We start from the raw sequence: 70,025 nt of genomic DNA, 5'->3' as shown, positions 1-70,025 counted from the left end.
CCAGTGCAAGTTATATGCTGAAAATAGGGTGCCAGGTTCAGTGATCAAATTAACCCGTGTGGCATCTTGCTCTCTGATTGAGTCTTGCGGCATGGCAGTGCTGCTTTGGTCAAACCTGTTCAATTAAAATAATTAGGATCAATTTGCTGCTTTTGTCAGCGAAGTGTGATCGATCACAGTTTTCCGAGTGATAGGTGCAGATACAGTTCATTTTATTGAAGACGATCAGCTGACTTCAAGAGTTCAGTCTATTTCCTATTTTAACACAAAAACAGCACAATTAATTTCTTTTCTTTTTTTTGTAAACCAGATGAGTTTCGATATAAGGTTTGGTTGAAGCAGAGACCAGTCAAAAGCAAGCAGGTTGGGTGGCACATAAACTGTGGCTAAAACACTGAAATCCAGTGGGGAATTTTTCAAGGCCAGCATTTCGGACTACACTGCGCCTGCCCCAGTGAAAGTTCAATGCCGAAAATAGGGTGCCAGGTTCAGTGATCAAATCAAACTGTGTGGCATCTTGCTCTCTGATTGAGTCTTCTGGCTTAGCAGTGCAGCGTCTGTCAAACCTGTTTCATTATATTAACTGGGATCAATTTGCTGTTTTTGTCTGAGAAGTCTTTGCTTTGTTACAGTTGGAACTACAAAGCAACCTCCCCATCGAGTGCAAGTTCAATGCCGAAAATAGGGTGCCAGGGTCAGTGATCAAATCAAACTGTGTGGCATCTTGCTCTCTGATTGAGTCCTCTGGCTTAGCAGTGCAGCGTCTGTCAAACCTGTTCCATTATATTAACTGGGATCAATTTGCTGCTTTTGTCTGAGAAGTCTTGGCTTTGTTACAGTTGGAACTACAATGCAACCTCCCCATGGAGTGCAAGTTAAATGTCGAAAATAGGGTGCCAGGGTAAGGGATCAAATCAATCTGTGTGGCATCTTGCTCTCTGATTGAGTCCTCTTGCTTGGCAATGCTACTTCTGTCAAACCTATTCCATTATATTAACTAAATCAATTTACTGCTTTTGCCAGAGAAGTCTTGGCTTTGTTACAGTTGGAACTACAAAGCAACCTCCCCATCGAGTGCAAGTTCAATGCCGAAAATAGGGTGCCAGGGTCAGTGATCAAATCAAACTGTGTGGCATCTTGCTCTCTGATTGAGTCCTCTGGCTTAGCAGTGCAGCGTCTGTCAAACCTGTTCCATTATATTAACTGGGATCAATTTGCTGTTTTTGTCTGAGAAGTCTTGGCTTTGTTACAGTTGGAACTACAAAGCAACCTCCCCATCGAGTGCAAGTTCAATGCCGAAAATAGGGTGCCAGGGTCAGTGATCAAATCAAACTGTGTGGCATCTTGCTCTCTGATTGAGTCCTCTGGCTTAGCAGTGCAGCGTCTGTCAAACCTGTTCCATTATATTAACTGGGATCAATTTGCTGCTTTTGTCTGAGAAGTCTTGGCTTTGTTACAGTTGGAACTACAATGCAACCTCCCCATGGAGTGCAAGTTAAATGTCGAAAATAGGGTGCCAGGGTAAGGGATCAAATCAATCTGTGTGGCATCTTGCTCTCTGATTGAGTCCTCTTGCTTGGCAATGCTACTTCTGTCAAACCTATTCCATTATATTAACTAAATCAATTTACTGCTTTTGTCAGAGAAGTCTTGGCTTTGTTACAGTTGGTACTACAAAGCAACCTCCCCATCGAGGAATCAAAACACTGTCTTCCGCAGGCAAGTTGAGGCAAGTTGCACTCTGATTGAGTCTTCTGGCTTAGCAGTGCAGCTTCTGTCAAACCTGTTCCATTATATTATCTAGGATCAATTTGCTGCTTTTGTCCGAGAAGTCTTGGCTTTGTTACAGTTTGAACTACAAAGCAAATGCCGAAAATAGGGTGCCAGGTTCAGTGATCAAATCAAACTGTGTGGTATCTTGCTCTCTGATTGAGTCTTCTGGCTTATAAGTGCAGCTTCTATCAAACCTGTTCCATTATATTGACTAGGATCAATTTGCTGCTTTTGTCTGAGAATTCTTTGCTTTGTTACAGTTGGAACTACGAAGTAAATGCCGAAAATAGGGTGCCAGGTTAAAGAATCAAATCAACCTGTGTGGCATCTTGCTCTCTGATTGAGTCCTCTGGCTTAGCAGTGCAGCGTCTGTCAAAACTGTTCCATTATTTTAACTGGGATCAATTTGCTGCTTTTGTCTGAGAAGTCTTGGCTTTGTTACAGTTGGAACTACAATGCAACCTCCCCATGGAGTGCAAGTTAAATGTCGAAAATAGGGTGCCAGGGTAAGGGATCAAATCAATCTGTGTGGCATCTTGCTCTCTGATTGAGTCCTCTTGCTTGGCAATGCTACTTCTGTCAAACCTATTCCATTATATTAACTAAATCAATTTACTGCTTTTGTCAGAGAAGTCTTGGCTTTGTTACAGTTGGTACTACAAAGCAACCTCCCCATCGAGGAATCAAAACACTGTCTTCCGCAGGCAAGTTGAGGCAAGTTGCACTCTGATTGAGTCTTCTGGCTTAGCAGTGCAGCTTCTGTCAAACCTGTTCCATTATATTATCTAGGATCAATTTGCTGCTTTTGTCCGAGAAGTCTTGGCTTTGTTACAGTTTGAACTACAAAGCAAATGCCGAAAATAGGGTGCCAGGTTCAGTGATCAAATCAAACTGTGTGGTATCTTGCTCTCTGATTGAGTCTTCTGGCTTATAAGTGCAGCTTCTATCAAACCTGTTCCATTATATTGACTAGGATCAATTTGCTGCTTTTGTCTGAGAATTCTTTGCTTTGTTACAGTTGGAACTACGAAGTAAATGCCGAAAATAGGGTGCCAGGTTAAAGAATCAAATCAACCTGTGTGGCATCTTGCTCTCTGATTGAGTCCTCTGGCTTAGCAGTGCAGCGTCTGTCAAACCTGTTCCATTATATTAACTGGGATCAATTTGCTGCTTTTGTCTGAGAAGTCTTGGCTTTGTTACAGTTGGAACTACGAAGCAACCTCCCCATCAAGTGCAAATTAAATGCCGAAAATAGGGTGCCAGGGTAAGGGATCAAATCAATCTGTGTGGCATCTTGCTCTCTGATTGAGACTTCTTGCTTGGCAGTGCAGCTTCTTTCAAACTTGTTCTATTATATTAACTAGGATCAATTTGCTGCTTTTGTCAGAGAAGTCTTGGCTTGGCATCTTGCTCTCTGATTGAGTCTTGCGGCATGGCAGTGCTGCTTTGGTCGAACCTGTTCAATTAAAATAATTAGGATCAATTTGCTGCTTTTGTCAGCGAAGTGTGATCGATCACAGTTTTCCGAGTGACAGGTGCAGATACAGTTCATTTTATTGAAGACGATCAGCTGGCTTCAAGAGTTCAGTCTATTTCCTATTTTAACACAAAAACAGCACAATTAATTTCTTTTCTTTTTTTTGTAAACCAGATGAGTTTCGATATAAGGTTTGGTTGAAGCAGAGACCAGTCAAAAGCAAGCAGGTTGGGTGGCACATAAACTGTGGCTAAAACACTGAAATCCAGTGGGGAATTTTTCAAGGCCAGCATTTCGGACTACACTGCGCCTGCCCCAGTGAAAGTTCAATGCCGAAAATAGGGTGCCAGGTTCAGTGATCAAATCAAACTGTGTGGCATCTTGCTCTCTGATTGAGTCTTCTGGCTTAGCAGTGCAGCGTCTGTCAAACCTGTTCCATTATATTAACTGGGATCAATTTGCTGCTTTTGTCTGAGAAGTCTTGGCTTTGTTACAGTTGGAACTACGAAGTAAATGCCGAAAATAGGGTGCCAGGTTAAAGAATCAAATCAACCTGTGTGGCATCTTTCTCTCTGATTGAGTCCTCTGGCTTAGCAGTGCAGCGTCTGTCAAACCCGTTCCATTATATTAACTGGGATCAATTTGCTGCTTTTGTCTGAGAAGTCTTGGCTTTGTTAAAGTTGGAACTACAAAGCAACCTCCCCATCAAGTGCAAATTAAATGCCGAAAATAGGGTGCCAGGGTAAGGGATCAAATCAATCTGTGTGGCATCTTGCTCTCTGATTGAGACTTCTTGCTTGGCAGTGCAGCTTCTTTCAAACTTGTTCTATTATATTAACTAGGATCAATTTGCTGCTTTTGTCAGAGAAGTCTTGGCTTGGCATCTTGCTCTCTGATTGAGTCTTGCGGCATGGCAGTGCTGCTTTGGTCGAACCTGTTCAATTAAAATAATTAGGATCAATTTGCTGCTTTTGTCAGCGAAGACGATCAGCTGACTTCAAGAGTTCAGTCTATTTCCTATTTTAACACAAAAACAGCACAATTAATTTCTTTTCTTTTTTTTGTAAACCAGATGAGTTTCGATATAAGGTTTGGTTGAAGCAGAGACCAGTCAATAGCAAGCAGGTTGGGTGGCACATAAACTGTGGCTAAAACACTGAAATCCAGTGGGGAATTTTTCAAGGCCAGCATTTCGGACTACACTGTGCCTGCCCCAGTGAAAGTTCAATGCCGAAAATAGGGTGCCAGGTTCAGTGATCAAATCAAACTGTGTGGCATCTTGCTCTCTGATTGAGTCCTCTGGCTTAGCAGTGCAGCGTCTGTCAAACCTGTTCCATTATATTAACTGGGATCAATTTGCTGCTTTTGTCTGAGAAGTCTTGGCTTTGTTACAGTTGGAACTACGAAGCAACCTCCCCATCAAGTGCAAATTAAATGCCGAAAATAGGGTGCCAGGGTAAGGGATCAAATCAATCTGTGTGGCATCTTGCTCTCTGATTGAGACTTCTTGCTTGGCAGTGCAGCTTCTTTCAAACTTGTTCTATTATATTAACTAGGATCAATTTGCTGCTTTTGTCAGAGAAGTCTTGGCTTGGCATCTTGCTCTCTGATTGAGTCTTGCGGCATGGCAGTGCTGCTTTGGTCGAACCTGTTCAATTAAAATAATTAGGATCAATTTGCTGCTTTTGTCAGCGAAGTGTGATCGATCACAGTTTTCCGAGTGACAGGTGCAGATACAGTTCATTTTATTGAAGACGATCAGCTGGCTTCAAGAGTTCAGTCTATTTCCTATTTTAACACAAAAACAGCACAATTAATTTCTTTTCTTTTTTTTGTAAACCAGATGAGTTTCGATATAAGGTTTGGTTGAAGCAGAGACCAGTCAAAAGCAAGCAGGTTGGGTGGCACATAAACTGTGGCTAAAACACTGAAATCCAGTGGGGAATTTTTCAAGGCCAGCATTTCGGACTACACTGCGCCTGCCCCAGTGAAAGTTCAATGCCGAAAATAGGGTGCCAGGTTCAGTGATCAAATCAAACTGTGTGGCATCTTGCTCTCTGATTGAGTCTTCTGGCTTAGCAGTGCAGCGTCTGTCAAACCTGTTCCATTATATTAACTGGGATCAATTTGCTGCTTTTGTCTGGTCAATTTGCTTTCAGCAAGTGGTAGTCAATCGTCAGTGTCAAATCATATTGAGGAGAACTGCTTCGAGATATTCTTGCACTAAACCAATATTTCTTTTTGTTAACGGAGTTTGCATTTAAGTTGTACAAGAATCCAGCAAGGTGTGTGAATAAGTGCGAACACTAAATCATGGAATTTTAATGTGCATCGTCAATCCTTCATATCAATCGATTTTGGTTTGTCATGTGTACTTGCTATAAATAATTAATAATCTTGCAGGCGTTACTGTTCATTCTAACAGGAACTTTCATTTTCGGAAATGGCTTGAAGTTGTCAAATCAACTCATCAGGCAATTAATCTAATTGCAGGGTAGTAAATGAACGTCCATTACGGAGTCTATGACTGCTGTGGCTCTTAAACTGTTCTTCATGATATCAAGCCCTTTTGTTGAAGTGGCTTTAAGTGATGTAGAATCACTGTACAATGTAGCTCTGATGCAGTTCGATCATGTATAAATTCTTCGTAGACAATGATTGAGTTGGCTTCAGAACCTGCCTCAGGTTCGGAAAGAATGGGATGCGGTCCGGTGAAGATCGAGACCTGTGGGCGGCGTACCTTTATTAAAAGAGAAACTCACTTGTTTTTCGAGGTGGCTTTTAATAATGAAAGCCTTGCCAGCAAATTCAATATGGTCAGTCGTTATTTGGACTCATATTCTTGTGCAGACCTTGTAAACCTTTTTATTACAATATGCAAATGGTGCAAGTTAAACAGGGGCATTCTACGTAGGAGTTCAGCTTACCAATTTTGCTTTACAGAGAAGTTTGCAGCGTCTGTCAAACCTGTTCCATTATATTAACTGGGATCAATTTGCTGTTTTTGTCTGAGAAGTCTTGGCTTTGTTACAGTTGGAACTACAAAGCAACCTCCCCATCGAGTGCAAGTTCAATGCCGAAAATAGGGTGCCAGGGTCAGTGATCAAATCAAACTGTGTGGCATCTTGCTCTCTGATTGAGTCCTCTGGCTTAGCAGTGCAGCGTCTGTCAAACCTGTTCCATTATATTAACTGGGATCAATTTGCTGCTTTTGTCTGAGAAGTCTTGGCTTTGTTACAGTTGGAACTACAATGCAACCTCCCCATGGAGTGCAAGTTAAATGTCGAAAATAGGGTGCCAGGGTAAGGGATCAAATCAATCTGTGTGGCATCTTGCTCTCTGATTGAGTCCTCTTGCTTGGCAATGCTACTTCTGTCAAACCTATTCCATTATATTAACTAAATCAATTTACTGCTTTTGTCAGAGAAGTCTTGGCTTTGTTACAGTTGGTACTACAAAGCAACCTCCCCATCGAGGAATCAAAACACTGTCTTCCGCAGGCAAGTTGAGGCAAGTTGCACTCTGATTGAGTCTTCTGGCTTAGCAGTGCAGCTTCTGTCAAACCTGTTCCATTATATTATCTAGGATCAATTTGCTGCTTTTGTCCGAGAAGTCTTGGCTTTGTTACAGTTTGAACTACAAAGCAAATGCCGAAAATAGGGTGCCAGGTTCAGTGATCAAATCAAACTGTGTGGTATCTTGCTCTCTGATTGAGTCTTCTGGCTTATAAGTGCAGCTTCTATCAAACCTGTTCCATTATATTGACTAGGATCAATTTGCTGCTTTTGTCTGAGAATTCTTTGCTTTGTTACAGTTGGAACTACGAAGTAAATGCCGAAAATAGGGTGCCAGGTTAAAGAATCAAATCAACCTGTGTGGCATCTTGCTCTCTGATTGAGTCCTCTGGCTTAGCAGTGCAGCGTCTGTCAAACCTGTTCCATTATATTAACTGGGATCAATTTGCTGCTTTTGTCTGAGAAGTCTTGGCTTTGTTAAAGTTGGAACTACAAAGCAACCTCCCCATCGAGTGCAAATTAAATGCCGAAAATAGGGTGCCAGGGTAAGGGATCAAATCAATCCGTGTGGCATCTTGCTCTCTGATTGAGTCTTCTTGCTTGGCAGTGCAGCTTCTTTCAAACCTGTTCCATTATATTAACTAGGATCAATTTGCTGCTTTTGTCAGAGAAGTCTTTGCTTTGTTACAGTTGGACCTATAACGCAACCTCCCCATTGAGGAATCAATACATGGTCTTCCGCAGGCAAGTTGAGAGCAGTGGCACTTCTGTCCAAGACGTCTCGGCCTTCTTAGAGTTGGAACTGGGTGGAAAAGCAGTCTCCCCGTCGGGGAATCGAACCCCGGTCTTCCGCGTGACAGGCGGAGATACTGTCCACTATACTAACGAGGAACACCTGTCCTGAAGGTTGAAGGCTGCGGGCAACTGGGACTAGACTGCACTTGCCCCAGTGCAAGTTATATGCTGAAAATAGGGTGCCAGGTTCAGTGATCAAATTAACCCGTGTGGCATCTTGCTCTCTGATTGAGTCTTGCGGCATGGCAGTGCTGCTTTGGTCAAACCTGTTCAATTAAAATAATTAGGATCAATTTGCTGCTTTTGTCAGCGAAGTGTGATCGATCACAGTTTTCCGAGTGACAGGTGCAGATACAGTTCATTTTATTGAAGACGATCAGCTGGCTTCAAGAGTTCAGTCTATTTCCTATTTTAACACAAAAACAGCACAATTCATTTCTTTTCTTTTTTTTGTAAACCAGATGAGTTTCGATATAAGGTTTGGTTGAAGCAGAGACCAGTCAAAAGCAAGCAGGTTGGGTGGCACATAAACTGTGGCTAAAACACTGAAATCCAGTGGGGAATTTTTCAAGGCCAGCATTTCGGACTACACTGCGCCTGCCCCAGTGAAAGTTCAATGCCGAAAATAGGGTGCCAGGTTCAGTGATCAAATCAAACTGTGTGGCATCTTGCTCTCTGATTGAGTCTTCTGGCTTAGCAGTGCAGCGTCTGTCAAACCTGTTCCATTATATTAACTGGGATCAATTTGCTGCTTTTGTCTGAGAAGTCTTGGCTTTGTTACAGTTGGAACTACAAAGCAACCTCCCCATCGAGTGCAAGTTCAATGCCGAAAATAGGGTGCCAGGTTCAGTGATCAAATCAAACTGTGTGGCATCTTGCTCTCTGATTGAGTCTTCTGGCTTAGCAGTGCAGCGTCTGTCAAACCTGTTCCATTATATTAACTGGGATCAATTTGCTGTTTTTGTCTGAGAAGTCTTGGCTTTGTTACAGTTGGAACTACAAAGCAACCTCCCCATCGAGTGCAAGTTCAATGCCGAAAATAGGGTGCCAGGGTCAGTGATCAAATCAATCTGTGTGGCATCTTGCTCTCTGATTGAGTCCTCTTGCTTGGCAATGCTACTTCTGTCAAACCTATTCCATTATATTAACTAAATCAATTTACTGCTTTTGCCAGAGAAGTCTTGGCTTTGTTACAGTTGGAACTACAAAGCAACCTCCCCATCGAGTGCAAGTTCAATGCCGAAAATAGGGTGCCAGGGTCAGTGATCAAATCAAACTGTGTGGCATCTTGCTCTCTGATTGAGTCCTCTGGCTTAGCAGTGCAGCTTCTTTCAAACCTGTTCCATTATATTAACTAGGATCAATTTGCTGCTTTTGTCAGAGAAGTCTTGGCTTTGTTACAGTTGGAACTACAAAGCAAATGCCGAAAATAGGGTGCCAGGGTCAGTGATCAAATCAAACTGTGTGGCATCTTGCTCTCTGATTGAGTCCTCTGGCTTAGCAGTGCAGCGTCTGTCAAACCTGTTCCATTATATTAACTGGGATCAATTTGCTGCTTTTGTCTGAGAAGTCTTGGCTTTGTTACAGTTGGAACTACAATGCAACCTCCCCATGGAGTGCAAGTTAAATGTCGAAAATAGGGTGCCAGGGTAAGGGATCAAATCAATCTGTGTGGCATCTTGCTCTCTGATTGAGTCCTCTTGCTTGGCAATGCTACTTCTGTCAAACCTATTCCATTATATTAACTAAATCAATTTACTGCTTTTGTCAGAGAAGTCTTGGCTTTGTTACAGTTGGTACTACAAAGCAACCTCCCCATCGAGGAATCAAAACACTGTCTTCCGCAGGCAAGTTGAGGCAAGTTGCACTCTGATTGAGTCTTCTGGCTTAGCAGTGCAGCTTCTGTCAAACCTGTTCCATTATATTATCTAGGATCAATTTGCTGCTTTTGTCCGAGAAGTCTTGGCTTTGTTACAGTTTGAACTACAAAGCAAATGCCGAAAATAGGGTGCCAGGTTCAGTGATCAAATCAAACTGTGTGGTATCTTGCTCTCTGATTGAGTCTTCTGGCTTATAAGTGCAGCTTCTATCAAACCTGTTCCATTATATTGACTAGGATCAATTTGCTGCTTTTGTCTGAGAATTCTTTGCTTTGTTACAGTTGGAACTACGAAGTAAATGCCGAAAATAGGGTGCCAGGTTAAAGAATCAAATCAACCTGTGTGGCATCTTGCTCTCTGATTGAGTCCTCTGGCTTAGCAGTGCAGCGTCTGTCAAACCTGTTCCATTATATTAACTGGGATCAATTTGCTGCTTTTGTCTGAGAAGTCTTGGCTTTGTTAAAGTTGGAACTACAAAGCAACCTCCCCATCGAGTGCAAATTAAATGCCGAAAATAGGGTGCCAGGGTAAGGGATCAAATCAATCCGTGTGGCATCTTGCTCTCTGATTGAGTCTTCTTGCTTGGCAGTGCAGCTTCTTTCAAACCTGTTCCATTATATTAACTAGGATCAATTTGCTGCTTTTGTCAGAGAAGTCTTGGCTTTGTTACAGTTGGACCTATAACGCAACCTCCCCATTGAGGAATCAACACATGGTCTTCCGCAGGCAAGTTGAGAGCAGTGGCACTTCTGTCCAAGACGTCTCGAACTTCTTAGAGTTGGAACTGGGTGGAAAAGCAGTCTCCCCGTCGGGGAATCGAACCCCGGTCTTCCGCGTGACAGGCGGAGATACTGTCCACTATACTAACGAGGAACACCTGTCCTGAAGGTTGAAGGCTGCGGGCAACTGGGACTAGACTGCACTTGCCCCAGTGCAAGTTATATGCTGAAAATAGGGTGCCAGGTTCAGTGATCAAACTAACCCGTGTGGCATCTTGCTCTCTGATTGAGTCTTGCGGCATGGCAGTGCTGCTTTGGTCGAAGCTGTTCAATTAAAATAATTAGGATCAATTTGCTGCTTTTGTCAGCGAAGTGTGATCGATCACAGTTTTCCGAGTGACAGGTGCAGATACAGTTCATTTTATTGAAGACGATCAGCTGGCTTCAAGAGTTCAGTCTATTTCCTATTTTAACACAAAAACAGCACAATTCATTTCTTTTCTTTTTTTTGTAAACCAGATGAGTTTCGATATAAGGTTTGGTTGAAGCAGAGACCAGTCAAAAGCAAGCAGGTTGGGTGGCACATAAACTGTGGCTAAAACACTGAAATCCAGTGGGGAATTTTTCAAGGCCAGCATTTCGGACTACACTGCGCCTGCCCCAGTGAAAGTTCAATGCCGAAAATAGGGTGCCAGGTTCAGTGATCAAATCAAACTGTGTGGCATCTTGCTCTCTTATTGAGTCTTATGGCTTAGCAGTGCAGCGTCTGTCAAACCTGTTCCATTATATTAACTGGGATCAATTTGCTGTTTTTGTCTGAGAAGTCTTGGCTTTGTTACAGTTGGAACTACAAAGCAACCTCCCCATCGAGTGCAAGTTCAATGCCGAAAATAGGGTGCCAGGGTCAGTGATCAAATCAAACTGTGTGGCATCTTGCTCTCTGATTGAGTCCTCTGGCTTAGCAGTGCAGCGTCTGTCAAACCTGTTCCATTATATTAACTGGGATCAAATTGCTGCTTTTGTCTGAGAAGTCTTGGCTTTGTTACAGTTGGAACTACAATGCAACCTCCCCATGGAGTGCAAGTTAAATGTCGAAAATAGGGTGCCAGGCTAAGGGATCAAATCAATCTGTGTGGCATCTTGCTCTCTGATTGAGTCCTCTTGCTTGGCAATGCTACTTCTGTCAAACCTATTCCATTATATTAACTAAATCAATTTGCTACTTTTGTCAGAGAAGTCTTGGCTTTGTTACAGTTGGAACTACAAAGCAAATGCCAAAAATAGGGTGCCAGGTTCAGTGATCAAATCAAACTGTGTGGTATCTTGCTCTCTGATTGAGTCTTCTGGCTTATAAGTGCAGCTTCTGTCAAACCTGTTCCATTATATTGACTAGGATCAATTTGCTGCTTTTGTCAGAGAATTCTTTGGTTTGTTACAGTTGGAACTATGAAGTAAATGCCGAAAACAGTGTGCCAGGTTAAAGAATCAAATCAACCTGTGTGGTATCTTGCTCTCTGAGTGAGTCTTCTTGCTTGACAGTGCTGCTTCTGTCAAACCTGTTCCATTATATTAACTAGGATCAATTTGCTGCTTTTGTCACTGAAGTCTTGGCTTTGTTACAGTTGGAACTACAAAGCATCCTCCCCATCGAGTGCAAGTTAAATGCCGAAAATAGGGTGTCAGGATAAAAGATCAAATCAATTCCCATCGAGGAATCAACTCAGGCAAGTTGAGAGCAGTGGCACTTCTGTCCAAGACGTCTCGGCCTTCTTAGAGTTGGAACTGGGTGGAAAAGCAGTCTCCCCGTCGGGGAATCGAACCCCGGTCTTCCGCGTGACAGGCGGAGATACTGTCCACTATACTAACGAGGAATACCTGTCCTAAAGGTTGAAGGCTGCGGGCAACTGGGACTAGACTGCACTTGCCCCAGTGCAAGTTATATGCTGAAAATAGGGTGCCAGGTTCAGTGATCAAATTAACCCGTGTGGCATCTTGCTCTCTGATTGAGTCTTGCGGCATGGCAGTGCTGCTGTGGTCAAACCTGTTCAATTAAAAGAATTAGGATCAATTTGCTTCTTTTGTCAGCGAAGTGTGATCGATCACAGTTTTCCGAGTGACAGGTGCAGATACAGTTCATTTTATTGAAGACGATCAGCTGGCTTCAAGAGTTCAGTCTATTTCCTATTTTAACACAAAAACAGCACAATTCATTTCTTTTCTTTTTTTTGGAAACCAGATGAGTTTCGATATAAAGTTTGGTTGAAGCAGAGACCAGTCAAAAGCAAGCAGGTTGGGTGGCACATAAACTGTGGCTAAAACACTGAAATCCAGTGGGGAATTTTTCAAGGCCAGGATTTCGGACTACACTGCGCCTGCCCCAGTGAAAGTTTAATGCCGAAAATAGGGTGCCAGGTTCAGTGATCAAATCAAACTGTGTGGCATCTTGTTTTCTGATTGAGTCTTATGGCTTAGCAGTGCAGCGTCTGTCAAACCTCTTCCATTATATTAACTGGGATCAATTTGCTGCTTTTGTCTGAGAAGTCTTGGCTTTGTTACAGTTGGAACTACAAAGCAACCTCCCCATCGAGTGCAAGTTCAATGCCGAAAATAGGGTGCCAGGTTCAGTGATCAAATCAAACTGTGTGGCATCTTGCTCTCTGATTGAGTCTTCTGGCTTAGCAGTGCAGCGTCTGTCAAACCTGTTCCATTATATTAACTGGGATCAATTTGCTGTTTTTGTCTGAGAAGTCTTGGCTTTGTTACAGTTGGAACTACAAAGCAACCTCCCCATCGAGTGCAAGTTCAATGCCGAAAATAGGGTGCCAGGGTCAGTGATCAAATCAAACTGTGTGGCATCTTGCTCTCTGATTGAGTCCTCTGGCTTAGCAGTGCAGCGTCTGTCAAACCTGTTCCATTATATTAACTGGGATCAATTTGCTGCTTTTGTCACTGAAGTCTTGGCTTTGTTACAGTTGGAACTACAAAGCATCCTCCCCATCGAGTGCAAGTTAAATGCCGAAAATAGGGTGTCAGGGTAAGGGATCAAATCAATCTGTGTGGCATCTTGCTCTCTGATTGAGTCTTCTGGCTTAGCAGTGCAGCTTCTGTCAAACCTGTTCCATTATATTAACTAGGATCAATTTGCTGCTTTTGTCACTGAAGTCTTGGCTTTGTTACAGTTGGAACTACAAAGCATCCTCCCCATCGAGTGCAAGTTAAATGCCGAAAATAGGGTGTCAGGATAAGGGAACAAATCAATTCCCATCGAGGAATCAACACATGGTCTTCCGCAGGCAAGTTGAGAGCAGTGGCACTTCTGTCCAAGACGTCTCGGCCTTCTTAGAGTTGGAACTGGGTGGAAAAGCAGTCTCCCCGTCGGGGAATCGAACCCCGGTCTTCCGCGTGACAGGCGGAGATACTGTCCACTATACTAACGAGGAACATCTGTCCTGAAGGTTGAAGGCTGCGGGCAACTGGGACTAGACTGCACTTGCCCCAGTGCAAGTCATATGCTGAAAATAGGGTGCCAGGTTCAGTGATCAAATTAACCCGTGTGGCATCTTGCTCTCTGATTGAGTCTTGCGGCATGGCAGTGCTGCTTTGGTCAAACCTGTTCAATTAAAATAATTAGGATGAATTTGCTGCTTTTGTCAGCGAAGTGTGATCGATCACAGTTTTCCGAGTGACAGGTGCAGATACAGTTCATTTTATTGAAGACGATCAGCTGGCTTCAAGAGTTCAGTCTATTTCCTTTTTTAACACAAAAACAGCACAATTCATTTCTTTTCTTTTTTTTGTAAACCAGATGAGTTTCGATATAAGGTTTGGTTGAAGCAGAGACCAGTCAAAAGCAAGCAGGTTGGGTGGCACATAAACTGTGGCTAAAACACTGAAATCCAGTGGGGAATTTTTCAAGGCCAGCATTTCGGACTACACTGCGCCTGCCCCAGTGAAAGTTCAATGCCGAAAATAGGGTGCCAGGTTCAGTGATCAAATCAAACTGTGTGGCATCTTGCTCTCTGATTGAGTCTTCTGGCTTAGCAGTGCAGCGTCTGTCAAACCTGTTCCATTATATTAACTGGGATCAATTTGCTGTTTTTGTCTGAGAAGTCTTGGCTTTGTTACAGTTGGAACTACAAAGCAACCTCCCCATCGAGTGCAAGTTCAATGCCGAAAATAGGGTGCCAGGGTCAGTGATCAAATCAAACTGTGTGGCATCTTGCTCTCTGATTGAGTCCTCTGGCTTAGCAGTGCAGCGTCTGTCAAACCTGTTCCATTATATTAACTGGGATCAATTTGCTGCTTTTGTCTGAGAAGTCTTGGCTTTGTTACAGTTGGAACTACAATGCAACCTCCCCATGGAGTGCAAGTTAAATGTCGAAAATAGGGTGCCAGGGTAAGGGATCAAATCAATCTGTGTGGCATCTTGCTCTCTGATTGAGTCCTCTTGCTTGGCAATGCTATGTCTGTCAAACCTATTCCATTATATTAACTAAATCAATTTGCTACTTTTGTCAGAGAAGTCTTGGCTTTGTTACAGTTGGAACTACAAAGCAAATGCCAAAAATAGGGTGCCAGGTTCAGTGATCAAATCAAACTGTGTGGTACCTTGCTCTCTGATTGAGTCTTCTGGCTTATAAGTGCAGCTTCTGTCAAACCTGTTCCATTATATTGACTAGGATCAATTTGCTGCTTTTGTCAGAGAATTCTTTGGTTTGTTACAGTTGGAACTATGAAGTAAATGCCGAAAATAGGGTGCCAGGTTAAAGAATCAAATCAACCTGTGTGGTATCTTGCTCTCTGAGTGAGTCTTCTGGCTTATAAGTGCAGCTTCTGTCAAACCTGTTCCATTATATTAACTAGGATCAATTTGCTGCTTTTGTCAGAGAAGTCTTGGCTTTGTTACAGTTGGAACTATGAAGTAAATGCCGAAAATAGGGTGCCAGGTTAAAGAATCAAATCAACCTGTGTGGTATCTTGCTCTCTGAGTGAGTCTTCTTGCTTGACAGTGCTGCTTCTGTCAAACCTGTTCCATTATATTAACTGGGATCAATTTGCTGTTTTTGTCTGAGAAGTCTTGGCTTTGTTACAGTTGGAACTACAAAGCAACCTCCCCATCGAGTGCAAGTTCAATGCCGAAAATAGGGTGCCAGGGTCAGTGATCAAATCAAACTGTGTGGCATCTTGCTCTCTGATTGAGTCCTCTGGCTTAGCAGTGCAGCGTCTGTCAAACCTGTTCCATTATATTAACTGGGATCAATTTGCTGCTTTTGTCTGAGAAGTCTTGGCTTTGTTACAGTTGGAACTACAAAGCAACCTCCCCATCGAGTGCAAGTTCAATGCCGAAAATAGGGTGCCAGGTTCAGTGATTAAATCAAACTGTGTGGCATCTTGCTCTCTGATTGAGTCTTCTGGCTTAGCAGTGCAGCGTCTGTCAAACCTGTTCCATTATATTAACTGGGATCAATTTGCTGTTTTTGTCTGAGAAGTCTTGGCTTTGTTACAGTTGGAACTACAAAGCAACCTCCCCATCGAGTGAAAGTTCAATGCCGAAAATAGGGTGCCAGGGTCAGTGATCAAATCAAACTGTGTGGCATCTTGCTCTCTGATTGAGTCCTCTGGCTTAGCAGTGCAGCGTCTGTCAAACCTGTTCCATTATATTAACTGGGATCAATTTGCTGCTTTTGTCTGAGAAGTCTTTGCTTTGTTACAGTTGGAACTACAATGCAACCTCCCTATGGAGTGCAAGTTAAATGTCGAAAATAGGGTGCCAGGGTAAGGGATCAAATCAATCTGTGTGGCATCTTGCTCTCTGATTGAGTCTTCTGGCTTAGCAGTGCAGCTTCTGTCAAACCTGTTCCATTATATTAACTAGGATCAATTTGCTGCTTTTGTCACTGAAGTCTTGGCTTTGTTACAGTTGGAACTACAAAGCATCCTCCCCATCGAGTGCAAGTTAAATGCCGAAAATAGGGTGTCAGGATAAGGGATCAAATCAATTCCCATCGAGGAATCAACACATGGTCTTCCGCAGGCAAGTTGAGAGCAGAGGCACTTCTGTCCAAGACGTCTCGGCCTTCTTAGAGTTGGAAATGGGTGGAAAAGCAGTCTTCCCGTTGGGGAATCGAACCCCGGTCTTCCGCGTGAAAGGCGGAGATACTGTCCACTATACTAACGAGGAACATCTGTCCTGAAGGTTGAAGGCTGCGGGCAACTGGGACTAGACTGCACTTGCCCCAGTGCAAGTCATATGCTGAAAATAGGGTGCCAGGTTCAGTGATCAAATTAACCCGTATGGCATCTTGCTCTCTGATTGAGTCTTGCGGCATGGCAGTGCTGCTTTGGTCAAACCTGTTCAATTAAAATAATTAGGATCAATTTGCTGCTTTTGTCAGCGAAGTGTGATCGATCACAGTTTTCCGAGTGACAGGTGCAGATACAGTTCATTTTATTGAAGACGATCAGCTGGCTTTAAGAGTTCAGTCTATTTCCTATTTTAACACAAAAACAGCACAATTCATTTCTTTTCTTTTTTTTGTAAACCAGATGAGTTTCGATATAAGGTTTGGTTGAAGCAGAGACCAGTCAAAAGCAAGCAGGTTGGGTGGCACATAAACTGTGGCTAAAACACTGAAATCCAGTGGGGAATTTTTCAAGGCCAGCATTTCGGACTACACTGCGCCTGCCCCAGTGAAAGTTCAATGCCGAAAATAGGGTGCCAGGTTCAGTGATCAAATCAAACTGTGTGGCATCTTGCTCTCTGATTGAGTCTTATGGCTTAGCAGTGCAGCGTCTGTCAAACCTGTTCCATTATATTAACTGGGATCAATTTGCTGCTTTTGTCTGAGACGTCTTGGCTTTGTTACAGTTGGAACTACAAAGCAACCTCCCCATCGAGTGCAAGTTCAATGCCGAAAATAGGGTGCCAGGTTCAGTGATCAAATCAAACTGTGTGGCATCTTGCTCTCTGATTGAGTCCTCTGGCTTAGCAGTGCAGCGTCTGTCAAACCTGTTCCATTATATTAACTGGGATCAATTTGCTGCTTTTGTCTGAGAAGTCTTGGCTTTGTTACAGTTGGAACTACAATGCAACCTCCCCATGGAGTGCAAGTTAAATGTCGAAAATAGGGTGCCAGGCTAAGGGATCAAATCAATCTGTGTGGCATCTTGCTCTCTGATTGAGTCCTCTTGCTTGGCAATGCTACTTCTGTCAAACCTATTCCATTATATTAACTAAATCAATTTGCTACTTTTGTCAGAGAAGTCTTGGCTTTGTTACAGTTGGAACTACAAAGCAAATGCCAAAAATAGGGTGCCAGGTTCAGTGATCAAATCAAACTGTGTGGTATCTTGCTCTCTGATTGAGTCTTCTGGCTTATAAGTGCAGCTTCTGTCAAACCTGTTCCATTATATTGACTAGGATCAATTTGCTGCTTTTGTCAGAGAATTCTTTGGTTTGTTACAGTTGGAACTATGAAGTAAATGCCGAAAATAGGGTGCCAGGTTAAAGAATCAAATCAACCTGTGTGGTATCTTGCTCTCTGAGTGAGTCTTCTTGCTTGACAGTGCTGCTTCTGTCAAACCTGTTCCATTATATTAACTAGGATCAATTTGCTGCTTTTGTCACTGAAGTCTTGGCTTTGTTACAGTTGGAACTACAAAGCATCCTCCCCATCGAGTGCAAGTTAAATGCCGAAAATAGGGTGTCAGGATAAGGGATCAAATCAATTCCCATCGAGGAATCAACTCAGGCAAGTTGAGAGCAGTGGCACTTCTGTCCAAGACGTCTCGGCCTTCTTAGAGTTGGAACTGGGTGGAAAAGCAGTGTCCCTGTCGGGGAATCGAACCCCGGTCTTCCGCGTGACAGGCGGAGATACTGTCCACTATACTAACGAGGAACACCTGTCCTGAAGGTTGAAGGCTGCGGGCAACTGGGACTAGACTGCACTTGCCCCAGTGCAAGTTATATGCTGAAAATAGGGTGCCAGGTTCAGTGATCAAATTAACCCGTGTGGCATCTTGCTCTCTGATTGAGTCTTGCGGCATGGCAGTGCTGCTGTGGTCAAACCTGTTCAATTAAAAGAATTAGGATCAATTTGCTTCTTTTGTCAGCGAAGTGTGATCGATCACAGTTTTCCGAGTGACAGGTGCAGATACAGTTCATTTTATTGAAGACGATCAGCTGGCTTCAAGAGTTCAGTCTATTTCCTATTTTAACACAAAAACAGCACAATTCATTTCTTTTCTTTTTTTTGTAAACCAGATGAGTTTCGATATAAGGTTTGGTTGAAGCAGAGACCAGTCAAAAGCAAGCAGGTTGGGTGGCACATAAACTGTGGCTAAAACACTGAAATCCAGTGGGGAATTTTTCAAGGCCAGCATTTCGGACTACACTGCGCCTGCCCCAGTGAAAGTTCAATGCCGAAAATAGGGTGCCAGGTTCAGTGATCAAATCAAACTGTGTGGCATCTTGCTCTCTGATTGAGTCTTATGGCTTAGCAGTGCAGCGTCTGTCAAACCTGTTCCATTATATTAACTGGGATCAATTTGCTGTTTTTGTCTGAGAAGTCTTGGCTTTGTTACAGTTGGAACTACAAAGCAACCTCCCCATCGAGTGCAAGTTCAATGCCGAAAATAGGGTGCCAGGGTCAGTGATCAAATCAAACTGTGTGGCATCTTGCTCTCTGATTGAGTCCTCTGGCTTAGCAGTGCAGCGTCTGTCAAACCAGTTCCATTATATTAACTGGGATCAATTTGCTGTTTTTGTCTGAGAAGTCTTGGCTTTGTTACAGTTGGAACTACAAAGCAACCTCCCCATCGAGTGCAAGTTAAATGTCGAAAATAGGGTGCCAGGGTAAGGGATCAAATCAATCTGTGTGGCATCTTGCTCTCTGATTGAGTCCTCTTGCTTGGCAATGCTACTTCTGTCAAACCTATTCCATTATATTAACTAAATCAATTTACTGCTTTTGTCAGAGAAGTCTTGGCTTTGTTACAGTTGGTACTACAAAGCAACCTCCCCATCGAGGAATCAAAACACTGTCTTCCGCAGGCAAGTTGAGGCAAGTTGCACTCTGATTGAGTCTTCTGGCTTAGCAGTGCAGCTTCTGTCAAACCTGTTCCATTATATTATCTAGGATCAATTTGCTGCTTTTGTCCGAGAAGTCTTGGCTTTGTTACAGTTTGAACTACAAAGCAAATGCCGAAAATAGGGTGCCAGGTTCAGTGATCAAATCAAACTGTGTGGTATCTTGCTCTCTGATTGAGTCTTCTGGCTTATAAGTGCAGCTTCTGTCAAACCTGTTCCATTATATTAACTAGGATCAATTTGCTGCTTTTGTCAGAGAAGTCTTGGCTTTGTTACAGTTGGAACTATGAAGTAAATGCCGAAAATAGGGTGCCAGGTTAAAGAATCAAATCAACCTGTGTGGTATCTTGCTCTCTGAGTGAGTCTTCTTGCTTGACAGTGCTGCTTCTGTCAAACCTGTTCCATTATATTAACTGGGATCAATTTGCTGTTTTTGTCTGAGAAGTCTTGGCTTTGTTACAGTTGGAACTACAAAGCAACCTCCCCATCGAGTGCAAGTTCAATGCCGAAAATAGGGTGCCAGGGTCAGTGATCAAATCAAACTGTGTGGCATCTTGCTCTCTGATTGAGTCCTCTGGCTTAGCAGTGCAGCGTCTGTCAAACCTGTTCCATTATATTAACTGGGATCAATTTGCTGCTTTTGTCTGAGAAGTCTTGGCTTTGTTACAGTTGGAACTACAAAGCAACCTCCCCATCGAGTGCAAGTTCAATGCCGAAAATAGGGTGCCAGGTTCAGTGATTAAATCAAACTGTGTGGCATCTTGCTCTCTGATTGAGTCTTCTGGCTTAGCAGTGCAGCGTCTGTCAAACCTGTTCCATTATATTAACTGGGATCAATTTGCTGTTTTTGTCTGAGAAGTCTTGGCTTTGTTACAGTTGGAACTACAAAGCAACCTCCCCATCGAGTGCAAGTTCAATGCCGAAAATAGGGTGCCAGGGTCAGTGATCAAATCAAACTGTGTGGCATCTTGCTCTCTGATTGAGTCCTCTGGCTTAGCAGTGCAGCGTCTGTCAAACCTGTTCCATTATATTAACTGGGATCAATTTGCTGCTTTTGTCTGAGAAGTCTTTGCTTTGTTACAGTTGGAACTACAATGCAACCTCCCTATGGAGTGCAAGTTAAATGTCGAAAATAGGGTGCCAGGGTAAGGGATCAAATCAATCTGTGTGGCATCTTGCTCTCTGATTGAGTCTTCTGGCTTAGCAGTGCAGCTTCTGTCAAACCTGTTCCATTATATTAACTAGGATCAATTTGCTGCTTTTGTCACTGAAGTCTTGGCTTTGTTACAGTTGGAACTACAAAGCATCCTCCCCATCGAGTGCAAGTTAAATGCCGAAAATAGGGTGTCAGGATAAGGGATCAAATCAATTCCCATCGAGGAATCAACACATGGTCTTCCGCAGGCAAGTTGAGAGCAGTGGCACTTCTGTCCAAGACGTCTCGGCCTTCTTAGAGTTGGAAATGGGTGGAAAAGCAGTCATCCCGTTGGGGAATCGAACCCCGGTCTTCCGCGTGAAAGGCGGAGATACTGTCCACTATACTAACGAGGAACATCTGTCCTGAAGGTTGAAGGCTGCGGGCAACTGGGACTAGACTGCACTTGCCCCAGTGCAAGTCATATGCTGAAAATAGTGTGCCAGGTTCAGTGATCAAATTAACCCGTATGGCATCTTGCTCTCTGATTGAGTCTTGCGGCATGGCAGTGCTGCTTTGGTCAAACCTGTTCAATTAAAATAATTAGGATCAATTTGCTGCTTTTGTCAGCGAAGTGTGATCGATCACAGTTTTCCGAGTGACAGGTGCAGATACAGTTCATTTTATTGAAGACGATCAGCTGTCTTAAGAGTTCAGTCTATTTCCTATTTTAACACAAAAACAGCACAATTCATTTCTTTTCTTTTTTTTGTAAACCAGATGAGTTTCGATATAAGGTTTGGTTGAAGCAGAGACCAGTCAAAAGCAAGCAGGTTGGGTGGCACATAAACTGTGGCTAAAACACTGAAATCCAGTGGGGAATTTTTCAAGGCCAGCATTTCGGACTACACTGCGCCTGCCCCAGTGAAAGTTCAATGCCGAAAATAGGGTGCCAGGTTCAGTGATCAAATCAAACTGTGTGGCATCTTGCTCTCTGATTGAGTCTTATGGCTTAGCAGTGCAGCGTCTGTCAAACCTGTTCCATTATATTAACTGGGATCAATTTGCTGCTTTTGTCTGAGACGTCTTGGCTTTGTTACAGTTGGAACTACAAAGCAACCTCCCCATCGAGTGCAAGTTCAATGCCGAAAATAGGGTGCCAGGTTCAGTGATCAAATCAAACTGTGTGGCATCTTGCTCTCTGATTGAGTCCTCTGGCTTAGCAGTGCAGCGTCTGTCAAACCTGTTCCATTATATTAACTGGGATCAATTTGCTGCTTTTGTCTGAGAAGTCTTGGCTTTGTTACAGTTGGAACTACAATGCAACCTCCCCATGGAGTGCAAGTTAAATGTCGAAAATAGGGTGCCAGGCTAAGGGATCAAATCAATCTGTGTGGCATCTTGCTCTCTGATTGAGTCCTCTTGCTTGGCAATGCTACTTCTGTCAAACCTATTCCATTATATTAACTAAATCAATTTGCTACTTTTGTCAGAGAAGTCTTGGCTTTGTTACAGTTGGAACTACAAAGCAAATGCCAAAAATAGGGTGCCAGGTTCAGTGATCAAATCAAACTGTGTGGTATCTTGCTCTCTGATTGAGTCTTCTGGCTTATAAGTGCAGCTTCTGTCAAACCTGTTCCATTATATTGACTAGGATCAATTTGCTGCTTTTGTCAGAGAATTCTTTGGTTTGTTACAGTTGGAACTATGAAGTAAATGCCGAAAATAGGGTGCCAGGTTAAAGAATCAAATCAACCTGTGTGGTATCTTGCTCTCTGAATGAGTCTTCTTGCTTGACAGTGCTGCTTCTGTTAAACCTGTTCCATTATATTAACTAGGATCAATTTGCTGCTTTTGTCACTGAAGTCTTGGCTTTGTTACAGTGGAACTACAAAGCATCCTCCCCATCGAGTGCAAGTTAAATGCCGAAAATAGGGTGTCAGGATAAGGGATCAAATCAATTCCCATCGAGGAATCAACTCAGGCAAGTTGAGAGCAGTGGCACTTCTGTCCAAGACGTCTCGGCCTTCTTAGAGTTGGAACTGGGTGGAAAAGCAGTCTCCCCGTCGGGGAATCGAACCCCGGTCTTCCGCGTGACAGGCGGAGATACTGTCCACTATACTAACGAGGAACACCTGTCCTGAAGGTTGAAGGCTGCGGGCAACTGGGACTAGACTGCACTTGCCCCAGTGCAAGTTATATGCTGAAAATAGGGTGCCAGGTTCAGTGATCAAATTAACCCGTGTGGCATCTTGCTCTCTGATTGAGTCTTGCGGCATGGCAGTGCTGCTGTGGTCAAACCTGTTCAATTAAAAGAATTAGGATCAATTTGCTGCTTTTGTCAGCGAAGTGTGATCGATCACAGTTTTCCGAGTGACAGGTGCAGATACAGTTCATTTTATTGAAGACGATCAGCTGGCTTCAAGAGTTCAGTCTATTTCCTATTTTAACACAAAAACAGCACAATTCATTTCTTTTCTTTTTTTTGTAAACCAGATGAGTTTCGATATAAGGTTTGGTTGAAGCAGAGACCAGTCAAAAGCAAGCAGGTTGGGTGGCACATAAACTGTGGCTAAAACACTGAAATCCAGTGGGGAATTTTTCAAGGCCAGCATTTCGGACTACACTGTGCCTGCCCCAGTGAAAGTTCAATGCCGAAAATAGGGTGCCAGGTTCAGTGATCAAATCAAACTGTGTGGCATCTTGCTCTCTGATTGAGTCTTATGGCTTAGCAGTGCAGCGTCTGTCAAACCTGTTCCATTATATTAACTGGGATCAATTTGCTGCTTTTGTCTGAGAAGTCTTGGCTTTGTTACAGTTGGAACTACAATGCAACCTCCCCATGGAGTGCAAGTTAAATGTCGAAAATAGGGTGCCAGGGTAAGGGATCAAATCAATCTGTGTGGCATCTTGCTCTCTGATTGAGTCCTCTTGCTTGGCAATGCTACTTCTGTCAAACCTATTCCATTATATTAACTAAATCAATTTACTGCTTTTGTCAGAGAAGTCTTGGCTTTGTTACAGTTGGCACTACAAAGCAACCTCCCCATCGAGGAATCAAAACACTGTCTTCCGCAGGCAAGTTGAGGCAAGTTGCACTCTGATTGAGTCTTCTGGCTTAGCAGTGCAGCTTCTGTCAAACCTGTTCCATTATATTATCTAGGATCAATTTGCTGCTTTTGTCCGAGAAGTCTTGGCTTTGTTACAGTTTGAACTACAAAGCAACCTCCCCATCGAGTGCAAGTTCAATGCCGAAAATAGGGTGCCAGGTTCAGTGATCAAATCAAACTGTGTGGCATCTTGCTCTCTGATTGAGTCTTATGGCTTAGCAGTGCAGCGTCTATCAAACCTGTTCCATTATATTAACTGGGATCAATTTGCTGCTTTTGTCTGAGAAGTCTTGGCTTTGTTACAGTTGGAACTACAATGCAACCTCCCCATGGAGTGCAAGTTCAATGCCGAAAATAGGGTGCCAGGGTAAGGGATCAAATCAATCTGTGTGGCATCTTGCTCTCTGATTGAGTCCTCTTGCTTGGCAATGCTACTTCTGTCAAACTTATTCCATTATATTAACTAAATCAATTTGCTGCTTTTGTCTGAGAAGTCTTGGCTTTGTTACAGTTGGAACTACAAAGCAAATGCCGAAATAAGGGTGCCAGGTTCAGTGATCAAATCAAACTGTGTGGTATCTTGCTCTCTGATTGAGTCTTCTGGCTTATAAGTGCAGCTTCTGTCAAACCTGTTCCATTATATTGACTAGGATATATTTGCTGCTTTTGTCAGAGAATTCTTTGCTTTGTTACAGTTGGAACTATGAAGTAAATGCCGAAAATAGGGTGCCAGGTTAAAGAATCAAATCAACCTGTGTGGTATCTTGCTCTCTGGGTGAGTCTTCTTGCTTGACAGTGCTGCTTCTGTCAAACCTGTTCCATTATATTAACTGGGATCAATTTGCTGCTTTTGTCTGAGAAGTCTTGGCTTTGTTACAGTTGGAACTACAATGCAACCTCCCCATCGAGAGCAAGTTAAATGCCGAAAATAGGGTGTCAGGATAAGGGATCAAATCAATTCCCATCGAGGAATCAACTCAGGCAAGTTGAGAGCAGTGGCACTTCTGTCCAAGACGTCTCGGCCTTCTTAGAGTTGGAACTGGGTGGAAAAGCAGTCTCCCCGTCGGGGAATCGAACCCCGGTCTTCCGCGTGACAGGCGGAGATACTGTCCACTATACTAACGAGGAACACCTGTCCTAAAGGTTGAAGGCTGCGGGCAACTGGGACTAGACTGCACTTGCCCTAGTGCAAGTTATATGCTGAAAATAGGGTGCCAGGTTCAGTGATCAAATTAACCCGTGTGGCATCTTGCTCTCTGATTGAGTCTTGCGGCATGGCAGTGCTGCTTTGGTCAAACCTGTTCAATTAAAATAATTAGGATCAATTTGCTGCTTTTGTCAGCGAAGTGTGATCGATCACAGTTTTCCGAGTGACAGGTGCAGATACAGTTCATTTTATTGAAGACGATCAGCTGGCTTCAAGAGTTCAGTCTATTTCCTATTTTAACACAAAAACAGCACAATTCATTTCTTTTCTTTTTTTTGTAAACCAGATGAGTTTCGATATAAGGTTTGGTTGAAGCAGAGACCAGTCAAAAGCAAGCAGGTTGGGTGGCACATAAACTGTGGCTAAAACACTGAAATCCAGTGGGGAATTTTTCAAGGCCAGCATTTCGGACTACACTGCGCCTGCCCCAGTGAAAGTTCAATGCCGAAAATAGGGTGCCAGGTTCAGTGATCAAATCAAACTGTGTGGCATCTTGCTCTCTGATTGAGTCTTATGGCTTAGCAGTGCAGCGTCTGTCAAACCTGTTCCATTATATTAACTGGGATCAATTTGCTGCTTTTGTCTGAGAAGTCTTGGCTTTGTTACAGTTGGAACTACAAAGCAACCTCCCCATCGAGTGCAAGTTCAATGCCGAAAATAGGGTGCCAGGTTCAGTGATCAAATCAAACTGTGTGGCATCTTGCTCTCTGATTGAGTCTTCTGGCTTAGCAGTGCAGCGTCTGTCAAACCTGTTCCATTATATTAACTGGGATCAATTTGCTGTTTTTGTCTGAGAAGTCTTGGCTTTGTTACAGTTGGAACTACAAAGCAACCTCCCCATCGAGTGCAAGTTCAATGCCGAAAATAGGGTGCCAGGGTCAGTGATCAAATCAAACTGTGTGGCATCTTGCTCTCTGATTGAGTCCTCTGGCTTAGCAGTGCAGCGTCTGTCAAACCTGTTCCATTATATTAACTGGGATCAATTTGCTGCTTTTGTCACTGAAGTCTTGGCTTTGTTACAGTTGGAACTACAAAGCAACCTACCCATCGAGTGCAAGTTCAATGCCGAAAATAGGGTGTCAGGATAAGGGATCAAATCAAATCCCATCGAGGAATCAACTCAGGCAAGTTGAGAGCAGTGGCACTTCTGTCCAAGACGTCTCGGCCTTCTTAGAGTTGGAACTGGGTGGAAAAGCAGTCTCCCCGTCGGGGAATCGAACCCCGGTCTTCCGCGTGACAGGCGGAGATACTGTCCACTATACTAACGAGGAACACCTGTCTTGAAGGTTGAAGGCTGCGGGCAACTGGGACTAGACTGCACTTGCCCCAGTGCAAGTTATATGCTGACAATAGGGTGCCAGGTTCAGTGATCAAATTAACCCGTGTGGCATCTTGCTCTCTGATTGAGTCTTGCGGCATGGCAGTGCTGCTTTGGTCAAACCTGTTCAATTAAAATAATTAGGATGAATTTGCTGCTTTTGTCAGCGAAGTGTGATCGATCACAGTTTTCCGAGTGACAGGTGCAGATACAGTTCATTTTATTGAAGACGATCAGCTGGCTTCAAGAGTTCAGTCTATTTCCTATTTTAACACAAAAACAGCACAATTCATTTCTTTTCTTTTTTTTTTGTAAACCAGATGAGTTTCGATATAAGGTTTGGTTGAAGCAGAGACCAGTCAAAAGCAAGCAGGTTGGGTGGCACATAAACTGTGGCTAAAACACTGAAATCCAGTGGGGAATTTTTCAAGGCCAGCATTTCGGACTACACTGCGCCTGCCCCAGTGAAAGTTCAATGCCGAAAATAGGGTGCCAGGTTCAGTGATCAAATCAAACTGTGTGGCATCTTGCTCTCTGATTGAGTCTTATGGCTTAGCAGTGCAGCGTCTGTCAAACCTGTTCCATTATATTAACTGGGATCAATTTGCTGCTTTTGTCTGAGAAGTCTTGGCTTTGTTACAGTTGGAACTACAAAGCAACCTCCCCATCGAGTGCAAGTTCAATGCCGAAAATAGGGTGCCAGGTTCAGTGATCAAATCAAACTGTGTGGCATCTTGCTCTCTGATTGAGTCCTCTGGCTTAGCAGTGCAGCGTCTGTCAAACCTGTTCCATTATATTAACTGGGATCAATTTGCTGCTTTTGTCTGAGAAGTCTTGGCTTTGTTACAGTTGGAACTACAATGCAACCTCCCCATGGAGTGCAAGTTAAATGTCGAAAATAGGGTGCCAGGGTAAGGGATCAAATCAATCTGTGTGGCATCTTGCTCTCTGATTGAGTCCTCTTGCTTGGCAATGCTACTTCTGTCAAACCTATTCCATTATATTAACTAAATCAATTTGCTACTTTTGTCAGAGAAGTCTTGGCTTTGTTACAGTTGGAACTACAAAGCAAATGCCAAAAATAGGGTGCCAGGTTCAGTGATCAAATCAAACTGTGTGGTATCTTGCTCTCTGATTGAGTCTTCTGGCTTATAAGTGCAGCTTCTGTCAAACCTGTTCCATTATATTGACTAGGATCAATTTGCTGCTTTTGTCAGAGAATTCTTTGGTTTGTTACAGTTGGAACTATGAAGTAAATGCCGAAAATAGGGTGCCAGGTTAAAGAATCAAATCAACCTGTGTGGTATCTTGCTCTCTGAGTGAGTCTTCTTGCTTGACAGTGCTGCTTCTGTCAAACCTGTTCCATTATATTAACTAGGATCAATTTGCTGCTTTTCTCACTGAAGTCTTGGCTTTGTTACAGTTGGAACTACAAAGCATCCTCCCCATCGAGTGCAAGTTAAATGCCGAAAATAGGGTGTCAGGATAAGGGATCAAATCAATTCCCATCGAGGAATCAACTCAGGCAAGTTGAGAGCAGTGGCACTTCTGTCCAAGACGTCTCGGCCTTCTTAGAGTTGGAACTGGGTGGAAAAGCAGTCTCCCCGTCGGGGAATCGAACCCCGGTCTTCCGCGTGACAGGCAGAGATACTGTCCACTATACTAATGAGGAACACCTGTCCTGAAGGTTGAAGGCTGCGGGCAACTGGGACTAGACTGCACTTGCCCCAGTGCAAGTTATATGCTGAAAATAGGGTGCCAGGTTCAGTGATCAAATTAACCCGTGTGGCATCTTGCTCTCTGATTGAGTCTTGCGGCATGGCAGTGCTGCTGTGGTCAAACCTGTTCAATTAAAATAATTAGGATCAATTTGCTTCTTTTGTCAGCGAAGTGTGATCGATCACAGTTTTCCGAGTGACAGGTGCAGATACAGTTCATTTTATTGAAGACGATCAGCTGGCTTCAAGAGTTCAGTCTATTTCCTATTTTAACACAAAAACAGCACTATTCATTTCTTTTCTTTTTTTTGTAAACCAGATGAGTTTCGATATAAGGTTTGGTTGAAGCAGAGACCAGTCAAAAGCAAGCAGGTTGGGTGGCACATAAACTGTGGCTAAAACACTGAAATCCAGTGGGGAATTTTTCAAGGCCAGCATTTCGGACTACACTGCGCCTGCCCCAGTGAAAGTTCAATGCCGAAAATAGGGTGCCAGGTTCAGTGATCAAATCAAACTGTGTGGCATCTTGCTCTCTGATTGAGTCTTATGGCTTAGCAGTGCAGCGTCTGTCAAACCTGTTCCATTATATTAACTGGGATCAATTTGCTGCTTTTGTCTGAGAAGTCTTGGCTTTGTTACAGTTGGAACTACAAAGCAACCTCCCCATCGAGTGCAAGTTCAATGCCGAAAATAGGGTGCCAGGTTCAGTGATCAAATCAAACTGTGTGGCATCTTGCTCTCTGATTGAGTCTTCTGGCTTAGCAGTGCAGCGTCTGTCAAACCTGTTCCATTATATTAACTGGGATCAATTTGCTGTTTTTGTCTGAGAAGTCTTGGCTTTGTTACAGTTGGAACTACAAAGCAACCTCCCCATCGAGTGCAAGTTCAATGCCGAAAATAGGGTGCCAGGGTCAGTGATCAAATCAAACTGTGTGGCATCTTGCTCTCTGATTGAGTCCTCTGGCTTAGCAGTGCAGCGTCTGTCAAACCTGTTCCATTATATTAACTGGGATCAATTTGCTGCTTTTGTCACTGAAGTCTTGGCTTTGTTACAGTTGGAACTACAAAGCATCCTCCCCATCGAGTGCAAGTTAAATGCCGAAAATAGGGTGTCAGGATAAGGGATCAAATCAAATCCCATCGAGGAATCAACTCAGGCAAGTTGAGAGCAGTGGCACTTCTGTCCAAGACGTCTCGGCCTTCTTAGAGTTGGAACTGGGTGGAAAAGCAGTCTCCCCGTCGGAGAATCGAACCCCGGTCTTCCGCGTGACAGGCGGAGATACTGTCCACTATACTAACGAGGAACACCTGTCTTGAAGGTTGAAGGCTGCGGGCAACTGGGACTAGACTGCACTTGCCCCAGTGCAAGTTATATGCTGACAATAGGGTGCCAGGTTCAGTGATCAAATTAACCCGTGTGGCATCTTGCTCTCTGATTGAGTCTTGCGGCATGGCAGTGCTGCTTTGGTCAAACCTGTTCAATTAAAATAATTAGGATCAATTTGCTGCTTTTGTCAGCGAAGTGTGATCGATCACAGTTTTCCGAGTGACAGGTGCAGATACAGTTCATTTTATTGAAGACGATCAGCTGGCTTCAAGAGTTCAGTCTATTTCCTATTTTAACACAAAAACAGCACAATTCATTTCTTTTCTTTTTTTTTGTAAACCAGATGAGTTTCGATATAAGGTTTGGTTGAAGCAGAGACCAGTCAAAAGCAAGCAGGTTGGGTGGCACATAAACTGTGGCTAAAACACTGAAATCCAGTGGGGAATTTTTCAAGGCCAGCATTTCGGACTACACTGCGCCTGCCCCAGTGAAAGTTCAATGCCGAAAATAGGGTGCCAGGTTCAGTGATCAAATCAAACTGTGTGGCATCTTGCTCTCTGATTGAGTCTTATGGCTTAGCAGTGCAGCGTCTGTCAAACCTGTTCCATTATATTAACTGGGATCAATTTGCTGTTTTTGTCTGAGAAGTCTTGGCTTTGTTACAGTTGGAACTACAAAGCAACCTCCCCATCGAGTGCAAGTTCAATGCCGAAAATAGGGTGCCAGGTTCAGTGATCAAATCAAACTGTGTGGCATCTTGCTCTCTGATTGAGTCCTCTGGCTTAGCAGTGCAGCGTCTGTCAAACCTGTTCCATTATATTAACTGGGATCAATTTGCTGCTTTTGTCTGAGAAGTCTTGGCTTTGTTACAGTTGGAACTACAATGCAACCTCCCCATGGAGTGCAAGTTAAATGTCGAAAATAGGGTGCCAGGGTAAGGGATCAAATCAATCTGTGTGGCATCTTGCTCTCTGATTGAGTCCTCTTGCTTGGCAATGCTACTTCTGTCAAACCTATTCCATTATATTAACTAAATCAATTTGCTGCTTTTGTCAGAGAAGTCTTGGCTTTGTTACAGTTGGAACTACAAAGCAAATGCCAAAAATAGGGTGCCAGGTTCAGTGATCAAATCAAACTGTGTGGTATCTTGCTCTCTGATTGAGTCTTCTGGCTTATAAGTGCAGCTTCTGTCAAACCTGTTCCATTATATTGACTAGGATCAATTTGCTGCTTTTGTCAGAGAATTCTTTGGTTTGTTACAGTTGGAACTATGAAGTAAATGCCGAAAATAGGGTGCCAGGTTAAAGAATCAAATCAACCTGTGTGGTATCTTGCTCTCTGAGTGAGTCTTCTTGCTTGACAGTGCTGCTTCTGTCAAACCTGTTCCAGTATATTAACTAGGATCAATTTGCTGCTTTTGTCACTGAAGTCTTGGCTTTGTTACAGTTGGAACTACAAAGCATCCTCCCCATCGAGTGCAAGTTAAATGCCGAAAATAGGGTGTCAGGATAAGGGATCAAATCAATTCCCATCGAGGAATCAACTCAGGCAAGTTGAGAGCAGTGGCACTTCTGTCCAAGACGTCTCGGCCTTCTTAGAGTTGGAACTGGGTGGAAAAGCAGTCTCCCCGTCGGGGAATCGAACCCCGGTCTTCCGCGTGACAGGCGGAGATACTGTCCACTATACTAACGAGGAACATCTGTCCTGAAGGTTGAAGGCTGCGGGCAACTGGGACTAGACTGCACTTGCCCCAGTGCAAGTCATATGCTGAAAATAGGGTGCCAGGTTCAGTGATCAAATTAACCCGTATGGCATCTTGCTCTCTGATTGAGTCTTGCGGCATGGCAGTGCTGCTTTGGTCAAACCTGTTCAATTAAAATAATTAGGATCAATTTGCTGCTTTTGTCAGCGAAGTGTGATCGATCACAGTTTTCCGAGTGACAGGTGCAGATACAGTTCATTTTATTGAAGACGATCAGCTGGCTTCAAGAGTTCAGTCTATTTCCTATTTTAACACAAAAACAGCACAATTCATTTCTTTTCTTTTTTTTGTAAACCAGATGAGTTTCGATATAAGGTTTGGTTGAAGCAGAGACCAGTCAAAAGCAAGCAGGTTGGGTGGCACATAAACTGTGGCTAAAACACTGAAATCCAGTGGGGAATTTTTCAAGGCCAGCATTTCGGACTACACTGCGCCTGCCCCAGTGAAAGTTCAATGCCGAAAATAGGGTGCCAGGTTCAGTGATCAAATCAAACTGTGTGGCATCTTGCTCTCTGATTGAGTCTTATGGCTTAGCAGTGCAGCGTCTGTCAAACCTGTTCCATTATATTAACTGGGATCAATTTGCTGCTTTTGTCTGAGACGTCTTGGCTTTGTTACAGTTGGAACTACAAAGCAACCTCCCCATCGAGTGCAAGTTCAATGCCGAAAATAGGGTGCCAGGTTCAGTGATCAAATCAAACTGTGTGGCATCTTGCTCTCTGATTGAGTCCTCTGGCTTAGCAGTGCAGCGTCTGTCAAACCTGTTCCATTATATTAACTGGGATCAATTTGCTGCTTTTGTCTGAGAAGTCTTGGCTTTGTTACAGTTGGAACTACAATGCAACCTCCCCATGGAGTGCAAGTTAAATGTCGAAAATAGGGTGCCAGGGTAAGGGATCAAATCAATCTGTGTGGCATCTTGCTCTCTGATTGAGTCCTCTTGCTTGGCAATGCTACTTCTGTCAAACCTATTCCATTATATTAACTAAATCAATTTGCTACTTTTGTCAGAGAAGTCTTGGCTTTGTTACAGTTGGAACTACAAAGCAAATGCCAAAAATAGGGTGCCAGGTTCAGTGATCAAATCAAACTGTGTGGTATCTTGCTCTCTGATTGAGTCTTCTGGCTTATAAGTGCAGCTTCTGTCAAACCTGTTCCATTATATTGACTAGGATCAATTTGCTGCTTTTGTCAGAGAATTCTTTGGTTTGTTACAGTTGGAACTATGAAGTAAATGCCGAAAATAGGGTGCCAGGTTAAAGAATCAAATCAACCTGTGTGGTATCTTGCTCTCTGAGTGAGTCTTCTTGCTTGACAGTGCTGCTTCTGTCAAACCTGTTCCATTATATTAACTAGGATCAATTTGCTGCTTTTCTCACTGAAGTCTTGGCTTTGTTACAGTTGGAACTACAAAGCATCCTCCCCATCGAGTGCAAGTTAAATGCCGAAAATAGGGTGTCAGGATAAGGGATCAAATCAATTCCCATCGAGGAATCAACTCAGGCAAGTTGAGAGCAGTGGCACTTCTGTCCAAGACGTCTCGGCCTTCTTAGAGTTGGAACTGGGTGGAAAAGCAGTCTCCCCGTCGGGGAATCGAACCCCGGTCTTCCGCGTGACAGGCAGAGATACTGTCCACTATACTAACGAGGAACACCTGTCCTGAAGGTTGAAGGCTGCGGGCAACTGGGACTAGACTGCACTTGCCCCAGTGCAAGTTATATGCTGAAAATAGGGTGCCAGGTTCAGTGATCAAATTAACCCGTGTGGCATCTTGCTCTCTGATTGAGTCTTGCGGCATGGCAGTGCTGCTGTGGTCAAACCTGTTCAATTAAAATAATTAGGATCAATTTGCTTCTTTTGTCAGCGAAGTGTGATCGATCACAGTTTTCCGAGTGACAGGTGCAGATACAGTTCATTTTATTGAAGACGATCAGCTGGCTTCAAGAGTTCAGTCTATTTCCTATTTTAACACAAAAACAGCACAATTAATTTCTTTTCTTTTTTTTGTAAACCAGATGAGTTTCGATATAAGGTTTGGTTGAAGCAGAGACCAGTCAAAAGCAAGCAGGTTGGGTGGCACATAAACTGTGGCTAAAACACTGAAATCCAGTGGGGAATTTTTCAAGGCCAGCATTTCGGACTACACTGCGCCTGCCCCAGTGAAAGTTCAATGCCGAAAATAGGGTGCCAGGTTCAGTGATCAAATCAAACTGTGTGGCATCTTGCTCTCTGATTGAGTCTTATGGCTTAGCAGTGCAGCGTCTGTCAAACCTGTTCCATTATATTAACTGGGATCAATTTGCTGCTTTTGTCTGAGAAGTCTTGGCTTTGTTACAGTTGGAACTACAAAGCAACCTCCCCATCGAGTGCAAGTTCAATGCCGAAAATAGGGTGCCAGGTTCAGTGATCAAATCAAACTGTGTGGCATCTTGCTCTCTGATTGAGTCTTCTGGCTTAGCAGTGCAGCGTCTGTCAAACCTGTTCCATTATATTAACTGGGATCAATTTGCTGTTTTTGTCTGAGAAGTCTTGGCTTTGTTACAGTTGGAACTACAAAGCAACCTCCCCATCGAGTGCAAGTTCAATGCCGAAAATAGGGTGCCAGGGTCAGTGATCAAATCAAACTGTGTGGCATCTTGCTCTCTGATTGAGTCCTCTGGCTTAGCAGTGCAGCGTCTGTCAAACCTGTTCTATTATATTAACTGGGATCAATTTGCTGCTTTTGTCACTGAAGTCTTGGCTTTGTTACAGTTGGAACTACAAAGCATCCTCCCCATCGAGTGCAAGTTAAATGCCGAAAATAGGGTGTCAGGATAAGGGATCAAATCAAATCCCATCGAGGAATCAACTCAGGCAAGTTGAGAGCAGTGGCACTTCTGTCCAAGACGTCTCGGCCTTCTTAGAGTTGGAACTGGGTGGAAAAGCAGTCTCCCCGTCGGAGAATCGAACCCCGGTCTTCCGCGTGACAGGCGGAGATACTGTCCACTATACTAACGAGGAACACCTGTCTTGAAGGTTGAAGGCTGCGGGCAACTGGGACTAGACTGCACTTGCCCCAGTGCAAGTTATATGCTGACAATAGGGTGCCAGGTTCAGTGATCAAATTAACCCGTGTGGCATCTTGCTCTCTGATTGAGTCTTGCGGCATGGCAGTGCTGCTTTGGTCAAACCTGTTCAATTAAAATAATTAGGATGAATTTGCTGCTTTTGTCAGCGAAGTGTGATCGATCACAGTTTTCCGAGTGACAGGTGCAGATACAGTTCATTTTATTGAAGACGATCAGCTGGCTTCAAGAGTTCAGTCTATTTCCTATTTTAACACAAAAACAGCACAATTCATTTCTTTTCTTTTTTTTTGTAAACCAGATGAGTTTCGATATAAGGTTTGGTTGAAGCAGAGACCAGTCAAAAGCAAGCAGGTTGGGTGGCACATAAACTGTGGCTAAAACACTGAAATCCAGTGGGGAATTTTTCAAGGCCAGCATTTCGGACTACACTGCGCCTGCCCCAGTGAAAGTTCAATGCCGAAAATAGGGTGCCAGGTTCAGTGATCAAATCAAACTGTGTGGCATCTTGCTCTCTGATTGAGTCTTATGGCTTAGCAGTGCAGCGTCTGTCAAACCTGTTCCATTATATTAACTGGGATCAATTTGCTGTTTTTGTCTGAGAAGTCTTGGCTTTGTTACAGTTGGAACTACAAAGCAACCTCCCCATCGAGTGCAAGTTCAATGCCGAAAATAGGGTGCCAGGGTCAGTGATCAAATCAAACTGTGTGGCATCTTGCTCTCTGATTGAGTCCTCTGGCTTAGCAGTGCAGCGTCTGTCAAACCTGTTCCATTATATTAACTGGGATCAATTTGCTGCTTTTGTCTGAGAAGTCTTGGCTTTGTTACAGTTGGAACTACAATGCAACCTCCCCATGGAGTGCAAGTTAAATGTCGAAAATAGGGTGCCAGGGTAAGGGATCAAATCAATCTGTGTGGCATCTTGCTCTCTGATTGAGTCCTCTTGCTTGGCAATGCTACTTCTGTCAAACCTATTCCATTATATTAACTAAATCAATTTGCTGCTTTTGTCAGAGAAGTCTTGGCTTTGTTACAGTTGGAACTACAAAGCAAATGCCAAAAATAGGGTGCCAGGTTCAGTGATCAAATCAAACTGTGTGGTATCTTGCTCTCTGATTGAGTCTTCTGGCTTATAAGTGCAGCTTCTGTCAAACCTGTTCCATTATATTGACTAGGATCAATTTGCTGCTTTTGTCAGAGAATTCTTTGGTTTGTTACAGTTGGAACTATGAAGTAAATGCCGAAAATAGGGTGCCAGGTTAAAGAATCAAATCAACCTGTGTGGTATCTTGCTCTCTGAGTGAGTCTTCTTGCTTGACAGTGCTGCTTCTGTCAAACCTGTTCCATTATATTAACTAGGATCAATTTGCTGCTTTTGTCACTGAAGTCTTGGCTTTGTTACAGTTGGAACTACAAAGCATCCTCCCCATCGAGTGCAAGTTAAATGCCGAAAATAGGGTGTCAGGATAAGGGATCAAATCAATTCCCATCGAGGAATCAACTCAGGCAAGTTGAGAGCAGTGGCACTTCTGTCCAAGACGTCTCGGCCTTCTTAGAGTTGGAACTGGGTGGAAAAGCAGTCTCCCCGTCGGGGAATCGAACCCCGGTCTTCCGCGTGACAGGCGGAGATACTGTCCACTATACTAACGAGGAACACCTGTCCTGAAGGTTGAAGGCTGCGGGCAACTGGGACTAGACTGCACTTGCCCCAGTGCAAGTTATATGCTGAAAATAGGGTGCCAGGTTCAGTGATCAAATTAACCCGTGTGGCATCTTGCTCTCTGATTGAGTCTTGCGGCATGGCAGTGCTGCTGTGGTCAAACCTGTTCAATTAAAAGAATTAGGATCAATTTGCTTCTTTTGTCAGCGAAGTGTGATCGATCACAGTTTTCCGAGTGACAGGTGCAGATACAGTTCATTTTATTGAAGACGATCAGCTGGCTTCAAGAGTTCAGTCTATTTCCTATTTTAACACAAAAACAGCACAATTCATTTCTTTTCTTTTTTTTGTAAACCAGATGAGTTTCGATATAAGGTTTGGTTGAAGCAGAGACCAGTCAAAAGCAAGCAGGTTGGGTGGCACATAAACTGTGGCTAAAACACTGAAATCCAGTGGGGAATTTTTCAAGGCCAGCATTTCGGACTACACTGCGCCTGCCCCAGTGAAAGTTCAATGCCGAAAATAGGGTGCCAGGTTCAGTGATCAAATCAAACTGTGTGGCATCTTGCTCTCTGATTGAGTCTTATGGCTTAGCAGTGCAGCGTCTGTCAAACCTGTTCCATTATATTAACTGGGATCAATTTGCTGCTTTTGTCTGAGAAGTCTTGGCTTTGTTACAGTTGGAACTACAAAGCAACCTCCCCATCGAGTGCAAGTTCAATGCCGAAAATAGGGTGCCAGGTTCAGTGATCAAATCAAACTGTGTGGCATCTTGCTCTCTGATTGAGTCTTCTGGCTTAGCAGTGCAGCGTCTGTCAAACCTGTTCCATTATATTAACTGGGATCAATTTGCTGTTTTTGTCTGAGAAGTCTTGGCTTTGTTACAGTTGGAACTACAAAGCAACCTCCCCATCGAGTGCAAGTTCAATGCCGAAAATAGGGTGCCAGGGTCAGTGATCAAATCAATCCGTGTGGCATCTTGCTCTATGATTGAGTCTTCTTGCTTGGCAGTGCAGCTTCTTTCAAACCTGTTCCATTATATTAACTAGGATCAATTTGCTGCTTTTGTCAGAGAAGTCTTGGCTTTGTTACAGTTGGAACTACAATGCAACCTCCCCATGGAGTGCAAGTTAAATGTCGAAAATTAACCCGTGTGGCATCTTGCTCTCTGATTGAGTCTTGCGGCATGGCAGTGCTGCTGTGGTCAAACCTGTTCAATTAAAAGAATTAGGATCAATTTGCTTCTTTTGTCAGCGAAGTGTGATCGATCACAGTTTTCCGAGTGACAGGTGCAGATACAGTTCATTTTATTGAAGACGATCAGCTGGCTTCAAGAGTTCAGTCTATTTCCTATTTTAACACAAAAACAGCACAATTCATTTCTTTTCTTTTTTTTGTAAACCAGATGAGTTTCGATATAAGGTTTGGTTGAAGCAGAGACCAGTCAAAAGCAAGCAGGTTGGGTGGCACATAAACTGTGGCTAAAACACTAAAATCCAGTGTGGAATTCTTCAAGGCCAGCATTTCGGACTACACTGCGCCTGCCCCAGTGAAAGTTCAATGCCGAAAATAGGGTGCCAGGTTCAGTGATCAAATCAAACTGTGTGGCATCTTGCTCTCTGATTGAGTCCTCTTGCTTATAAGTGCAGCGTCTGTCAAACCTGTTCCATTATATTAACTGGGATCAATTTGCTGCTTTTGTCTGAGAAGTCTTGGCTTTGTTAAAGTTGGAACTACAAAGCAACCTCCCCATCGAGTGCAAATTAAATGCCGAAAATAGGGTGCCAGGGTAAGGGATCAAATCAATCCGTGTGGCATCTTGCTCTCTGATTGAGTCTTCTTGCTTGGCAGTGCAGCTTCTTTCAAACCTGTTCCATTATATTAACTAGGATCAATTTGCTGCTTTTGTCAGAGAAGTCTTGGCTTTGTTACAGTTGGAACTACAATGCAACCTCCCCATGGAGTGCAAGTTAAATGTCGAAAATTAACCCGTGTGGCATCTTGCTCTCTGATTGAGTCTTGCGGCATGGCAGTGCTGCTGTGGTCAAACCTGTTCAATTAAAAGAATTAGGATCAATTTGTTTGCTTTGTTACAGTTGGAACTACAATGCAACCTCCCCATGGAGTGCAAGTTAAATGTCGAAAATAGGGTGCCAGGGTAAGGGATCAAATCAATCTGTGTGGCATCTTGCTCTCTGATTGAGTCCTCTTGCTTGGCAATGCTACTTCTGTCAAACCTATTCCATTATATTAACTAAATCAATTGGCTGCTTTTGTCAGAGAAGTCTTGGCTTTGTTACAGTTGGAACTACAAAGCAAATGCCAAAAATAGGGTGCCAGGTTCAGTGATCAAATCAAACTGTGTGGTATCTTGCTCTCTGATTGAGTCTTCTGGCTTATAAGTGCAGCTTCTGTCAAACCTGTTCCATTATATTGACTAGGATCAATTTGCTGCTTTTGTCAGAGAATTCTTTGGTTTGTTACAGTTGGAACTATGAAGTAAATGCCGAAAATAGGGTGCCAGGTTAAAGAATCAAATCAACCTGTGTGGTATCTTGCTCTCTGAGTGAGTCTTCTTGCTTGACAGTGCTGCTTCTGTCAAACCTGTTCCAGTATATTAACTAGGATCAATTTGCTGCTTTTGTCACTGAAGTCTTGGCTTTGTTACAGTTGGAACTACAAAGCATCCTCCCCATCGAGTGCAAGTTAAATGCCGAAAATAGGGTGTCAGGATAAGGGATCAAATCAATTCCCATCGAGGAATCAACTCAGGCAAGTTGAGAGCAGTGGCACTTCTGTCCAAGACGTCTCGGCCTTCTTAGAGTTGGAACTGGGTGGAAAAGCAGTCTCCCTGTCGGGGAATCGAACCCCGGTCTTCCGCGTGACAGGCGGAGATACTGTCCACTATACTAACGAGGAACATCTGTCCTGAAGGTTGAAGGCTGCGGGCAACTGGGACTAGACTGCACTTGCCCCAGTGCAAGTCATATGCTGAAAATAGGGTGCCAGGTTCAGTGATCAAATTAACCCGTGTGGCATCTTGCTCTCTGATTGAGTCTTGCGGCATGGCAGTGCTGCTTTGGTCAAACCTGTTCAATTAAAATAATTAGGATCAATTTGCTGCTTTTGTCAGCGAAGTGTGATCGATCACAGTTTTCCGAGTGACAGGTGCAGATACAGTTCATTTTATTGAAGACGATCAGCTGGCTTCAAGAGTTCAGTCTATTTCCTATTTTAACACAAAAACAGCACAATTCATTTCTTTTCTTTTTTTTGTAAACCAGATGAGTTTCGATATAAGGTTTGGTTGAAGCAGAGACCAGTCAAAAGCAAGCAGGTTGGGTGGCACATAAACTGTGGCTAAAACACTGAAATCCAGTGGGGAATTTTTCAAGGCCAGCATTTCGGACTACACTGCGCCTGCCCCAGTGAAAGTTCAATGCCGAAAATAGGGTGCCAGGTTCAGTGATCAAATCAAACTGTGTGGCATCTTGCTCTCTGATTGAGTCTTATGGCTTAGCAGTGCAGCGTCTGTCAAACCTGTTCCATTATATTAACTGGGATCAATTTGCTGCTTTTGTCTGAGACGTCTTGGCTTTGTTACAGTTGGAACTACAAAGCAACCTCCCCATCGAGTGCAAGTTCAATGCCGAAAATAGGGTGCCAGGTTCAGTGATCAAATCAAACTGTGTGGCATCTTGCTCTCTGATTGAGTCCTCTGGCTTAGCAGTGCAGCGTCTGTCAAACCTGTTCCATTATATTAACTGGGATCAATTTGCTGCTTTTGTCTGAGAAGTCTTGGCTTTGTTACAGTTGGAACTACAATGCAACCTCCCCATGGAGTGCAAGTTAAATGTCGAAAATAGGGTGCCAGGGTAAGGGATCAAATCAATCTGTGTGGCATCTTGCTCTCTGATTGAGTCCTCTTGCTTGGCAATGCTACTTCTGTCAAACCTATTCCATTATATTAACTAAATCAATTTGCTACTTTTGTCAGAGAAGTCTTGGCTTTGTTACAGTTGGAACTACAAAGCAAATGCCAAAAATAGGGTGCCAGGTTCAGTGATCAAATCAAACTGTGTGGTATCTTGCTCTCTGATTGAGTCTTCTGGCTTATAAGTGCAGCTTCTGTCAAACCTGTTCCATTATATTGACTAGGATCAATTTGCTGCTTTTGTCAGAGAATTCTTTGGTTTGTTACAGTTGGAACTATGAAGTAAATGCCGAAAATAGGGTGCCAGGTTAAAGAATCAAATCAACCTGTGTGATATCTTGCTCTCTGAGTGAGTCTTCTTGCTTGACAGTGCTGCTTCTGTCAAACCTGTTCCATTATATTAACTAGGATCAATTTGCTGCTTTTCTCACTGAAGTCTTGGCTTTGTTACAGTTGGAACTACAAAGCATCCTCCCCATCGAGTGCAAGTTAAATGCCGAAAATAGGGTGTCAGGATAAGGGATCAAATCAAATCCCATCGAGGAATCAACTCAGGCAAGTTGAGAGCAGTGGCACTTCTGTCCAAGACGTCTCGGCCTTCTTAGAGTTGGAACTGGGTGGAAAAGCAGTCTCCCCGTCGGAGAATCGAACCCCGGTCTTCCGCGTGACAGGCGGAGATACTGTCCACTATACTAACGAGGAACACCTGTCTTGAAGGTTGAAGGCTGCGGGCAACTGGGACTAGACTGCACTTGCCCCAGTGCAAGTTATATGCTGACAATAGGGTGCCAGGTTCAGTGATCAAATTAACCCGTGTGGCATCTTGCTCTCTGATTGAGTCTTGCGGCATGGCAGTGCTGCTTTGGTCAAACCTGTTCAATTAAAATAATTAGGATGAATTTGCTGCTTTTGTCAGCGAAGTGTGATCGATCACAGTTTTCCGAGTGACAGGTGCAGATACAGTTCATTTTATTGAAGACGATCAGCTGGCTTCAAGAGTTCAGTCTATTTCCTATTTTAACACAAAAACAGCACAATTCATTTCTTTTCTTTTTTTTTGTAAACCAGATGAGTTTCGATATAAGGTTTGGTTGAAGCAGAGACCAGTCAAAAGCAAGCAGGTTGGGTGGCACATAAACTGTGGCTAAAACACTGAAATCCAGTGGGGAATTTCTCAAGGCCAGCATTTCGGACTACACTGCGCCTGCCCCAGTGAAAGTTCAATGCCGAAAATAGGGTGCCAGGTTCAGTGATCAAATCAAACTGTGTGGCATCTTGCTCTCTGATTGAGTCTTCTGGCTTAGCAGTGCAGCGTCTGTCAAACCTGTTCCATTATATTAACTGGGATCAATTTGCTGATTTTGTCTGAGAAGTCTTGGCTTTGTTACAGTTGGAACTACAAAGCAACCTCCCCATCGAGTGCAAGTTCAATGCCGAAAATAGGGTGCCAGGGTCAGTGATCAAATCAAACTGTGTGGCATCTTGCTCTCTGATTGAGTCCTCTGGCTTAGCAGTGCAGCGTCTGTCAAACCTGTTCCATTATATTAACTGGGATCAATTTGCTGCTTTTGTCTGAGAAGTCTTGGCTTTGTTACAGTTGGAACTACAATGCAACCTCCCCATGGAGTGCAAGTTAAATGTCGAAAATAGGGTGCCAGGGTAAGGGATCAAATCAATCTGTGTGGCATCTTGCTCTCTGATTGAGTCCTCTTGCTTGGCAATGCTACTTCTGTCAAACCTATTCCATTATATTAACTAAATAAATTTGCTGCTTTTGTCAGAGAAGTCTTGGCTTTGTTACAGTTGGAACTACAAAGCAAATGCCAAAAATAGGGTGCCAGGTTCAGTGATCAAATCAAACTGTGTGGTATCTTGCTCTCTGATTGAGTCTTCTGGCTTATAAGTGCAGCTTCTGTCAAACCTGTTCCATTATATTGACTAGGATCAATTTGCTGCTTTTGTCAGAGAATTCTTTGGTTTGTTACAGTTGGAACTATGAAGTAAATGCCGAAAATAGGGTGCCAGGTTAAAGAATCAAATCAACCTGTGTGGTATCTTGCTCTCTGAGTGAGTCTTCTTGCTTGACAGTGCTGCTTCTGTCAAACCTGTTCCATTATATTAACTAGGATCAATTTGCTGCTTTTGTCACTGAAGTCTTGGCTTTGTTACAGTTGGAACTACAAAGCATCCTCCCCATCGAGTGCAAGTTAAATGCCGAAAATAGGGTGTCAGGATAAGGGATCAAATCAATTCCCATCGAGGAATCAACTCAGGCAAGTTGAGAGCAGTGGCACTTCTGTCCAAGACGTCTCGGCCTTCTTAGAGTTGGAACTGGGTGGAAAAGCAGTCTCCCCGTCGGAGAATCGAACCCCGGTCTTCCGCGTGACAGGCGGAGATACTGTCCACTATACTAACGAGGAACATCTGTCCTGAAGGTTGAAGGCTGCGGGCAACTGGGACTAGACTGCACTTGCCCCAATGCAAGTCATATGCTGAAAATAGGGTGCCAGGTTCAGTGATCAAACTAACCCGTGTGGCATCTTGCTCTCTGATTGAGTCTTGCGGCATGGCAGTGCTGCTTTGGTCAAACCTGTTCAATTAAAATAATTAGGATCAATTTGCTGCTTTTGTCAGCGAAGTGTGATCGATCACAGTTTTCCGAGTGACAGGTGCAGATACAGTTCATTTTATTGAAGACGATCAGCTGGCTTCAAGAGTTCAGTCTATTTCCTATTTTAACACAAAAACAGCACAATTCATTTCTTTTCTTTTTTTTGTAAACCAGATGAGTTTCGATATAAGGTTTGGTTGAAGCAGAGACCAGTCAAAAGCAAGCAGGTTGGGTGGCACATAAACTGTGGCTAAAACACTGAAATCCAGTGGGGAATTTTTCAAGGCCAGCATTTCGAACTACACTGCGCCTGCCCCAGTGAAAGTTCAATGCCGAAAATAGGGTGCCAGGTTCAGTGATCAAATCAAACTGTGTGGCATCTTGCTCTCTGATTGAGTCTTATGGCTTAGCAGTGCAGCGTCTGTCAAACCTGTTCCATTATATTAACTGGGATCAATTTGCTGTTTTTGTCTGAGAAGTCTTGGCTTTGTTACAGTTGGAACTACAAAGCAACCTCCCCATCGAGTGCAAGTTCAATGCCGAAAATAGGGTGCCAGGGTCAGTGATCAAATCAAACTGTGTGGCATCTTGCTCTCTGATTGAGTCCTCTGGCTTAGCAGTGCAGCGTCTGTCAAACCTGTTCCATTATATTAACTGGGATCAATTTGCTGCTTTTGTCTGAGAAGTCTTGGCTTTGTTACAGTTGGAACTACAATGCAACCTCCCCATGGAGTGCAAGTTAAATGTCGAAAATAGGGTGCCAGGGTAAGGGATCAAATCAATCTGTGTGGCATCTTGCTCTCTGATTGAGTCCTCTTGCTTGGCAATGCTACTTCTGTCAAACCTATTCCATTATATTAACTAAATCAATTTGCTACTTTTGTCAGAGAAGTCTTGGCTTTGTTACAGTTGGAACTACAAAGCAAATGCCAAAAATAGGGTGCCAGGTTCAGTGATCAAATCAAACTGTGTGGTATCTTGCTCTCTGATTGAGTCTTCTGGCTTATAAGTGCAGCTTCTGTCAAACCTGTTCCATTATATTGACTAGGATCAATTTGCTGCTTTTGTCAGAGAATTCTTTGGTTTGTTACAGTTGGAACTATGAAGTAAATGCCGAAAATAGGGTGCCAGGTTAAAGAATCAAATCAACCTGTGTGGTATCTTGCTCTCTGAGTGAGTCTTCTTGCTTGACAGTGCTGCTTCTGTCAAACCTGTTCCATTATATTAACTAGGATCAATTTGCTGCTTTTGTCACTGAAGTCTTGGCTTTGTTACAGTTGGAACTACAAAGCATCCTCCCCATCGAGTGCAAGTTAAATGCCGAAAATAGGGTGTCAGGATAAGGGATCAAATCAATTCCCATCGAGGAATCAACTCAGGCAAGTTGAGAGCAGTGGCACTTCTGTCCAAGACGTCTCGGCCTTCTTAGAGTTGGAACTGGGTGGAAAAGCAGTCTCCCCGTCGGGGAATCGAACCCCGGTCTTCCGCGTGACAGGCGGAGATACTGTCCACTATACTAACGAGGAACACCTGTCCTGAAGGTTGAAGGCTGCGGGCAACTGGGACTAGACTGCACTTGCCCCAGTGCAAGTTATATGCTGAAAATAGAGTGCCAGGTTCAGTGATCAAATTAACCCGTGTGGCATCTTGCTCTCTGATTGAGTCTTGCGGCATGGCAGTGCTGCTGTGGTCAAACCTGTTCAATTAAAAGAATTAGGATCAATTTGCTTCTTTTGTCAGCGAAGTGTGATCGATCACAGTTTTCCGAGTGACAGGTGCAGATACAGTTCATTTTATTGAAGACGATCAGCTGGCTTCAAGAGTTCAGTCTATTTCCTATTTTAACACAAAAACAGCACAATACATTTCTTTTCTTTTTTTTGTAAACCAGATGAGTTTCGATATAAGGTTTGGTTGAAGCAGAGACCAGTCAAAAGCAAGCAGGTTGGGTGGCACATAAACTGTGGCTAAAACACTGAAATCCAGTGGGGAATTTTTCAAGGCCAGCATTTCGGACTACACTGCGCCTGCCCCAGTGAAAGTTCAATGCCGAAAATAGGGTGCCAGGTTCAGTGATCAAATCAAACTGTGTGGCATCTTGCTCTCTGATTGAGTCTTATGGCTTAGCAGTGCAGCGTCTGTCAAACCTGTTCCATTATATTAACTGGGATCAATTTGCTGCTTTTGTCTGAGAAGTCTTGGCTTTGTTACAGTTGGAACTACAAAGCAACCTCCCCATCGAGTGCAAGTTCAATGCCGAAAATAGGGTGCCAGCTTCAGTGATCAAATCAAACTGTGTGGCATCTTGCTCTCTGATTGAGTCTTCTGGCTTAGCAGTGCAGCGTCTGTCAAACCTGTTCCATTATATTAACTGGGATCAATTTGCTGTTTTTGTCTGAGAAGTCTTGGCTTTGTTACAGTTGGAACTACAAAGCAACCTCCCCATCGAGTGCAAGTTCAATGCCGAAAATAGGGTGCCAGGGTAAGGGATCAAATCAATCCGTGTGGCATCTTGCTCTCTGATTGAGTTTTCTTGCTTGGCAGTGCAGCTTCTTTCAAACCTGTTCCATTATATTAACTAGGATCAATTTGCTGCTTTTGTCAGAGAAGTCTTGGCTTTGTTACAGTTGGAACTACAATGCAACCTCCCCATGGAGTGCAAGTTAAATGTCGAAAATTAACCCGTGTGGCATCTTGCTCTCTGATTGAGTCTTGCGGCATGGCAGTGCTGCTGTGGTCAAACCTGTTCAATTAAAAGAATTAGGATCAATTTGCTTCTTTTGTCAGCGAAGTGTGATCGATCACAGTTTTCCGAGTGACAGGTGCAGATACAGTTCATTTTATTGAAGACGATCAGCTGGCTTCAAGAGTTCAGTCTATTTCCTATTTTAACACAAATACAGCACAATTCATTTCTTTTCTTTTTTTTGTAAACCAGATGAGTTTCGATATAAGGTTTGGTTGAAGCAGAGACCAGTCAAAAGCAAGCAGGTTGGGTGGCACATAAACTGTGGCTAAAACACTAAAATCCAGTGTGGAATTCTTCAAGGCCAGCATTTCGGACTACACTGCGCCTGCCCCAGTGAAAGTTCAATGCCGAAAATAGGGTGCCAGGTTCAGTGATCAAATCAAACTGTGTGGCATCTTGCTCTCTGATAGAGTCCTCTTGCTTAAAAGTGCAGCGTCTGTCAAACCTGTTCCATTATATTAACTGGGATCAATTTGCTGCTTTTGTCTGAGAAGTCTTGGCTTTGTTAAAGTTGGAACTACAAAGCAACCTCCCCATCGAGTGCAAATTAAATGCCGAAAATAGGGTGCCAGGGTAAGGGATCAAATCAATCCGTGTGGCATCTTGCTCTCTGATTGAGTCTTCTTGCTTGGCAGTGCAGCTTCTTTCAAACCTGTTCCATTATATTAACTAGGATCAATTTGCTGCTTTTGTCAGAGAAGTCTTGGCTTTGTTACAGTTGGAACTACAATGCAACCTCCCCATGGAGTGCAAGTTAAATGTCGAAAATTAACCCGTGTGGCATCTTGCTCTCTGATTGAGTCTTGTGGCATGGCAGTGCTGCTGTGGTCAAACCTGTTCAATTAAAAGAATTAGGATCAATTTGTTTGCTTTGTTACAGTTGGAACTACAATGCAACCTCCCCATGGAGTGCAAGTTAAATGTCGAAAATAGGGTGCCAGGGTAAGGGATCAAATCAATCTGTGTGGCATCTTGCTCTCTGATTGAGTCTTCTTGCTTGGCAATGCTACTTCTGTCAAACCTATTCCATTATATTAACTAAATCAATTTGCTGCTTTTGTCAGAGAAGTCTTGGCTTTGTTACAGTTGGAACTACAAAGCAAATGCCGAAAATAGGGTGCCAGGTTCAGTGATCAAATCAAACTGTGTGGTATCTTGCTCTCTGATTGAGTCTTCTGGCTTATAAGTGCAGCTTCTGTCAAACCTCTTCCATTATATTAACTAGGATCAATTTGCTGCTTTTGTCAGAGAATTCTTTGCTTTGTTACAGTTGGAACTATGAAGTAAATGCCGAAAATAGGGTGCCAGGTTAAAGAATCAAATCAACCTGTGTGGAATCTTGCTCTCTGAGTGAGTCATCTTGCTTGACAGTGCTGCTTCTGTCAAACCTGTTCCATTATATTAACTAGGATCAATTTGTTGCTTTTGTCACTGAAGTCTTGGCTTTGTTACAGTTGGAACTACAAAGCATCCTCCCCATCGAGTGCAAGTTAAATGCCGAAAATAGGGTGTCAGGATAAGGGATCAAATCAATTCCCATCGAGGAATAAACACATGGTCTTCCGCAGGCAAGTTGAGAGCAGTGGCACTTCTGTCCAAGACGTCTCGGCCTTCTTAGAGTTGGAACTGGCTGGAAAAGCAGTCTCCCCGTCGGGGAATCGAACCCCGGTCTTCCGCGTGACAGGCGGAGATACTGTCCACTATACTAACGAGGAACACCTGTCCTGAAGGTTGAAGGCTGCGGGCAACTGGGACTAGACTGCACTTGCCCCAGTGCAAGTTATATGCTGAAAATTGGGTGCTAGGTTCAGTGATCAAATCGAGGAATCAACACATGGTCTTCCGCAGGCAAGTTTAGAGCAGTGCCACTTTTGTCCAAGACGTCTTGGCCTTCTTAGAGTTGGAACTGGGCGGAACTGGGCGGAAAAGCAGCCTCCCCGTTGGGAAATCAAAGCCCGGTCTGAAAATTGGGTGCCAGGTTTGTTACATTTTGAACTACAAAGCAACCTCCCCAACGATTGCAAGTTAAATGCCGAAAATAAGGTGCCAGGTTAAAGAATCAAATCAACCCGTATGACATATTGCTCTATGATTGAGTTTTCTGGCTTAGCAGTGCTGCTTCTGTCAAACCTGTTCCGTTATACTAATTAGGATCAAGTTGCTGCTTTTTATCAGAGAAGTCTTGGCTTTCTTACAGTTGGAACTATAAATCAACCTCCCCATCGAGTGCAAGTTAAATGCTGAAAATAGGGTGCCAGGTTAAGTGATCAAATCAAACTGTGCGGCATCTTGCTCTCTGATTGAGTCTTGGGGCTTGGCAGTGCTGCTTGTGTTCAACCTGTTCCATTACATTAACTAGGATCAATTTGCTGCTTTTGTCAGTGAAGTCTTGGTTTTGGTACAGTTGGAACTACAAAGCAACCTTCCCATCGAGTGCAAGTTAAAAGCCCAAAATAGGGTGCCAGGATAAGGGTTCAAATCAATAGATGAGGCATTTGAATTCTCTAAAAACAACATCTTAATATTCATACCCTGTAGCTAATGTTTTGATTGAAAACAACAAATAAAAGAAAAAAAGAAAAGAAAAAACAAACAATTTATAAATGGGTTCCATTCCAAACTTTCTTTGAGCTTATGGCCATTCCACTCTTAGAATGTTTGATCTCGGAAGCTAAGCAGAGTCGGGTCTGGTTAGTACTTGGATAGGCGACTGCCTGGGAATCCCAAGTGCTGTAAGCTTTTGACATAGGCATTCATTTACTTTACTATTTGAATTCTCTAACAACAACATCTTAATATTCATACCCTGTAGCTAATGTTTTGATAGAAAACAACAATTACATTAAAAAAAGAAAGAAATAAAGAAATAAGAAATAGGAAAAAAGAAAAAACAAACAATTTATAAATGGGTTCCATTCCATCTTTCCTCTAGCTCACGGCCATTCCACTCTGAGAATGCCCTCTGGTGGTCACAGGAAGTGTTTGGCTGCAGTAGGTGAGAGAGGCTCATCACACCCTGTTTTTGTTTGTATTGTTTTTATTTTTGTCTTTATTTTTTCAGTGATTTTTTATTTTATTTTGTTTTGATTACACTCATCCTCCCAGCAGCTTTAGCTGGTTGGGAGGGATTTAGGGTTAACCCTGTTTTTTTTTTTATTTCTTTGTATGTAATGGACGGATCTTCGGTGCTGGGAATGGCTATGCAGGAGGAAGTTCACATGATAACTGATGATGGACTGGTTAAACGACGACGAGTTGCTAAAGAAGTTAACAAAAAAATAAAGAATGGAGTTACAGATAGGATTTACCTGAAGGAAGCAACAGTGACGGTGGAGGCGGGACATTTCAACGAGATGAGAGTATCTGACCTGATAAAAGCAGTAACAGAGAAGATTGGTTAGGGGAAGATTCTTGCTGTGGGACCTAAGCAAAACAAGGAGTATGAGGTCACCCTAGAACAAGAAAAGGACACTGAGCTTCTCTTGGAGGGTCTGGTGATCCAAGGTACCAACTGTGAGGTAAAAAAAACTGCAAAACAAAGATTATGTGGTCTCCTTTATGCATCTGCCTGTCTATATGGCGGACGATGAAATTGTTAAAAAATTGGAGGGATGGGGAGTCTTCCCTATATCAAAGCTAAAAAGGAGAGTGTATCCGGGCACCAACATCGAGGATGGGACGAGATTCGTGAAAACGCGGTTCCCGAAAGAAGTTGCCTCTCTACCCTACAGCACAAAGATGGAAACAGCAGAAGGCCCACAGTACTTCTGGGTTGTACATAGCCATCAGGTGAAGACGTGCCGGCTGTGCATGAGCCCGGATCACATGGTGAAGGATTGCCCGGACTTTAAATGTTTCAAGTGTGAGAAGAGAGGGCACTTTGCAAGGGACTGCAATGCAGTAACGTGCCTGGATTGCAATCTGCCTTTGAATAAGTGTGAGTGTTGGATGATAAATGCTGAGGAGGAGGAGGAGGATGGCCAGCAGGTGGATGAACAGGTGCATGAACGGGACAGTGAGCGACGAGAGGAGGATGGAACAACAAAACCAGAAGGGGGAAAAACAGTGGACAAAGGTGTGGAACCAGGACAAAGAGAAAACAACCAGAACGATCACTTACAACAGGACGGGGGTATCGGGACCCAGCTAACGCTGCCTGACAGTCTGCAAGACGCTTTGGACGGGGTGGAGAAGGAAGACCAAAGGAAAGAGGCATTGGTAGACATTCAACAGGACGGAGGCCCCGGGACTCAAATGGAGTTCATGGACAGCCTGCAGAATGATCTGACCGTAATGGAGTTGGACGATCCAGTATGCAAGGAAAGAGAAACGGGAATGGAAGAGGGAGAGGGAAAAGAAAAGGAGGACAAACAAGCAAAACCAATAAAGAGAAGAAGGTCAGTAAAAGCGATACCCAATGTGGATGCTGTTATTGCTCTAATATGCATTATGCTGTTAAGACTTGTGACTTTTAATGCTAGAGGATTAACGGATGTGAGGAAATTTGAGAGAGTTAAGGATATGTGTAAAGTGGAAGATGTGATTTTGTTGCAGGAGACTAACTGGAAAGAAAGGCCACATGGCAGAAATAAGGAAAAGGTGGAAAGGAGAGGTGTTGTTTAATAATGGTGATGATAGGATGGGCAGAGGGGTAGCATTTTTAATAAGGGAAAACAGTGGCATAATGTGTAAAACAGTGTATAGCGATAAAGACGGGAAATGCATGGCTGTACAAATGGAGTATGAGGCGAAAGTGGTAGTTGTGGTTAAAGTCCATGTGCCAACGGAAGAAAACATAAAGAAAGAATACTTTAGTGCCTTACGAGCTTTTTAAAAAAATTACAAGGGAATTGGGATGATGGGGGACTTTAATACCGTTTTTAGTAAGTTTGACATGGGCGAGGGAATGGTTTTTAAAACTGATAAAGGAAGAAAAGAACTGAAGCTATTAATGGAAGAACAGCACATGATTGATATATGGAGAGAAAGGAATGAAAAAATAAAAGAATTTTCAAGACGGCAGTTGGTAGGGAATTTTATGTGCAAAACTAGAATTGATTTTGTTTTATGTACAAGGAACATTGAAAGCTTTATCGGTAATATCAAATACGTGGAATCGAGCCTAAGTGATCATAAACCAATTTTTATGGTAATAGACTGGAGTTCCGTACAAAGGCGGCCAGGAGTATGGGTCTTAAATACAGAAATTTTAAAGAATGAAGATTATGTTTTAAGTGTCAAAGAAATTATTGAAGAAGAGAAGGAGAACGAAATGTATGCTGAGGATATAAGAATTTGGTGGGAGAATGTGAAATATTTAATCAAAAAGTTTACTGTAAGGTACTGCATGCTAATACAAAGAAACAAGAGATATAAGGAGAGATAAATAAGAGGAAAATTGGAAAAGGAGATAAATGAGAATGGGAACAATATACAAAGGATAAAGGAATTAGAGGGAATTCTGAGGGAGATAGAAGAGAGGAAATATGATGGTGCGAGACGAAAAAGTAAGGCAAAATACATTGTGGAGGGGGAAAAATGTACAAAGTTTTTCTTGGATCTGGAAAAAAGAAGAGGGAAAGCAGAAACAATAAACTATAAAACAAGAGCAAGGAATAAAAGGATTAGGCATGGAGGTGGAAATTAATAAAATATTTCAGTATGCGGATGACACAACGCTGTTGGTCAAAGATCTGGAGGGGGTGAAAAAAGCAATGCAAATTGTACAACAGTTCTGTAGGGGATCAGGAGCCAAAATCAATGAGGTTTGGAAGGGCGGCGGTTTTAACAGAGCATTTTTCTTTTATGGAAGTAAAAGAAATAAAGATTCTAGGAGTTTTAATGGAGAAGGATGAAAAGACAGCAGAGGAAACAATGTGGGAGGAAATGTTAGGAGGGATTGAAAGGAGATTGACATTTTGGAAAATGAGAACACTAACACTAAAAGGGAAAGTTTTAGTTCTTAACGTTTTAATGACTTCTAAACTATGGTACATTTTATACACATCACCTATGCCGTTGTGGGCAGAAAAAAGGATGAAGAAATGTTATTTAGATTTTTTATGGGAAGGGAAGCCCACAAGGATTGCGTATAATACCTTAATAGGAGCAATAGAGAAGGGAGGACTGGGGTTAATGGATGTGGAACAAAGAAAAAACAGTCTGAGGGTGAAAATGGTTAAAAAATACATGGATGAAGAAAACAAGGCGGCATGGAAAGTAACAATGGGTTTTTTCTTAAGTAAGTGTAGCAACTTCAATCTTGGGGACAACATACTGTGGATGAGAACAAAGAATTGGATGACGGAGGGGTTGCCAGACTTTTATAAGGAACTGTTGAGGTCCTGGGGCAAATTTTTAGCTCATGTACACTTTAATCCACAAGGAAGAGAGAACATTTTAAATCAGCCTTTATTCTTAAACAATGGCATTTTAAATCAGGGGAAAGAGATATTTTATAAGAAATGGTGGGATGTGGGAATTATGAAAGTAAGAGATGTTTTGTATGAATTCAAAGAGGGGTTTTTACCAACACAATACATGTGGATATAATGGAGGAGGCAAAGGACGAGAAACGAGAAATAGAAACTAAATATGATGTAATCAAGAACTCTATACCTCCAGAATGGGTAAAGAGAATCGAAAACATGGAAGAGGGCCAGGAAGAAAGAGATGTGAATGTGATTCCTGGGGAAAAATTGTCTGCTTTTAAAACATGTACTGTAAAAAATGTTGTATTGCCTTTTTAGAGATGCTGTTTTTAAGAGACCTGTTGCAAATGTATATTGGTTGCGCACATTTAATGGTTTAAAAGAAGATAGCATATGGACGAATATGAATGGGAAACTTATACAGACAAAGTTGCAGAACACTGAATATTTTATCAGACATAAGGCTATTTACACAGATGCAATTTTGAACAAAATTGGAATGGAACAGTCCACTTCATGCAAAGTTTGCAATGAGCATGCTGAGGGATTTCTACACATGTTTTTATACTGTAAAGAATTAGAGGAGTTTCATGGGAAATGCAAAAGAATGATTTCACAGTTGAGCAGTGAAGATGTTAATGATATGGAATTAAATAAGGTGATGATGTTGGGCTTGGTGAAGAACAATAAAAACAAAATGCTACTAAATTTACTGGTGATGTTGATGAAGAGTGCAATATGGGAAAGGCGAGTGGTAGCAAAAAGAGAACAAATTTTAATGGATGTCTGGTTTGTGTTTAAAAGAAAATTTGAAAGGTATGTTGAATGCCTGTTTTATGATTTTCAAGAAGATGGGAATTTTGATGATTTTTGCAAAGTCTTCACGCAGGAAGTGACCAATGTTTTAGAAGATTCAGGCTTAAAAATGTCATTTTAACAATTGATAATGTATCATGTATTTTGTCTCATTTGTTTTTAATTGTTTTTAATTGAAACAACTTGTCTATACTGTATATATTTAATAAAATAAAAAAAAAAGAATCTCGTCTGATCTCGGAAGCCAAGCAGAGTCGGGCCTGGTTAGTATTTGGATAGGCGACTGCCTGGGAATACCAGGTGCTGTAAGCTTTTGACATAGGCATTCATTTACTTTACTATTTGAATTCTCTAACAACAACAACTTAATATTCATACCCTGTAGCTAATGTTTTGATAGAAAACAACAATTACAATAAACAAACAAACAAACAAAAACAAACAAACAAACAAACAAACAAACAAATAAATAAATAAATAAATAGGAAAAAGGGAATAGGAAAAAAGAAAAAACAAACAATTTATAAATGGGTTCCATTCCAACTTTTGTCTAGCTTATGGCCATTCCATCTGAGAATGCCTGATCTCGGAAGCTAAGCAGAGTCGGGCCTGGTTAGTACTTGGATAGGCGACTGCTTGGGAATACCAGGTACTGTAAGCTTTTGACATAGGCGTTCATTTACTTTACTATTTGAACTCTCTAACAACAACATCTTAATATTCAGACCCTGTAGCTAATGTTTTGATAGAAAACAACAATTACAATAAATAAATAAATAAATAAATAGGTAGGAAAAAAGAAATAGGAAAAAAGAAAAAAACAAACAATTTATAAATGGGTTCCATTCCGTCTTTCCTCTAGCTTACGGCCATTCCACTCTGAGAACGCCCTCTAGTGTTCACAGGAAGTGTGATTGACTGCAGTTGGGAGAGAGGCTCTCTTTTGTTTTGTAGATTTTTCTTTTGTTTGGAGTTGCTTGGGGAGGGAGCTTTTTTTTGAGTTAATTTTTTATTTACTTTTTAAGCTTTCGTAACAAAGGGACTAAGGAAACAAAGTAAACATGGAGAAGAAGGGAGCAGGTCAACAAAGATGAGAAGATATATTGCAAAGAAAACACAATTATATTGGAAACAGACAAAATTAAAGAGCTGAAAACAAGGGATGTTTTGAAAGCTGTTATTGAGTCAGTTGGACCTGGTAAAGGCCAAGACCAGCATGGGAATATGAACTAACAATGGTGGATACAAAAGCAACAGAAGAAATATTACTAAGGACTAACAATCAACAGTGTGTTCTGTGAAGCAAGGCCACTGGAAAACAATGATATAGTGGTTTCCTTTCTACATCTGCCAGCTTACATAGACGATGAAGCAATTCTTGAAAAATTAAGAATGTGGGTTGTCATGCCCCTGCAACCTATAAGGAGAAGATATCACCCAGGAACAGATGTAACAGATGGAACAAGGTATGTTAAAGTGCGATTTCCAAAAGATGTTGTTTCCTTGCCATACAGCGCCAACTTTGAAACAGCAGAGGGCATGCAATACAGCCGAGTGATACACAACAGGCAGGTGAAGACTTGCAGATTGTGTATGAGCACTGAACACATGATGAGGGATTGCCCGACTTTCATATGCAGGGAGTGCTGTGAGCAAGGGCACTATGCAAGAGACTGCACCACAGCTGAATACAAGAGGGCGCTCATCAGCTTTGAATGCCAGGGACTGAGTGAAGAAAATGAAAAGAAAAAGGAAACATTGTTACTGAAAAGGCAAGAATCAACAATAACTGATCAACAAGACAATAACGAGGAAACAGTTAAAGACTATAATCAATCTCCAGGGGAACCACAGGCAATAGAAGAGTCAATGGAACAAAATAATGTAACTAAGGACTGCATGTGGAACAAGGACAATGAAAAGGAGAGTGGGGAGGTGGAGTTTGAGGACACAAAGTTTGAGGACACAAAGGCTGAAGAGGAAAGGAGAGAATCAAATGAAAGAACACAGGAAAATGGACAAAGTATGGAAACAGAGGAAAACAAAGGCAGTGGTTCTGATATAGGAGAAGAGGAGATCACGAGAGACATAAGTAAAGAGGTACATTTTGTAAGACTGGAGAACAGAAGGAAAAAAAAGGTCACAATTCCTAGCATACGGAAAGTAATAGAAAGACAGAAAGAAAGAAGCTAAAGGAATAAAAATGGGATGCAGGACTGGGAGATTTGAAGTGTTAGAAGAAGAAGTATCGCAGTTAGATGTACTATATAATGGAAAAAAATGTATGTTTTTGTAAATTTTTCTTCTGTAGCTTGCTGTTAACAATGACGATGCGCATAGTGTCTATAAATGCAAGAGGGCTAAATAACATACAAAAACTACAAATGTTAATAATCAATGCTCCACAAGCAGAAGTACTATGTATTCAGGAAACGTACTAGGATGAAGAATGCGTTATGAAATGTAGAGGTATATGGGATGGAAGTATATTTTACAACAATGGGAAAGAAAAACAGGGAAGAGGGGTAGCCATTTTAATTAAAAGAAATTCATGTGAAACACAAAGAATGATATACAATGACGAGAGAGGGAAATGTATAACAGTAGAATTAGTGAAAGAGGAAAATACAATTACTCTATGTAATATACATGCTCCAAATGAGGAAAAAGAGAAAGTGGACTTTTATAGAACAATAATGACAAAAATGGAAGAGTGGGAAAATGTTCTTTGGATAGGAGATTTTAACATTACTCAAACAAAACGATATTGGTATCAATATGGTATTTAAACCAGACAAAGGGAGGGAAGAGTTGGAAAAATTAAAAGAGCACTTTAAACTCATAGATATATGGAGGGAAAGAAATGAAACAAAAAGGGAATTTTCAAGAAGACAAAAAGTTCAGGGTCTTTTTAAACAAAGCAGAATAGACCTAATCCTCTGTGCAAGAGAAATAGAAAGAAACATAAGAAGTGTGTTTTATAAAGAAGCAGGATTTAGTGATCATAATTACTTATTTCTTAATTTGATTATAATGATGTAGAGAGAGGACCAGGCATATGGGCTCTCAATGCAAGCATTTTAAATGACAATGTATTCTGTGAGAGAGTAAAAGATGTAATCAAATGGAATATGAAAAATGAATTGTTTGTGGAAGATAAAAGGATATGGTGGGATAATGTAAAATATGACATCAAAAAACTTTTTAAATGAGTAATTTTTCAACACTTTAAAAGTGTATATATGGGAACCACCCGCAAAGTGTTAATTCAACACTTTCAAAAGTGTTGACTCTCACAACACCAACACAGTGTTACAATTCAACTCTAATAGAGTAAAATATTAACACCAATGCAGAGAACAACAACACTGTTACAGAGTTGAGTGCAGCTTTGTAGAAAACACTGGCAGAGTTAAAATTCTACACTGTTCTGGTGTTGACCTAACACTTTATACGAGTCAAATATTACACCATCCTGGTGTTGATAGAACACCTTTTTAGAAATACAAACAACACTAAAGAAGTAAACTTTTTTCTTATTAGGGTTCTGCATTACTCATCATTTAATCTGAAAATAATAATTTGAATTAAAACATCACTCCATATAACAAAAATTTATTCCAGCACATGAACACCAAGCAATCACATTTATTACAAATAACAATCCAAAATAATGTAAAATAGACTGTCATTGCCATAGGACATTTGTAAATCAAATGGCTTGTAGTAAAAGAATTCTTCAGGTTTTCGGAGTACAAGACCGTGCTCTTGTGCAACAATACTGAAAGCATGAAGATGTTCGACAAACTCGGATTCCATACATGAGGTCAACAAATAAATTCCATCCTTGATAAAAAATTTAACAATTTTTCCAAAGGCAGGTGCATCGTCAACCAAGTCTAAACAAACAACCAGACCACAGCGATATTCAGTACCACGACACTTAACTTATGGTGTGACTGTTACCTCACTAGAGGGATCAATGTGGAGCTGCTGTGAAATAAAATCACAGTGTTCAAGGTCAGACAACAATTCATTTGAAAATGGGACAGACTCAATACCTTTCATAGTACATGACTCCCAGTGAGGCAATGGCTAGTTTGTGTTTTTTTGCAAGTGATTTAGTCAGGTTTTTGAAATTTTTTAGATTTTTCTTAAAAAAAACCTGTGTATCGCTTCATACCGCATCGTCCATACATGAACCAATGGACCAATTTGCCTGATGCATTCAGTGAATCATAAGGTGATGTTAATAAGGTGAATCAGATTCCTAAAAGGATACAACTCCCTAAACAATCTGATCAAACTATCAAACTATAACAAACTATCAGATGTTTCAAAAATATTGTCATTCCTTCAGAAATGCAAGGAGAAAATACAATATTAACAATTTGTAAGAGGAGCAACATCAAATGCCAGTGCTTATCTCCCTCAGGGACTACATCTCCCAATATGAGTGTAATGTGTCTGTCTGTGTTTTCCCCTTGTTTCTGTCTGCCGTCTCTCCCTGATGTTAATTGTTGACCCCGCCCACCTATCTGTTACCATGGACACTAATTACATTCATTCTCTTCCCCAGGTGTTTTGTCTTAGTCCTTGTCTGTCTCTGTTTTGTGATTGGTTCTCGTTCTCCATATATACTCTGTCTGTTCACTTCAATGTTGTTGGTCGTTTTTGGTGTTGGTGTGTGCATGTCCATGTTCCCGTTTCCTGTTTGTTCCGCGTTGCCTGCCTGTCTGTTTGTGTTTTGTTTAGTAAAAACCTTTAAAACTGCATTTGGATCCTCACTCGCCTTTGTCTCACCGTGTCACTTCGTGACAATGAGAGGGATGTTCTTAATGAGACACAATGTCTGACTTGCATTGAGTCCAATGCCATTTCCTGCTTGCTGAAGGTTGACTTTAGTTGGACGGTTATTTTTGTCCAAATAGCCATAGTTGAAGGCATACAATCTCTGAAGAATGGAATTGAAAGAAATAAGATTGCAACTCATGTATTCAAAAAGCAGTTTCACTTCATACTGTGCAACTCCTTCCAAGATATCATGCATAATATCCAGCACAAAATTCTCAGATACATTAAAGTAAGTCAAGGTATTGAGTATAGAATTTCTTTTAACACTGTAACAAGAGTTTTCGTTGGGGTTGTCAGCAAGATACTTATAATTCTCCTCATTTAGGTTTCGGTTACGCAACATCACTCGCGGATCATCCTCACTAAATACTTCCTGTGCCAAAACCTTGTCAGTGAGGCAAAGTCTGCAATAATGTTTTGCAGAAAAAGACTCGACGTAACCAAGAATACCATTTAGACCTAGGTTATCGCCGGTAATTTGTGCAATAGTCCCAAAAACGGGCTCTTCAGAAAATGACATCTTCATTCCCTTCTGCTCAAGTTCTTTCACATCATCAACTAATGGGCCGAGTATTTTGTCCATGCCATATTTTTTCGCATCTTCAGAATGGAAAAAAGAAATTAGATGTATGTTCATTAAGGAAGAATTTATGTGTGGTGGCAAGTTTCGAAGCACAAAATATAAACAGCCAAGTTTATGAATCCCATGTTTAGATCCTAATGGGTTTGCTGTTTCGAAATCATCATAGTAAATTTGGATCTGAAGTGCATTACTATGGATGGTTTTTGTAATACTGTCCATCGCAAAAATCTCGATACATATCATTTTGCTGTTTCCCTTGAATGAGATTACACACTTGAACTCAAGAGTCTTCAGAAAAGGGATATATATGAACGTTTCATTTTATTTCTTCTTGAATCGTATCTGACACCTAAATGCATTTCAATAGGCTCGACAACCCCCCATTTCTCACTGAAATATTTCCTCCATTTTGTATCGGTATTAAAATCAGAGAACGGATTATGAAAACTCTTAAAAACTTCGTCAAGTGAACTTCTACTTGTGCTATCAACTGGCACGACATTTAAAATTCTCTCTCTTAAACTTGTATGAAAATCATTAACAAAATCCTCCATGCTTTCAACAACTGACATAACTAAACTGTTTGCAACACCATTACCCTGCAATTTGGCTATTATCAATGCACACATTTCCCTGGAACTATCACTTGAAACAGAAGAACAATCTTGCAAACTTGCATCATTATCTGATCTTTGCTCTGTGTCAGACACAACAAGCGACACTGCTTCATCAGGATTTGGAGCTTGTTGATGTTGTAGTGATATACTGTATTTGCACTGCTTGATGCTACACCCCCAAAATGAAATCTAGTTAAATGTTTTCTAAACCCTGCATAACTTTTAAATTGCAAGTTACAACCATCCTGAGCACAAACTTCCTGAGCTCAAATTTCTTCCCAGGGTACAAACCATGTACAAGTTTATGGTGCCGAATTAATTTGACTGTTGTAGCAAGCAGTGATTTGCAGATGTAGCGATTCTCTTCTGTCTCAAGGTGTTCCTGTATACTCCGGCATGTCTGAATGAAGAAAAAAAAATACCATCAATACTAATGACAAATTAAAAAATACAGCCTAATCAGTTAAACATTTATTTTAATCTTTTTAGTTTAACTGAACATCACAAACAACAGGAGACAGTACAGAAGTAAAGTATATGCACTAACCAGCTGTTAATTCAATTTAGGTTGAGAAATATCAACTTGCTATTTTAACCCCCATTTTAGAGTTTCTCTCATATTGAATTATAAAATGTAGAAATGGATTGATTCGAGGTACAACACTCATATCCCATGTTTTATGTCACCAGTGCACCAGTAAAGCTTTGTGAAATACCATCAGATGGTCAACAGCCTGACAAACAGTGATCTTATGGATTTTCTTTCTTCCTGAAGCCTGGGGTGATAAGAGATGTAGAAGCAGAAGGAATGAAGATGTGTCACTGTCCCAATCTGAAAAACACAGAACATATGTAAATGTGTATAAGTTTAGATTTTAGATTTAAGCTGCAAAGCCATTGCAAGTTATTGGTGTACAACTCTACCTGGGGAATCTTGTGCCTTGCTGCCTTCTCTGTTCTGTTTGGCAGATGACAGTAATCTTTTCAGCAGTGGAGTAGGAGTCAAGGTTTCTGCTAGTCTAATAACCTTTGCTTTGAAAGCAGTTGGCCACCTTTCCAAAAGTCTGGAAGCAGTTTCTGACCCAAAGAGGAGAGTGAAGTCCTGAAGAATCTGAAGCAGAAGAAAACATGTAAAGGAATGACCATAAAACATTAATTATATTCACAAGCTTAATGTGTTCAGTTTCAACGAAGGAGACACTAACAGTTCTCTGAACCTAGTATTTCAATTTGCTTAAAGGAACACTCCACCGTTTTCAGAAAAAGGGCTTATTAAACTTCTTTCCTACATTTAGATATGTGGGCAAATGCATTTGTCTCAGTGCATGCATTGTTTAACTTTGGCAGGGTCGCCGCTAGCTTAGCATAATGAATGGAATCCTATGTTGCCAGCTAGCATGTCCCGAGTAAAAGTGATCCAAAAAAAAAAAACAAAAAAACACCTAATTACTTCTTGTGTCCTGCGTATTCACAACGAGTACAAAAAGCGATGCAGATTAAGACTAGGTGATTTCCTAGGCAGATATTGACTTTGATGTTATTATGGGGAAGCACAGGCGAAGGGCACCATTTCTCCACATGTCATTAACTCATTGCTTACAACATTTAAAATACTGAACATATTAATTACTATCAGCATTCATTCATTCAGATACATCACTCATTAGCTTTTCTGTTATCACTCGCCTATCACTCAATTCATTTATGACAAAAATCAATCCACTGGTGGTCACTACATCAGGAAACACATCTTTATCCACCTCTGTGCCAGTTTCATCTGTAACTGTCACTGCAAGACCTTCTGGTATTGAGAAATTCTCTTTCACTACAAAGAAAAGATGTTTTTACTTTAGCCAATGCTTTATTCACTTGACACACAAGGTTAGACAAAATATATACACGTAATCATTAATAACTATCACTCACCCTCTGCTATAAACAAATCAAAGCAAGCCTCTGGGATTTTTATTAACTTCTTCTGATTCCGAAATTGTGCTTTGACAATCATTGTGATTTTGCGTCTGAACTCCTGTCTTGGAGAGGAAGAAACACCTCTTACTGGTTTGCTATAAATACAATCTGATTCAATTTGAAACAATTTGTGAAAATATAAAATATCACAAACATGCATGTCATGAAATGTATAACAATGGTACACAATATCTGAATGACTTTAATAGGCTACTTATAAATGTTGTGAAAAGTCTACATTTCTAAATTTTTTGAGTGGTGGTAGGCCGAGTGTGTTCCGCACCATTGGCTCTAGTCAGACACAGTTTTTCAGCCTGTTTCAGCATGTTGAATCGTAGGGCTAGGTGGTATGATGATACATATCTTTACCGCAGTATAAAATGTTAACCATAACATTTTTTAAGTATGTGTCGTGACATGTAAATAATTGGGTGTGGCTAACTCGTGTAAAGCATGAGTGAGACTGAGATGCTAAAAAGAGAAATGAAATAAGGTGAAGTACTTTTCATGTAAATGTTGTGAATTTATTTATTATTATATAAAGCTTGTCTATTTTCCATAACTATATTTATAAATAACTAAAATATATTGTTACAATACCACTCAAACCCCTATCAAAATGGCATCGGGCCATCGATGAAAGGAAGAAATCGACTGTTTAGCAAATGCATCAGTGCAAAAGAATGATGCAGGGCTCCAGACTGCAAATAAAACGGTTGCATTTGTGACCAAAAATATTAATTTGCAAGTGATATTGTCAGCGAGATTGCCACTAGCGACAATAAAAAATATACTTTATGATCAAAAATTGCATGTCTACAGTATTTACTGGCATGTTCTGTGACGAGTAGCCCATCACACCTTTTGTTGTGTTGACTTAATAAAATCAGACCACTTGCAGTTGCTCCTTAATAGATTTTTTTGTTTGTAGCCCTGTGATGACAGCAAACAAAGAAGTCAAGACGGCACAGACTGAAGGCTGTTATGTTGTGTTGCCTGTGCATTCCCATGAGTAAATATTTTAATATTAACACGAGCAGAGGGAAATAAAGAAAGTGATCAGCATGATTGATCGTCAAAATGATAACATGTGCTGCAGTTTGTGTATCTGCAGGCTGTAGTGACGGTTTCTCTTTTTAAAATATCCAAATCCAAATCTTTTTCAAATACATCTCCTTTAATGCAGTTATTTTTACACAGAGGTGCAAAATGCACATGGTAGCCGGTAGCCCTTTCGGTGTGTTTGAGTGCAGCTTTTTTGCCCCAATGCAGGCGACAACATGGTTGGCTTTCATCAGCACAAGTGTGGTTTGTCCTTACCCTTAAAAAGTGTAATTTCCTTCCAGAACACAGTAATTATCAGGACTACAGCTTTGCTTGGAACTGAAAGAGAAACCCCAAGGGACATTTATTTCAGAAAATATTAATCTAGAAACAATGTTTTACAATACAAATAAATATTTTTGGCACAAAAAAAAAAATAAGCAGAGAGACATTCTTCACAATGTAAGAAAAATAACTTCCCACTAAGTTACTGGTTTGGTTAGACACTTTTGTTGCGTGGGCACTATCTAGTGGACTCTTGTTTTCAAGCGCAAAAATCACTCATGCATTTGTACACTCAGTCAAAAAAAAAAAATCTACACAGTAACGTTAACTGTGTTTTAATGGACGGTAAAACAGTCCACCGCTCATTAGACAGCTGTTTTTCTATGGCTAGCAAGTGACATGACTTGAGTGTGCAAGCTTTATTTTTCTCTTCACTGTAAGAGAATTTACTCTTTGGCGTGGCTTAGAAGCCATCCTGTTGGAGTGGCATTCCATCTCAGATTGTAAGAAAGTGAGTACTGCATATACACCACCAGCAAAGCAGGCACTGCTGGGATTTGAACCCAGGATCTCCTGTTTACTAGACAGGCACTTTAACTAACTAAGCCACAGTGCCACTGTTATAAAGCTCCATTTCCTCATTCTAAGTGTGTGCAAGAACATCTGCTTGACGTTTTGACGAGTGCACACTCTGTACAGAAAGACTTTTACAGATCTAAGATAATCATCCTGCAGAGGCATGCATGTTTGTGTCTGAACGCTTCTCCTCCCATCAGCTGCAAACTCGTTTGAATTCTTGAGTTATTATTAAGCACAAACCTAGATCTTATCTCAGAGCAAATAAGTCACTAGTTAAACCAAACAACTCTGATGGCATTCGACCTTCGAATAGCTCAGACAACAAGCCTAGAAGTCCAATGTACTATTGGGTCTTGGTATGCAAGCGACATGACTCAAATGTGCAATCTTTTGTTCTCATCACTGCAATGCCCACAACCAAGGAATTTGCTCTGCAGTGTGGCTTAGAAGCCATCCTGTTGGAGTGGTGTTCCATCTCAGATTGTAAGAAAGGGAAAGGAGGTACTGCAATTACATCAACATAAACACCAGGCACTGCTGGGATTTGAACCCAGGATCACCTGTTTACAAGGCAGGCACTTTAACCAACTAAGCCACAGCGCTACAACGCTGTTTCCTCTGTCTGTCCTGATGCTGCTCATATGTCATGTATCCTGGTATAAATATTATTAATATCAAGTGGTAAAATCCATAGGCGGGTTCTCAAAGGCATATGGAGACAGAGAATCATCATTTTGGAGAATGCGAGCAATGATCTTGCTACCGCTCGCATGCTAAGCAAACGCTCTACCATTTGAGCTAATTCCCCATGCGATAAAACATAAAGCAAGACAAAGTTTCCAAGGGATTGTGGGATTCTGAGGCCGGCATGACTGTGAGGTGGGTGCCTTTAGCCGTTTGGATATAACCGATCTACCTACGTGTTGACTTACCTGCTTGTAACTCTTTGGAAGGTTTTCTTCAGAGGCATCTGTTGATTGATTTAGATTGCTTGCTTATTGTTTTGGTAGAAGTTGTCTTTTTACCAGGGTGGTTCTAAAATAAGTGGTTCTCCAAGGCACAAGGCTGGTTCTCCAAGGTACATGTGTTGACTTACCTGCTTGTAACTCTTTGGAAGGTTTTCTTCGGAGGCATTTGTTGATTGATTTAGATTGTTTGCTTATTGATTCGACAGAAGTGGTCTTTTTGCCAGGGTGGTTCTATGATAAACCCCAAATGGAAAAAATATAAAGAGGCGATCTTCATGTCTCCTGTCCATTCGAGATAAAGAGCAGCTGCTTATAGGCTGGTGACAACTGTTTGCTTTGTCCATCTGGTGATATTGAAACTTTTCTGTGTAAAACATTGAATGGATTATATTTAAACCATCTGTCTAATAAAACTACTTAGACTGTTTTTTGCATAAGGTTTGTGGCTTGTTTCTTCCACTCCCGAGGTAAGTCTTGTGAAGCTGTGGCTCATTGATTGCTCAGTTTAATTGTCTACATGTTGGATTGGAGAAGACTTTCAGACCCATTGTGAGTTTTTGACTGCCATGTTTCAAATCCAGAGTAGATATTATTCCATTCATCGTTAAGCGAAAGATACCAAATCTTAAATCCAGCCATTTAGGCTAGCTTCAACCTCACAGGGATCCAGCTAAGCATGACAAGGCTGTTGGGCTCAACTGGTTAGTGCATAGACTTTCAGACCTGATGATAACAAATGTTTGCTTTTACCAGGGGATGTTATTGTATCTCTTTCTACATGGGCATTGTAGCTTGTGTTGGAATGGTTGTTGTTGCAGCACGGACTGTATAAAGTGCGACACCAGTCGTCTCATTTTGTTTACATGTGAGAGTACAGACCGGGTTTGTTGTGTTCAATAAAATTAAGTGTACGCAACTATATTGGCGTTAACCGTCCATTCTATGTATTAAAGAAGATAGAATGAAACATGGTGGCAGCGGTGCTTAGTGAGAAAGACAAGCACAGACATTAACAAACACAACGACAGACACCGGCTGAGAATGGTAGAAAGAGCGGAGTCACGGGCAGCACGGATGGAGAATACACTGGGACTGAGACCTCCACGAGCTCTCTGCCTAGACTCAACTAATCTGGCGAAATCATGGAAATTGTGTAAAGAAGAATTCACGCTGTATATGGATCTCACTTTGGAGGATGCTGACGAAGCCGTCAAATTGAAAGTGTTCAGTTATTTCATTGGGGAGGCGGGAAGAGAGCTGTGCGAGACCCTGATCCCCTCCTTGTCACCAGATCGAACAGTAAGAAGATTAATAAATGCACTGGATGACCACTGCAGTCCAAAAGTGAACGAGACAGTGGAGAGGTACCGTTTTTTTGTCAGAAATCAGGGCTCTGACGAGAACATTGACAAATATGTAACGGATTTAAGAATGCTTGCCAGCACGTGCAATTTCGGCCAGATTAAAGACTCTTTGATTCGCGATAGAATTGTTTGCGGCATATCCAGTTCTGTTTTGAGAGAAAGACTTTTAAGGGAACAGGATTTGACTTTGGGAAAATGTGTGCAAATCTGCAGGGCAACAAAGCTATCGCGGGAAAATAGTAGAACAATTGAAGGTCGAGAGACAGAGGAAGTACACGCTGTAAAACAGGAAGTGACGACAGAGAAAAGTAAGAGCAGTATAAACTGCAAGTTTTGTGGGAAAATGCATGAAAGAAATAAACACAAATGTCCTGCATATGGTAAAAGTGCAAAAAATGTGGGAAAGACAATCATTTCGCCACTATTTGCAGAACTAAAATGCAGAAAGGAAAAATAGTACACACTATTACAGAGTCAGATGATGACAGTTATGAGGACATCTTGTGTGTGACGGCAGAAACAGTAAACACTGTGATGAAGGAGAACCAAAGGCCGCATTCAAAGCTTTTTGCTGCCATGCTCCTGGGAAAAGAACAGGTAAAGTTTCAGTTAGATTGTGGAGCCATCATACCTGTCAACCGGTTAAACCCAGACACACTAATTGAAAAGACTGAGCAAGTGCTGGTGATGTACAATAAAAGCACACTGCACCCATTGGGAAAATGTAAAGTTAAACTAAGGAATCCTAAAAACAAGAAACTGTACCAATTAGAATTCATGGTTGTTGATGAGGGGTCTGCAGTGCCACTGCTGGGCAGCAGGGCAGTACAAGCCATGGACCTAGTGAAAGTACAGTACGAAAATATCATGGCTGTGGATAGCATAGTCACCAGAGAGTATGTGAAAAATGAAATGTGGAGCGTGAATGATATCAGAAAAGACTATGCAGATGTGTTCCAGGGAGATGGATGTCTGGAACTTTGTTCCAGGGAGAGGGTGCCTATAAGATAGAAGCAGACCCCACAGTAACCCCAGTGAAACTGCCAAAGAGAAGAGTTCCTGTGGGGATGATGGCACCACTTAAAGCAGAGCTGAGGGATCTTCAAAGAAGAGAGATCATTACATCAGTTGATTGTAGTACAGAGTGGATCAGCAGTCTTGTTATTGTTAAGAAGTCATCAGGAAACCTCAGGATATGCATAGATCCAAGACCACTCAACAGGGCTCTGAGAAGATGCCTTTTCCTCTGCCGACAATAGACGACATATTACCAGACTTGTCGAAGGCAAAAGTTTTCACCGTGTGTGACGTAAAAAATGGATTTTGGCATGTGACCTTGGATGAGGAATCGAGCTACATGACCACATTTGCCACACCATATGGCAGATACAGATGGCTGAGGATGCCAATGGGCATCAGTCCGGCACCGGAGGTGTTTCAACGAAAACTCAGCCAAGCTTCGGAAGGGTTGAGAGGCATATACATCATAGCAGATGACATCCTCATCACGGGAGAGGGTGAGACAATAGAAGTAGCAAACCAGGACCATGACGACAAACTGAGAGCACTTCTAAATAGATGTAGAGAAACGAACATCAAACTGAATGCAGAGAAGTTGCAACTGCGGAAAAGTGAGGTTCCGTGCATTGGACATTTACTTATCGCTCAGAGTGGATGCCGAAAAGGCAAGAGCAGTCAGAGACATGCTACGCCCAATGGACGTCAAAGGTGTCCAAAGGCGCGCCGGCGCATTTTTGGCGCTGTTTTCCTCTTCAACGTGAAATCCACTTAAAATACTCCGTCATTCATAATCATACACATACAAACTGTGAAGTGTCTACTTTTATTTGACTGCCTTCATAATAAAAACAAAACGCTGTGCTTTTGGCAAATAAAGAAAAAAACCAGGGTGTGCACTCAGACATCTCTGTCTCCTTGACCATCTTCCTGAAACACGTTACAAATATGAACTGATAACTCCACCAATACTTATCACACGAACATGATACATATGTCTAATGAAAGCCTGAAATGACTACTTTAAATGATGTAATTAAAATCGAAAGCAAATATTGTCTTTTTGTGCAATCTGTATGTAAGTAAAGAGAGGTACAGTTTTTCTGGCTCGACGTCATTAGCGCTAATGTGATCCATTAAAGATTTTAACAGAGCCATATTGTATTGGTCATATAAAATATTGTTACTTGTATACATATTGTTACTTTATTATTTATTTTAAGCATCTGTCTTGTAGTATAGTGTCTGTTTGATCGGTCTCTTGTCTGGCACACATGCACTTTATGTGGATTTTAGTACTTATCTCTTGTCTGGCACTGTTTGCACTAGTTAAATATTCTAAATAAACTACAAACACAAAATATACACATTTATTTTGTCTTCACATTCTTGTAGCTCCTTCTTCTTGTAATCTCCACATTCTTGTAACTCCTCTCTCAGTCACACACTTAACTGTAAGGCTCATTATGCAGTTCATTATGCGGGCCTTTGTCTTCTCAGGTGTGAATTACATTAATATGCATGATAGTTGAAGCCTACTCGCATATGCCCTTTACAAATGAAAAGTGTCTTAGAAAATTTAAATCAATATATTGTTTTTGTTTTTATATTGCGAGTAAACAAGATGATTTTCACATAATTTTGAAGCAAAAACACTGGGATACAAGATCCAGTTCTCAAAAGTCCTGTGAACCAATGTTCTGTATGTGTTTTATGGCCTTATTCGAGTGATTTATAATGTTTCATTTTTCACTAAACATGCATAAACATTGTTTTCTCAAAAACACAATCATGTACATACATGCTGCTCACATATTATTGTAGTCCAGTTTGTGCTGATTACAGTAATATTAGACTTTAGCCATTTATATCTACATAAGCAACTGAAAAAAGCACAAATATCAGGGTATGTCAAAACTTCTCCAGGCCCAAAAATACCCTCAGACCCCAGAGGGTTAACTATCTCTCGAAATTATGTGACCACCTGTCAGATGGTTGTGAGATACTACGGCAATTAACCCATAAAGACAGTATTTGGGAATGGTCAGATGTTCATGAGCAGGCATTTGCACGGCTCAAATATGTCATCACCAAAGCTCCAGTTTTCAAATATTACAACCCAGATGAGCCACTGACACTTCAGTGTGATGCGTCAGAGACTGGGTTAGGGGCTGCTTTACTTCAAGAGGGGGCACCAGTTGCTTATGGAAGCCGGGCATTGACACAGACAGGTGAGAGGTTATGCCCAGATAGAGAAAGAATGTCTGGCCATTGTCTTCAGTATGGAAAAATTCTATCAGTATACGTATGGGCGCAAAGTAACGGTACACTCTGACCATAAGCCGCTGGAAAACATAGTAAGAAAACCCCTACTGAACACCCCAAAACGCCTGCAAAGAATGTTACTCAGGCTACAGAGATATGACATCGAAGTCAAGTACATCCCAGGGAAGGACATGTTGCTAGCTGGCACACTGAGCCGCTCATACTTACCTGAACATGCATCAGAAAGTTCAGTGGAAATGGAGATCGAAAGTATAAACATGGTCCAGCATGTACTTATAGCAGAAGAGAGGCTCCAGGCCATTAGAGAGGAAACTAGTAAAGACAGAAAATTGCAGTCACTGATCAGATACATTCATGACGGTTGGCCAATGAGCAAAAAAGACCTGCCAAAGGACATTGCACATTTCCATTCATTTCAGGAGGAACTTAGTGCACAGAGTGGAATTGTCTTCAGGGGGGAGATTCCTGTTGCACTCAGAGGTGTTGTGATTCCTGATGCACTCAGAGGTGACATTGTTCAGCGCATTCACTCCTCACATCTTCGCAAGGTATGCCTAAGAAGGGCGAGAGAATGTGTTTATTGGTTGGGGATGAATGATCAGATAAAGACATTTATAGGAAAATGTGACATCTGCAGATCTATGGATGTGAAACAGCAGAAGGAGACCCTGTGTCCTCATGAACTACCAAGTACCCCATGGTCTAAGGTGGGAACAGATATATTCACTTTAGACAACAGAAATTATCTGATCACTGTTGATTACCTATCTAATTTCTGGGAGTTGGACTACTTATCTGACACACGATCCACCACTGTCATCCATAATCTGAAATCACATTTCGCGAGACACGGCATCCCAGATGTTCTTATATCGGACAACGGCCCTCAATACGCATCAGAAGACTTCAAAAAGTTCAGTAGACAGTGGGAATTTAGACACAAAACACCCTCCCCGGCCTATCCACAAAGCAATGGGATGGCAGAATCAGCAGTAAAGACCGCAAAACGGTTGTTGAGGAAAGTAAAAGCTGATGGGAAGGATCCATACCTCGCTATGCTCGATCAGAGAAACACACCATCACAAGGGGTCAAAGCAAGCCCAGCACAGCAATTGTTTAGTAGGAGAACCAGAACTCTGATGCCCATGCATGACAACCTGTTACAACCAAAGGTACTTAACACTCGACAAGGACAGATTGAGAACAAGAACCGTCAGGCTGCATATTATAACAGACATGCAAAAGATCTTGGTCCTCTAAAACAAGGAGACAAAGTCCGTGTCCAGCCTGAGGTGCACAACGAAACATGGAGGAAAGCGACAGTAGTGAAACCTGTGGACTGCAGGTCTTATGAAGTCCAGCTCGACTCAGGGAACATTCTGAGGAGAAATCGCTGACACCTCAGGAAGGACAAAACTACAGTAGTGGAAACTACAGTGACTTGCCAGACTGCAGAGGTTAACAGAGACAGAGTGACAGGCTTGAATCCGAGCACAAGCAATCCTACTGTTTCTATTACAAGGTCTGGGAGAAAAGTTTTTCGACCTCAATGTTTTTGTGTATATGTTCGCCCCGCAGTGAGAGTTTGTTTCATATGTGCTACTTTAAAAGATAGAAAAAAAAGAGAAAAAAGAAAAACGAAAAAAAATGAGACATATTTTATAAGATAAACAGTAAAGACAACGGTTTATTTTGTTATATGAGTTTACTTGAAGGGAAGAATAGGTGTTGGGAAGGATTGAAGTTTCAGTAAGATAATGCTAAGACAGTAATAATTTTATATTTTGTAATTTCAGTCAATACGAAGCATATGTGAATGTATGCATGCTGTTCTGATTTACATTCCAGTAAGTTCTTGAAATCAAATTGTGTTTTCAGGTTGTAAGTTACTTGGAAAAAAAAAAGAGAGAAAGGGTGTTGGAATGGTTGTTGTTGCAGCACGGACTGTATAAAGTGTGACACCAGTCGTCTCATGTTGTTTACCTGTGAGAGTACAGACCCAGCTTGTTTCTCCCACTTCCAAAATATGTCTTCTGAAGCTCTTTGATTGCTCAGTCTAATTGTCTACAAGTTGGTTTGGAGAAGACTTTTAGACCCGATGGTGGAAGTGTGACCACTCTTTGTAACAATATGAATCATTGTCCTTCAAACCTTCTTTTGCTCTCCTGGGGCCAATGTCTGAAGTAATGCAGCGTGCATTGTGAGATTTTGACTGCCATGTTTAAAATCCAGAGTAGGTATTATTCCATTCATCGATAAGGGTGAAATACCAAAGCTTAAATCAAGCCATTTAGGCTACCTTCTACCTCATTAGTTCACCAAATATAGATCAAATCTTACCTCATCTAGGAGCAGGAGCTCCTTAGC

The 70,025-nt window shown here is 41.9% G+C and overlaps 19 non-coding genes and 1 pseudogene across 19 annotated transcripts; 1 reads left to right on the top strand and 19 right to left on the bottom strand.

Annotated features, from left to right (window-relative positions):
• Positions 1 to 7,584: 7,584 nt before the first annotated feature.
• On the bottom strand, positions 7,585 to 7,656 carry trnad-guc. Its single transcript has one exon. It is a non-coding gene; the product is annotated as a tRNA-Asp (tRNA).
• Positions 7,657 to 10,241: 2,585 nt separating this feature from the next.
• trnad-guc lies at positions 10,242 to 10,313 on the bottom strand. Its single transcript has one exon. It is a non-coding gene; the product is annotated as a tRNA-Asp (tRNA).
• A 1,645-nt stretch (positions 10,314 to 11,958) lies between these two features.
• trnad-guc lies at positions 11,959 to 12,030 on the bottom strand. The gene has a single exon. It is a non-coding gene; the product is annotated as a tRNA-Asp (tRNA).
• Positions 12,031 to 13,527: 1,497 nt separating this feature from the next.
• On the bottom strand, positions 13,528 to 13,599 carry trnad-guc. Its single transcript has one exon. It is a non-coding gene; the product is annotated as a tRNA-Asp (tRNA).
• Positions 13,600 to 22,441: 8,842 nt separating this feature from the next.
• On the bottom strand, positions 22,442 to 22,513 carry trnad-guc. Its single transcript has one exon. It is a non-coding gene; the product is annotated as a tRNA-Asp (tRNA).
• A 2,035-nt stretch (positions 22,514 to 24,548) lies between these two features.
• On the bottom strand, positions 24,549 to 24,620 carry trnad-guc. Its single transcript has one exon. It is a non-coding gene; the product is annotated as a tRNA-Asp (tRNA).
• A 1,278-nt stretch (positions 24,621 to 25,898) lies between these two features.
• On the bottom strand, positions 25,899 to 25,970 carry trnad-guc. Its single transcript has one exon. It is a non-coding gene; the product is annotated as a tRNA-Asp (tRNA).
• Positions 25,971 to 28,967: 2,997 nt separating this feature from the next.
• Positions 28,968 to 29,039, bottom strand: trnad-guc. Its single transcript has one exon. It is a non-coding gene; the product is annotated as a tRNA-Asp (tRNA).
• A 1,646-nt stretch (positions 29,040 to 30,685) lies between these two features.
• On the bottom strand, positions 30,686 to 30,757 carry trnad-guc. The gene has a single exon. It is a non-coding gene; the product is annotated as a tRNA-Asp (tRNA).
• Positions 30,758 to 32,402: 1,645 nt separating this feature from the next.
• trnad-guc lies at positions 32,403 to 32,474 on the bottom strand. The gene has a single exon. It is a non-coding gene; the product is annotated as a tRNA-Asp (tRNA).
• A 1,278-nt stretch (positions 32,475 to 33,752) lies between these two features.
• trnad-guc lies at positions 33,753 to 33,824 on the bottom strand. The gene has a single exon. It is a non-coding gene; the product is annotated as a tRNA-Asp (tRNA).
• Positions 33,825 to 35,470: 1,646 nt separating this feature from the next.
• Positions 35,471 to 35,542, bottom strand: trnad-guc. Its single transcript has one exon. It is a non-coding gene; the product is annotated as a tRNA-Asp (tRNA).
• A 2,854-nt stretch (positions 35,543 to 38,396) lies between these two features.
• Positions 38,397 to 38,468, bottom strand: trnad-guc. Its single transcript has one exon. It is a non-coding gene; the product is annotated as a tRNA-Asp (tRNA).
• A 1,645-nt stretch (positions 38,469 to 40,113) lies between these two features.
• Positions 40,114 to 40,185, bottom strand: trnad-guc. Its single transcript has one exon. It is a non-coding gene; the product is annotated as a tRNA-Asp (tRNA).
• A 1,646-nt stretch (positions 40,186 to 41,831) lies between these two features.
• Positions 41,832 to 41,903, bottom strand: trnad-guc. The gene has a single exon. It is a non-coding gene; the product is annotated as a tRNA-Asp (tRNA).
• A 1,645-nt stretch (positions 41,904 to 43,548) lies between these two features.
• trnad-guc lies at positions 43,549 to 43,620 on the bottom strand. The gene has a single exon. It is a non-coding gene; the product is annotated as a tRNA-Asp (tRNA).
• A 2,866-nt stretch (positions 43,621 to 46,486) lies between these two features.
• trnad-guc lies at positions 46,487 to 46,558 on the bottom strand. The gene has a single exon. It is a non-coding gene; the product is annotated as a tRNA-Asp (tRNA).
• Positions 46,559 to 52,643: 6,085 nt separating this feature from the next.
• LOC113658827 lies at positions 52,644 to 52,751 on the top strand (annotated as a pseudogene).
• A 9,235-nt stretch (positions 52,752 to 61,986) lies between these two features.
• trnat-agu lies at positions 61,987 to 62,060 on the bottom strand. The gene has a single exon. It is a non-coding gene; the product is annotated as a tRNA-Thr (tRNA).
• Positions 62,061 to 62,552: 492 nt separating this feature from the next.
• Positions 62,553 to 62,626, bottom strand: trnat-ugu. The gene has a single exon. It is a non-coding gene; the product is annotated as a tRNA-Thr (tRNA).
• Positions 62,627 to 70,025: the final 7,399 nt, after the last annotated feature.

Source organism: Tachysurus fulvidraco, chromosome 19 (assembly GCF_022655615.1).
Source record: "Tachysurus fulvidraco isolate hzauxx_2018 chromosome 19, HZAU_PFXX_2.0, whole genome shotgun sequence".
Taxonomy (NCBI): Eukaryota; Metazoa; Chordata; class Actinopteri; order Siluriformes; family Bagridae; genus Tachysurus; species Tachysurus fulvidraco.
The sequence above is the reverse complement of the archived record's forward strand: the minus strand, read 5'-3'. Positions and strand labels throughout refer to the sequence as shown.